We start from the raw sequence: 72,089 nt of genomic DNA on the forward strand, positions 1-72,089 counted from the left end.
GGGTTCACGTTCAGTTATTTGGTGATTAAGAACAAAGGAAGCGTTTTCAGACTGCATGTAGGACATTTCTAAAAAGGAACTAATTGGGATTGCTTGATTCAGACTGAGTCGAAGGAAGAGCCTACCAAGCAAATTGTCCAGCATCTTTAAATCACTCTTTCTTGTTCAAGCAAGTCCAGTGTGATACATTTTTCCAGAGTTTTAGTGACAGAAAAGTTTATCTCTTGCAAAAACAAAACAAAACAACAACAACCAAACAACAACAACCAAACAACAACAACAACAACACAACCAACCAAACCAAACCAAACCAAACCAGACCAAACTGAACCAAACCAAATCCCCAAACCCAACTCCTTTATGCTTGGCTGTCAGAAGGCTCAAGCGCAGATATTTATTTTCATCCTTTGATTTTAATTTCTTAACATGAGACAATCTTTTTATCTTACTAAACTGTGGCCTTTCACCCTTGCTAATAGCTTGCTTAAGACTTCCTTTCTTGTAAAGTAAAAAAAAAAAATTTTTTTTTTTTTTTTGCTTTTGAAACAGAGTCTCACAATGTATATAGCCCTTGGTTGGTCTGGAACTCACTATGTGACCCAAGCTGGACTTGAACTCATAAAGATCTACCCGCTCTGCCTCCCAAGTGCTAAGATTAAAGGCCTGCTCTACCATGCCAGGCATAAAACAAAAATCTTAAATAAACAGCATATTCTTATTTACTTGCTACCCCAAGCAGGGTACTTTAGAAATACAGGGCAAGGCATTTATAATTAACTAGGATTAGCAGCTCAGACTGACACAGTCCGGCCCCAAATGAATGATCCTCCATGTATAGAGTAAACACCACAGATAATGACTATTCCGTTCCTGGGTGGGAGGTAACTAAAGACAAATATGCACCCGACACAGAGAACCGTGGCTAAGTTATGTGCTTCTTACTTATCTTGAATCGCACGTGTTGATTGGAGTGTAATATTTATTATCCCCTGGGACATTTTATAATTAGCCTCCATATCAGTAGAGGAAACAAACCATAGCACAATTTGGGTGTGATTTCTATAGTGATGGGTGCTGTCTCAGATCTGGAAGACTGATCGATCACATTAGGAGACCCACTGCACCATGATGTATGGGGTCCTGGGTACACGCACTACAGAGTAGTGTTAGATCTCCAGTGAGTCCGTCTTGTTTTTCCTGAGGGACTTCTTATAAACGTTTGTAATTCTCGAGCAGCGAGCTGATACTGTGCTTAAGCTTGCTTTCAGAACTATTAATAAATGTACATGGTAGTTCCAGGAAGAGGGTCAAGCTGCTTCTTCTCTGTTTGTTGAAAACACTTTCCTGCTTCTTTGGGGAAACGTGGGACTGGCAGAGTCCTTGAGAGATGCTGGGCCTTCTTCAGACATTGTAAATAGTACTTGTAATGGGGAAAGGGCGCAAAGTCAAAAGTCAGACACACAGTCAGTGCGGCGACACTACGGCACAGTGCTTTACACGTGAATGAATGAGATTGCAACATGGACTGAAAGCACACGGAAGGTGGAAATGCATTTCGGTGTGTTCATAGAATGTGTGCCTGTGTGCACAAAATGCACTGTTCCATGAATGCTGTAATTCAAGCTGTGGCAGGCCGACTTATTGTTTTGTCAAGGTTACTATCTGATTAGCCAAACTGAAAGTTTAATAACTGTCAGTAATTGAAGTCCTATTATATAGCAGGTACCTCACGAGCACTTGATAATATATATTTTAATGTACTGGTATTTTAGGATTACTGCCTGAATTTTTTCATTCACTCACTTGTTCCATTATTCAGTTAACATTTGTTGATCCTTTTTCCTTTGCCAAGCCTTGTATAAAACGTAGAAGTATAAAGGAATCATAATGCCTTTTATCATGGCTGTATCAATTTGTTCTCAGAACAAATCTATGGGGTAGCACTACCATCCACTCCAGTTCAGTTAGGAAAATGGTGATTCAGAGAAGACAGAAGTCACCCCAAATCAAGAAATAAGAGCATAGGAAATAAGCCTTAGCAGCCTGACCTGAAACACCAGCTCTTTCTGCTAATAGGTGTTGGCATCATAAAAGTCCATGGTGGGGAGGAGGGGACTCTAAGCTTCAGAAAGAAGATGGTGAGAGAAGAAGGTGTGCCAGGGACAGAGGCACCCGGAATGTTCTAGGTTCTAAAAGTTTATGTGTATACTCTCATTCACTCATTCACTTGTCCCACAAGGAAGGTACCCTGCTTAAGAAATGGAGCATGGGGTCCGGGAAGGTGACTCAATGGGTAAAGTGTTTACTTCAAAGGCATAAGGACCTGAGTTTTGGTCCCCCTCGCCCTCATGTAAAATAGCCAGTTTGCCATTCTAGCTAAATCCCTGAATGTCCCTCCCATTCAGGAGAGACGGTGCTTCAAAAAATAAAGTGGAAATTGATCAAAGAAGACACCAGTGTTGACCTCTTATGTCCACAAACATGCAGGTGAGCACACCATACACACACACAACACTTACGTGCACTTGCCCTCACACACAATACACACACACATTCATGATTATGCACACACACGTTCATGAGTGCACACACACACTCATAATTACATATACTCATACATGCATACACACACGCCTACACTCACACACACGCATAATTGCATGCACACACACACACACACACACACACACACACACAATGTAATATGCACCTTTCCTCTAAGTATCTTCTTTTCCTTATGTGCACGTGCAGCAGATGCTGGTTCTCTGCACTACCTAGCTAGCTCTTTGGTTTCTATATCATTCTTATGTCAGATAACAGTACTGGAAGATGAGAGGGTTTCCTTGTTTCCTCAAGGTCATGGTTTTATACCTGCCTCTGAATTCTTGTTATTAAGGACATACCACTCACACCTGATGTTTGGTTACATAGTCAGTGCAACCCCTACTTACAAGCCTATGTGAACTTCTAGTCTTAATAATTCTCCACTTGATTTTAAAATAAAATAACCTCTATTTCAGGCTGGAGAGATGACTCAGTGGTTAAGAGCACTGACTGCTCTTCCAGAGGTCCCGAGTTCAAATCCCAGCAACCACAAGGTGGCTCACAACCATCTGGAATGAGATCTGATGCCCTCTTCTGGTGTGTCTGAAGACAGCTACAGTGCACTTATATATAATAAATGAATAAATCTCTTAAAAATACCTCTATTTCCTGCTTTAGGACAAACTATTTCAGTTTCCTTTGAGATGCCAAGACTTTTGTTTAAGGTTAAACTCTTTTAACAAAGCTTTTACTTCCTGCCCTTTCTTCTACTCTAACTCATAATTCTAAGCTTAAAACTTGCCAGTTGGTAACAAACAAAGCAGGGCGAATTATAATATATCAGTAGGAAGAGTAGCCAGCCACTCTTTGGGCAGTGGCTTTTCACAACAGCGATAGGTAGTGGTCTCTCTCTCTCTCTCTCTCTCTCTCTCTCTCTCTCTCTCTCTCTCTCTGATTTTACCTTGGAGCTAGGACAACTAAGGTTTTTCACGTTTAAACGACTGTCGGAGTCACTGGGCTGGTAGCAGCGCTGATTTATCTCACTTTGCCTAAATTACTGTAACAAACTCTATCTATAAGGCTGTGAAGGCTGTGCAGAGACATTTCTAAACCTCGTCTTCCAAATGCTTCAAACCAGCTCTATTTATGCCCAGGGTAGAGCACCCTCAAATGCATTCAAACAGAGCAGAAGGTGACTAGAAACAAGGGCTCTACGCTATTCCCTCCCAAGCTCCTTCCATCAGATGTCCAGCCCTGTAGCACCCCTTTGTGTGTTTGTTTTGTTTCACAGGACTTAGATTGACTATGTGGAGGTATTTGATTTGTTTCATAGAGAACTGCCTGGGTGCTTCCTGGAATGGATGGTCCCCGAGGACACAGGAGGGCTATCTCCTGTCACCACTGAATTCTCAGTGCAACTACTTTGCCGGCAGGGGAGCCAGGTCACTGGACAGTCACGATGGGGTCCTTGAATGAGTAGCACTGGACAGATGAGCACACAAGCATCTTTGAGGGTGGAGAGGAGTGTCTTGATTTAAGAAAATCTTGAGGCTACTTGTTTCTAGAAGCTAAAGATACCATGATTTGCCAAGATTTATAGTCATGTTTATGAGCTGTTTGTTTTGTAAAAGACGATGTGATTGTATTTGTGTGTGTTGTGGGGTGCGTGTCACAGCTCCAGTGTGTGGAAGTTAGATAACTTCCCCAGCGATGGTTCCCTGTCCATTGCAGGCACAGAAGTCAGATGGTCAAGCCTGCCATTAAGCCCCTTTTCCAACTAAGCCCTCTCTCACTGGCTGAGAGTCTGATTTCTGTCTGGGTAACTTCTAGGAATTCTGTCACTAGCTTTTCCTGACTCCCCTGCCACTCTCCTCCTCCACCTCTGGGGAATGCATATGCCCCTGCTGACTAGCTGGGCACTGACAGAGACCCAGGTGGCTCCTCGCTAAAGCTCATCTGCGATCTGCAGGAAGCACTGGGGGCCTTTCTAACTAGATTTTTATGAAACTGGCTAGTCTTAGGAAAACATTGATTTTTTCCCCCTCTGAACCCCACTCCACCAAACATATCTTGTAGACATTTCTGCAATCCCCCTCCATGAATACTACTACTATTAATAATAATAATAATGATAATTATTATTCAATGCTGAAAACCAAAATGCAGACTGTACAGAATTTCTGTCCTTGACACAGACTGGAAGCACAAACAATGTTAGCCTTCTGCCCTGAAACCACCTTCATGTTCCTAATTCAACATTTGGATATTCTTACATTTTTACTTAGGGCGAGTGTGAGAAGAGATACTGTGCTTTATACGAACAGTTATACACCAGTCCCCTGGCAAGAGGCTGACTTCAGGCTTAATACGTCCAAATGATTTATAACTCGTTTTGTCTAGGCATTGATGCTAATAAATTTAACAGATTCCCCAGTTCTGCCTGGTCCTTCATTTCTTCTGGGAGTCGAGGTGAGAGGGAAAAAAGTAAAAGAGCATAAATACTAGAGGAAAGACGAGATTGCTCTGCTGAATCAGAACCCAATTACAAATACAATCTTTGATTAAAGTTAAACTGAAGAAAGGGCAGGAAAGGAGGGAGGGAGGGAGAAGGAGAGGGAGGGAGAGAGAGAGTCCTAGTCCATATATACTTCTGCAATTATACACTTATCAGAGGGGAAATCACAAAGCGATATTAAGATTTAGTTAGTTTTCTGAGAAATAATTTATTCATATTTAATTAAATCCAATGCTGACAGAAAAGTGACACTAAGTGTAGCCAGAAGTGAAGGGGTGAGATGAAACCCTGTCTACAAAGGATATTACCTTTTCTAGGTTAAAACACAAATACACTGAATTTTCTAAGATGAGAAGATTAAAATTTCTCTCTTTTACAGGTGTAGAATAAGTCGTGGTCGTCTTCTTCTTCTTCTTCTTCTTCTTCTTCTTCTTCTTCTTCTTCTTCTTCTTCTTCTTCTTCTTCTTCTTCTTCTTCCTCCCCCTCCTCCCCCTCCCCCTCCCCCTCCCCCTCCCCCCCCCTCCTCCTCCTCCTCCTCCTCCTCCTCCTTTTTTTCCACCCCCCCACCTTGTTTGCAAAGTTGAATCTGGGGTCAGGAGTTCTAATTGTAACCTCAGACTGGAATTCCAGATGGTGCGCTCTGGACTGGAAGCAACTCTCAGTTCATCAATTTCATGGGCTTCCATATCTGCTCTGGCCACGGCCTGGTCTCCATCCCCACTGTGGCATTAATGCAGAACAAATTGAGACATATCCTCTATATAATTAGTTCCAGAATTTAAAAAGATTTACGGGATAATAATAGAAGCAGCGCTGCTGAATCCTTTCATTGGGGGCTCTTGGGGAGCTGGGGAACCCGTGGTGTGGCGTCAAAACACTGTGGCTCCAGGCACCAGGATCTGGGGGAAAGGGCAAATTTTGCATCTCGCACCAGGCAGCGCTAGGTGGTTCTAGCCCCTTAACCAGCCCTGGGAGGAGAGTTTGAAGTCCAGATGGAAGGTTGGTTTTTTTTAAAAAAAGAGGAGGAAAGAAATAAAAAAAAAAAAGAATTAAATAAAGGATCCCGATGAAAGAAGCCTAGGAGCGAGCTGCATCACGAAAGTCCCTTCGATGTTTACATTTTTTTCTTTTAATTTGCAAAAACGAATCTGTGATTTTTTTTTTCCAACTGCGCCAGTCTGGAAACTGAGCCTCGTGCGCATTTTCCGCAGCCCTGGGCAGATTGCTTTCTTAGAAACGCTGGGAGAGAGGAACAGCGCTGGCGCTGGTGCGTTAGTCCGGCTCTTGAGGCTCGTGACGGCCGACCCTAAGGCAGCGGCTAACCCAGTGACTGGTGGCTTGGAGGTCGGGTCACTCTTCGCGCCAGCCCCTGGCTGTGGGCGCGGGCTGGCGGCTTCAGCCACTGACAGATCGGAAGGCTTAATCGTGTTTATTCAACTGTCAACAGCCTCGGGGTGACCCGCCAGAGCGCGGCCCTGGCGTGCGCTTTGGTCCCTGGGGCCACGGCTGTAGCCGCCAGGCTGTGCTCAGCCAGATGCAATTGACAGCCGCGGGATGAAAAGACCGGGTTGAGATCTTCGCTCCCCCTTCCGTCTAGATGCGATGATGTTTTCACCTGGAATGATTATGCGCCTTCTAAGACACGCACCGAAGTCACCTAGACTGCCAGTGTCTCTTTTCTTCCAAATTCTATCGGTACAAAGAAGCAGAGATGGTGGTTTAACCACCCCAGAACGAATTAGACGTCGAAAATTGTGGGGTTTGATCGAGCTGGGCAAAAATATTTCAAATCTGTCTTTGAACAATAATAGCATCGAAATCGAGTGGTTTTGTTGTAAACAGAACACTGCCTTCCTATGTGATTGATCTATAACCCCGAAGGTGGAACGCGACTGTCAGATTTTCTCCTTTGACCAACGATATGGAAACTGAGGCTCAAAAGCACTGCGAAATTCATCAGGGGTCATACAGCTACTGGTTGCCAAGTGAAGTGAGACCTCATTTTCAAGCTACCTTGCTTTTAACTACAGTGCTGTACCATTTGCTTTTCCTATCTCTGTTGGGTCTCAGTTTCTCCCGCTGGCTTGAGTTTAATCACCGGCTTTGCCTACGTACAGTTTGGAACGAGACCCTTTCGAGGCCCGAGGCTGTGCCAAGGAGGTGGAAAAAGGGAAGAGTGTAGAAAGCTCCTAGTTCGCTGTGACCTTTGTTTTTCTGGAACCCTGGCGGGCCTCAAATGAGGGAGGTTTAGGGTGGGCGTCAGGTGCGACACCCCCTGGCCAGGCTGTATGTATCTCTCATAAAGTAGAGTTCAGGGTACCCAAGTCAGTGTAGCTAGGCGTCTGCTGGGGTACCCAGAGGAGAATGATGGAATGCGGGAGGAGTGGGGTATCCTGTGACCCCAAGGCTTTATGTCCCAGAGCACTGGCTTACTGGCGCTTGGATTTCTAGACATGGGGTGGGCGAGGGGGAATCTCAGGAGCGTCTAGTTTGACCTGGGGTCCTCCAACTGCGCCGGCAGCTTCCCGAATTTTCCCCGCACTTAGTTCTCCAGCCTGATAGGAACTTCTTGCTACTTTTAAGCTCGGAGAAGCTGGAGGGAAAGGGGACCCGGAGTAGAAATGGGGGAATCCAACATATGCTTCCTGGGTTTCCTCAAAAATTCTGAGAAAAATAATGACAGAGGAGATCCAGTTCCAGAATGCCCCTTCCTCTCATGCTAGCCTACCTCACAAACCCACCCCCAGGCAAACCCAAAACCTTTGAATGTGGAGGCAAAGGTCTGTCCTTGTCCATTCTTGAAATACAACACTCCCAGGAGCTCAAATCAAACCTGGCCTCTCTACATATCACTTCCATTCACGTCTCTGTCCCAAAAATTTTGCAAGAGACTAAAAAAGAAACTATCTCCATTTTCCTTTGGTAACGAAACCCTGGCTCTTCATGAAGGGCTCCTCTTTCCCTAAGTTAAGGAAAACGATTTTGAGTAGAAATAAGAGGTCAGGAGGAGGGAAGAATGGACTGGGACGTGGGGCTTTCAGGGCTAGCTGGGTTTGAGACGTTGTGTCCCTAAGGGCCTTCTTCTCCAAGAAGTTCAATGGGCTCTATTACAGGTTTAGGAATAAAGAACAGGGGATTGCAGGCAAGGGTGTATGAAGAAGCTTGTCACAAGGGTCCTGTATTCTTTTTTCTTTTTTTAAGAAAGAAGGACAAGAAGAGAAGAAAAAGCTTCTAGTCCGTTACAAATCAGTCAAAATCCCAAAGCAGCACGAGCAGAGTCCAACGGATAATGTGCAGTGTTAACCTTCCTTAGGATATTATTTACCTACATAGATTGTGTAGCCCCAAGAGGAATGGGAAATTGCTCAAGACAAAACTTTCTGAGTCCTAATATGCCTTGCGTCCCAAATAAAATTCACGACGATTCTGGATTCACGAATCCGTGTGAGTTAAAACCGCTGTGCAGCAAGTGGAGAACGCACTAAGACCATTGAAACGCTAAGTTTCTTCGTGTTCAGCCAACATCCTTGGCTGTTGTTTCCCGCAGGTTTAATTGGGAAGCTTGGAGCCCGATTCCGAATCCGGGTGCAAGCCGCGGCTTCCCGGCCTGAGCGCCTGACAGTCCCAGGCTGCGCAGTCTCTGCTGCCTCCAAGAGTCCCCGAGTCTGCGCTGCGAAAGGCACTACTTGCCTACTGGTTCTTTTCTCCCTGGATTCCACTGCTTTAGGAAACCCAAACCAACACAAACCAATCCCCAAACACCTGTTCTAAGACGAGGGATTCTCAAACAGCTACAAGGTGGAGGGAGGAACTGGTTTTGAGAAGCCACTCTCTGGGAACTCCTTGGGCTAGCAGCGAGAACAAGCCTCTAGCCAAAGGCAATGGAGCATCTTCTCGGCGCACTTCTAGGTTAGCCTAACTGGTTTGCATCTCCTGATCAATCACCGCAGGTCCATTCTCATTCCCTCATCACTAGAGGAAGCCGTGCTTGGTGAAGCAGCTTTGCTTCTCCGTTCCCGTTTCTTCTCAACAAGGCGCCAAAGTTGGTTCTGGACATTTCTGCTAGGCGCCCCCCTCCCAGGGTACTCCCCAAAACAGCTGCAATTTTCCCAAGTTAACATAGGGTTTAAATATTCCTTGCCAAAAAAGGCCAGTAAGTGTTGTCTATACTGTAGGCAGCAACCACCCTCTGGGTTCCAACCATACCAAAGAACCAACCTCCAGATAACCCAAACGGTCCCGTTTGTCACAACTGACGTCAGACTTCATAATTACCGGTCCCGAACAATTTCACCTTGAATCTCAACCTATGAACCCGGAGGGACCAACCTCCGAAAGTGACCCCACGGTTAGGCTCTAGAGTTCGGAACATAGGGGGAGATAAGCCTCAAAGTTAGGCTATCTGCCTCAGAACCTAGGAGAGTTCTCTGGGCTCTCTGGTTCCCGCCCTCTTGGAGCCCACCTGCTCCTCCCTCCACCCCACCCTCTCTGATTAACAACCCGGACTCTTCTCTCACCGCCGTCCGACGCCGAGGGGACTCACTACTTACCTAGAGGGCCTTGCCTCAAGGCGCCTACACTCAAGGCTAGCAGGGGAAGCAGGGGGAGGCTTGCCATACAGGCCAGCTGAGAGCACGTGGCGGGCCAAAGAGGAGGGTGTCTCCGAGAAGAACGCTCCCTCGGGCCCGCCCCACACCCCAGAGGCGAGTAACCCGGACGAGCAGCGCGCTTTGCTGAGCTAAGGCTGCTGTGTGAATGGAGCGGCCGAGCATCCTGGCTCCTCCTCCTTCCCTGCTGCCTGCCCCTCTTATTTGAGCTTTGGGAAGCTGGGGGCAGCCAGGCAGCTGGGGTAAGGAGTTCAAGGCAGCGCCCACACCCGGGGCTCTCCGCAACCCGACCGCCTGCCCGCTCCCCCTTTCCCTTTCCCGCCCTCCCTCCCACCTAGTCATTCACCCACCCACCCTGAGAGAGGACGGCAGCCCAGGAATCCGGGCCCGCCGCCTCCTCGCCGCGATCCTGGACTTCCTCCTGTCGCAGGAGCCGGCTTCCACGTGTGTCCCGGAGCCGGCGTCTCAGCACACGCTCCGCCGGGAGCCCGGGTGTGTTCAGCAGCCGGAGCAGCCTGGGGACCCAGGCCCGCGCAGCACCTGGGCCAAGTCTAGCGTCGAGAGTCCGCAGGATCGCAGGAGCGGAGAGCCGTCCGCATCCGAACCGCACCTCATGGGTTCCGACGTGCGGGACCTGAACGCGCTGCTGCCCGCCGTGTCCTCGCTGGGCGGTGGAGGCGGCTGTGGGCTCCCTGTGAGCGGCGCGGCGCAATGGGCGCCGGTGCTGGACTTCGCGCCTCCGGGCGCCTCGGCTTACGGGTCACTGGGCGGTCCCGCGCCTCCTCCCGCTCCGCCGCCACCTCCGCCGCCACCCCACTCCTTCATCAAACAGGAGCCCAGCTGGGGCGGCGCCGAGCCGCACGAGGAGCAGTGCCTGAGCGCCTTCACCTTGCACTTCTCCGGCCAGTTCACCGGTACAGCCGGGGCCTGTCGCTACGGACCCTTCGGTCCTCCCCCGCCCAGCCAGGCGTCATCCGGCCAGGCCAGGATGTTCCCCAATGCGCCCTACCTGCCCAGCTGCCTGGAGAGCCAGCCCTCCATCCGCAACCAAGGTAAGGATTCCGCGCAGCACGACCTCCACGCGCGGTAGTAGCTCCGCGACTTGGCCCCAAGCCGCTCCTCCCCTCCTCTCTTCCTTCTTGATGCCAGTTCCTATCCAGCTGCCTTCCAACGGAGTCTGAAAGTAGCGGGCAGAGGGGAGTGGGCTCTGTCAAATGCTAGCGACACCGCACCATCACCACCACTTACACACTGCTGAGCACGACCCCAGATAGTTCGCAGGACCCGGGAGGACATCTGGGACCCCTGGGTGTCTTAGAGGTTTCGGGACTCCACCGGAGGAGGAAGAGTGGATTGATTGTAGCGCGTGACTCCACACGGGAGTGGGGGGAATCTGGTGCATAAGGCCTCACCAGGCGTTGGCTTTTAAGACGACTAGTGTAGACGGACTAAGTAGAGCATTCCGAGTGGGACTGGCGTTTAGAAACGCCCTGTGACAAGCCCGAAGAGCTGACCTGAAGATCTTCCAGTTCTCCATAGGCTCTGGCTCATTCCAGGCCCACCATGAGCAGCAGAGAGCTTTGGAATGAAGGATTAAAACTTTGGGGAACCTAGTCTGTATTCGCGTGTACCTTGCGGAAGAGGTAGCACTGTTGATCTCCTGGATCGAACTGGAGTTCGGTAGTTCGGAGGCCGCGGGGATGGGAAAACCATCCTGGCCGGTCGGTCTCCAACCCATATGGAATCAAATCTCTGGTGCGAGACTGTGAAAAGGTGGCCTTCTTCCTTTCACTGCTCCTTGGGTGTTTCCTAGTCACGTACACCGAAGTTAGGCTGGGGAATGATTTCATAAGGCTTTGGATGTAGAAACAAGAACAAGTGTATTGGCGGATCTTCAGTTAATATACGAGTCTAATTTTTAATTCTCACAGGAGCCCCTACACCTCTCTTTCGTTAGCACCCTGGTGGAACCATGGTTCCTAAGCCGCTGTCGCTTTCTTCGTTTGTTCTCATTTGATTTCTTTGCTGTTGAGAATCGAATTTCGTTTGAGTGGATGTTTTAGGAAAACCTTTTCTGACACATGCTTTTCTTGGGCCAAAAATTCTGATGTCCTTGATCTGGGTGTTTTTGAAATGTGTGGGAAAGGGGGAAGGAGAGCCCGCACCCTTAGGGGAAGATGCAGAAGGTGCCCAAGGTCTCTCCAGGGCCTTTTGAACCCAGCCTGGAGCCGCTCGACCACCCGAAGCCCTAGTGAAACCGAAACCACTGAAGAACAGGGACTTGAGGAGAAAATTGGAGCGGACTGGGGGTCCATTTTAGGTCTTTGGTAAATGAAACTAGAGTTTTGAACTAGAGATGTTGGGGGAAGAACTTGGTGCCTTCGCAGAGGCTCTTGGATCTTGCCATCACTTTCTAGTAGGTAGGTGTTACCTTTGGCAAACCTCCAGGTCACTTTGCTCGCCTCCAAGAGGAGAACTGAGATGGACAGCCAGGAGTTTGGGTTAGGCCAGAAGTTATAGGCCAAACAGGAGGAAATCTGACCAGAGTGTAAATACAGAACATACAATCCGACCACACCTCCCTGGATCAGAAAAGGAGCCACTGTCAAGCATGTGTATGTCGAGAGTGAGCATGCCTGTTATTTGGAGAGGCTCTCACAGACCTATAACCCCCCTGGCCAGCAAATTCTAATGGACCACTATCTTTTTGAGACTTTCTAGGCTCCCTGTGAGGCTTAGCACTCTGTGCTGCGCGTCTAGTAGAAGAAACCCATTGTTGAAGGTGGGTGGGGCTGAGAATTTAAATCGGGAGGGCATTGCCAGTGCACTTGAGGTGTTAGGGGTGGGCATCCAGATTCTTCTGGAGTAGACAGGTCAGGCTACTACAGAAGCGAGAAAGCTTGGAAAATGAGAACTGGCGAAAGCTTCCCACCACACCAGCTCTTCTCAAACCAAGAGAAGGCCAATGGGGAGATGTCTTCCGTGCAGGGACATACCCTGGAAGCAGGTTCCCGTCAGGAAACTTGGCTTTTTCTTTCCTAGTTAAAAGGAGTGGGTCATGCAGGTGGCCCCTGTGGGTTCCCTTGCCTCCTGGGATCTGAAGTGGTGAGCATGGAGCTGCTTACCCACCCCATCCCCCAAGGCAACTAGGAGGGACCCTCAAGACCCGAAGTTCTTTGAATATTCATTCCTTTATTTTAGGAGTTCCTATGGATCCTTTCAGCAATGTAGGATATAGTTTGGAGCTTTTGCTTAGGAGAAGTTGTCTTCTGTCCCTGGAAAGTGTGAACATGGCCACCAGCTTGCTCCAGACTCGGCTGTCAGAGGAATTCAAGCTATCTCTGGTTACCTGTTGGCAAGCCTGGGAGAGCAACTGTGACACTTTCCTTCCTTCCTTCCTCCGTTTCTTAAGGACATTCACACACACAGCCATTTCTTATATAGCTGACATCATAATCTTGTAAAGATTAATTTAGCAAAAAGCAAATCTTACTCGGTGGGGTCAGTGGGGTTGTAGATTACCGATTAAGACAGCTAGTGGCTATAGGAATCTTCACAAGAAGCACTGAGATCTAAGGAGCCTCTTAACACTGGGAGCCTAAATCCAGTCACTCAGAGATTAGGGTTTTAAGAGTCCTCTTAGTTCGTGGCAGAGGTATGACATTTTTTTTTCTCTTGTTTTCTCCCAGAAATTTTGGCTCTCTGGCTGAAATGGGTTTTCTCTGCCCAGATGAATAGGTCCTGAACTTGTGAGTGTAAGATGGTTAGGAAGTCTGTCAGAACGCAGAAGTGGGGGTGAGGATTTTCCTAGTCTGGACCCAATGCAGGGCTTGCCAGTCAGCTTCTGACCCCCGTCCCACTCTAGCCCTGTAGTTCTCCTAACAGTGATAGCCTGGGCCTTGGAGATCTCTGCCCTGATGGTCGGTGACGGGAGACCTGCTGTGATGGGGCCAAAGGCGCCCCCCTCCGGTCATATCAAAGACAGTAGTTGGGTGGGAGTGAGGACTCCACCTATCCTTTGGCAGCTGGGTTTTCCGGAACACCTTCCAGGCTTAGCCTGCTGTAGGATCTCCCCCTCAGCTCTCCAGGGCCTGGCTGGAGCAGCCTGTTCTGGGCTCCTCCGCAGCGGAGGCAGGGGAGAGCTCAGAGCCTTATTCTCCTTCCAACAATGTCAAGGTTGCTCTCCCCTCCCTGGTCCAGATCAACCGTGGGAAAGTGGCTACCTTGGCTGCGAGGGCCTTTCCCTCCGAGGCCTGGACAAGAAGCCTTTGAACACTCTGAAACTTCGCGAAGTCAGCAATCTTTCCGCCGACCCCCACTCCCGCCCTCTTCGAGATGGGCTCAGCTCAGTCCCCAGGTACAGCGGGTTCCTAATCAGCCCGAGCTCTGATAAGCTTCTAATTAAAAGAGCTCTCCCTGCGTTCCTGCTGCTTCACTGCTGCCCCTCCCAGAAGACCCGAGGGAGGGGCTCAAGGTTGCCTCTGCCGGCCGAGGTTTGCGGGTGTCATCTATGGGAAGGAGGGTAAGAAGCCTTGCTGGACGCCCGCTTCCTCGAGCCGGGGTTCCGGACCGCGGAGCCGAGGTCCCTGGCGTGGGAGCTGCAGCCCGGGCACTAGCAGCTCTCGTTACCAGCGATTGAGCAGCGGGTCTGAGATTTTGCGTGGCCTGAGATCATTGGCTACTCGGCTCAGGAATGGAGAAGGGTTCGTTTAGAGACAATTTCTTTATTGCTCTACCTCTTTCCCCCTGTTTTGTTTAAGGATTCTTCCACAAACTCCCGTATTTCTCCTGGGAACACTCGGGTGGGTGCCTGGACCCAAATTTTGATTGTAAGCTGTAGGCCTCAAGCAGAGCCAGGCTTCATTTCTCAAAAGGGAGACTCTGGAAGGCTATATATACTTTTTAATCCACACCCAAGAGTTATTAGGGTTGGGGATTATCTTTCCTTGCTTCAGAAGTAAAGGACTCGCTCACCCAGGTTGAAAAGCTGGCTGATTCCTCAGTCACTAACCAGAGTTCTCCGGGGCACTCAACGCCTTCCAAGGTACAGCTTGGTGATTCCTATGGTATCCCATCACTCCCCTTCACTGTAAAGCGCCACCATCGGTAGAGTACATCGACTGCTCCGGAGCAATCCCGATAGGAATGAAGGCCGGGTTTTTGTCTGGACAGTGGGAGTCACCTCTGTATTTTGAAATTGGAGATAACTGTCTGTGTACTGAATGAAGGGTCTCAGCGACTCTTATTGAAGAACCTCGATCAACTGGTGGGTTAAAAACATCACATGACATAACTGAGTCTCCAAAGAAACCAGAAATTTTCACTTCAGGTGGTTACTTCCTAGAATTTATTGGGATTTAGAGACTGCGCAGTAGGAAGCCACCGGGGCTACTGCAGGATGGCCCTGAAGGGAGGGGGAGTAGCCACTCTGTGAGGACCAGCGCTTATTGGCATTCTATCCTGCAAGTCCTGGTTCCCCCTTCACCAGGAGGGGAGGAGGAGAAGGCCCTACCCCAATTAAGTCCCTAGAAGGATTTTTAAGATGAGGGCGTCCACAAGAACTTGAGATTTGGCAAACAGATGGGAAATGTGTTTATAGAAACTTCGTAACAATACCGTGAAAGAATATGGAATTTCAAGACTCTTGGTTGGTTTTCATCCATTGGAGAGCTAGGACTGATCATCACCAGCCTCAGCTTCTCAGCAGGGAAACTGAGGCAAGGGGCTGAAACACTGCTACACAGGGATAGTGTTAGGGACAGTGTCCTGACCTGTAGGGCAAGAAGGTTGGTCACCACAGCAGTGGACAGAACTGGGCCCCCTAGGCTCCAGGTAAGGGTAGGAGGGACAGAAGGATTCGACCTAACTGGAAGGGTCGTGCCCGCCCCCGCCCCTACAAGCTTTCCTGAAGGCTTTGGGTGTCTTGGTGTCAGGCTGTGCAGCCCAGAGAGGTAACATGCCCTGGTAATTACTCTGTCCATTTAAAGCGCAGACCGTTGAACTGGCTCAGAGTAATTAATGAAAGCTGGTGCGCGGGCCCTTGATTTACAGCCCTGAGTCAAAGCGGGGTCAGCGGAGGAAACCCGGTCCTCTGGGCCGAGCCGCCCCAGCGTGAGAGCCACGGTGTTGTTTGTTTTTTAAGAAAGACAGTTTCTCCGCCAGGCGGGCGACGGTTTTTACACCCAACTTGCTGGAGGTTCTATTCAACAGTGGAAGACAGGCACAGAAGAATTGGGGAAAGGCGCGGAGTTGGGGATTTTATTCGGGAAAGAGGATGGGATTAGTTTCCACCACAAAGTTTGGTGCACCCCCCGGGCCCCCCTGCCCCGTCCCCGCTTCAAGTCTGAAGTTCTAGAGGGCGGAGGGGGTAGTGGTGGTGGCTGGGATGGCAGGGGACTACAGGGGACGACAGAGGACGACTCTACTGCTGATGCGAATTCGGAGATCGGGTACTCGCTGCCACCCGGGTTCGAGTCCTGCCAATGTCCCTGACTTTTCAGGAACCTAATTGACTCTGTGCTTCTTTGTGCCTCTTCTTCAGGATACAGCACGGTCACTTTCGACGGGGCACCCAGTTATGGCCACACGCCCTCGCACCATGCAGCGCAGTTCCCCAATCATTCCTTCAAACACGAGGACCCCATGGGCCAGCAGGGCTCGCTGGGTAAGTGGGTGGGGAAAAAGCCGGTTTTACCGGATGTCTCCATCTATATTACCGCATCTTACCCAAATTTTGAATTCCTAGCAAACTGGGAAAGCGAGACAGCAAAAGGGATTTTAGAAATACTAGCTTGTTTTACTCTATTTGAAAGATCGAATCTCCTTCCGTTCAAAGTACACTAAGGAAAAACGTCCCTCAGGCAAGGCTTCCAATGCTAGATAGTGACTGCGATGCAACCTAAAGTGAAGAAGTAGTCCTTGAGTCGCGAGCCCCAAGTCACACAGCTGACCTCTCTGTCCGAGGCTCAGCAAGCTCCCCCACTCCACACCAGAACCCCTGCCTGTGCCTCACACTCTCGGGTCCCACTCACTGCTGCCCTTGGCTCTCTGGCAGGCGAGCAGCAGTACTCGGTGCCACCTCCAGTGTATGGCTGCCACACCCCTACCGACAGTTGCACAGGCAGCCAGGCCCTGCTCCTGAGGACGCCCTACAGCAGGTAAGAAGGTGCAGAGCACCGGGGCTAAGGCCTGGAGATCCGGGAGGCGCAGGTGAGCCTGCGGCGGCGACGGAACGCCTGACTCTGGGCATCGCTGACAGCGGGAGACAAACGAAGTCTTCTTTAAGCCTAGACACTCAGTTTAAAGAAAGCAGGTGCCTTGGTTTGTTGTTTTGCATATAAACGAAGGTCACTGTGTTTGGTGATAAAAAGGAAACTGCTGCTTTGGGGGTTTCTTTTCTTTGGTTTTTCGAGACAGGATTTTTCTGTGTGTCCTGGTAGTTCTGTAGACCAGTCTGGCCTCGAACTGAGGGATCCGCTTGTCTCAGTCTCCCGAGTGCTGAGATTAAAGGCATGCGCCATCATGCCCGGTCATGCGTTATTTCTTAATGGTCTTTGCTGGGAGCCCTTTAACTTCCCCAAGACAAAAAGAAAAAAAAAATTTAAGGACCAAGTCCACTCCAACTCTGTCCATCTAGTTAAAAGCTTCCGCGTCAACTGGCCACACAGGCCAAACTACTTAAAGAGTGGGCCACATCCTTCCTCTCACCCTTGCCCTCTAGAGTTTTGGCCCGTGACAGTGTTTCGTAGACTTGTTTTGTGGCTGCCCTGTGTGCGCTCCGGGGCTAGACCCTTTGCTCGAGACTGTGATCACGAAGATGCGCAGGCACGCAAACCTTCTTGCTTCGGGGAGAAGGAACTTTTTTCCTCATTTAAACTCTGCTCCCTCCCCCTTCTCTGGTCTCTAGTTCCACTTTCCACCTTTTCTTACCCAAATTTATTCTTCAACTTTGGGTGAACTTGGCGGGCATCCCGCGTCGCAGATAGCGTTGCTTAGCAACTGCGATGCACACACACCGGTCCATGACAGCCTGGAAGGTGCTGAGCGCCTTGTCTTGGCTGTAGAGGATTGGGTGCGCATTACCTCACCGCTCCCCCTCCCCCCTGTACTATGGGGATCCTGACACCGACTGCCCCAAACTCATTCCCATCCTCCCGCCCCTCGACTCCGGGAGGCTGACGTCAAGGGAAGGAGGTAGTGAGGTAATGAAGGAAGGAAAAGCATCTGTCGTGGGAGATTGGGTTGGGGAATGGCCGCGCCTGGGACCTCCAGTCCCTGAGGTGGAGGAGGGGAACGTCTGAAGCCTGCACAGCAGCGGTGCAACCTAGGGCCTCAGGTGCATTGACCCTGGGACTGGTCTCTCTCTCCCATCCGGGTATCCAGGCGTAAAGCCTGGTTCCTTCTAATTTTGCCCTCTGGAGTGCTCTGACTTCGAAAACGTTTCTATTTGGCGTGAAAAATCCATCCAATCTAATCGAAGTTTGGGTTCCGCACCACTTTTCTTCAGGCAGGAGGGAGAGAAACATGCACAAGGGACAGAGGGGGGCATATTCATTTTTCCTCTCCCTATGTAGAAAGTGGTCCTGGACGAGCACTGCAGAGCCAGTGTGCTAAGGCCACAGTCTCAGTGAAGCCAGATCACCAGAACAAGTTCAAGAGTGGCAAGCACTCGAGTCTGGAAGACTCTCCCCTTATGGGGAGTAGTGGCAACAGCCACAGACATCCTTCCTGTCTATTGCCAGAGTATCATCGCTGTTATTCTAGTAGCTAAGGGGGGGGGGGGTCTGGAACAGTTCCTGGTGTGAAGACCTTGGTCCCTCAGTCAGGAAGAGTGTGATGTGGGAGTGGGCATTATTGAAATGGGTCCTGTACATTCTTGGGAGCTGGGGACTGGCAAGATATAATTCTCTCTCTCTCTCTCTCTCTCTCTCTCTCTCTCTCTCTCTCTCTCTCTCTCTGTCTCCCCCTCCTGCTCTTGCTAGCCTCCCCCCTCCCCGTGTGTGTGTGTGTGTGTGTGTGTGTGTGTGTGTTCCAAACCTTGACCCATAAAGAGGGACTCTAAGAAGGGGGTTCATCAGAAGGGCTGAACTGCCACAAGAAGATATCTTGGATAAAGTGATCACAATCTATAATTTCATATCATTTCCCCAAACGACATTGCCGTTGTGGATTTTTGGTTTGTGGAGATTCTCTGATGGAATGTAACTTTGGGATGAATCTATGCTTGCTCTCGAGATGGAAAAAGCCATTCTGATTGTTACAGATTTTTGTCTCTGGGATCTTTTGCATGCTAAGCATTTCCTCTACCACTGAACTATATTACCCTACACCAAGATCATATTTTAAATACAAAGCACATATATTTTTCTAGCCCAGACTACTCATTGTTGAAAGTAATTTTGTGAGATTCACCTTGCATAAATATTTGCTTATCCTTTTATTCTTTCTGTGACGTTCTAAAACTTGCCTTGATCTTGTTTTTAACACCAATCTCCTAAAAATGCATAAATTTCCTAAGTAGAAACAAAGCAAAACCAATGGTGACTTCTGTAGGAAGAGAGATTGTTCCCTTGAAGCATTCCCTCATGTCTTTGATTCTCTGATCACCTTAGATTCGCAGTATTGGCAATCCCTTTTCCAAATACACATAACTTTCTGAAGGAACCACGAGGGCAAGTGTACTAAGGTAGTTCTATTTCTAAAAACATTTGAAGTATGTTCAATCACTTATGTGAATGTAATGTTTAAGTAGCAGAGAAAATGGGAGCAAACTTCAATTGCTGCATGGCTTGGCTTCTGAAGTTTAGATGGTCAGTGGTGTAGCCACTTACTGGCCCTTGGTTGGGTACCTTTTTCCTTCTAAAGTTGGGAGCACCTGAGAGAGAAAGACTTGTGTGTATTTTGTCTGCCTTACTGTGCTTGATACCCTGAAGCAGACTCTTCTTAGGCTTCCCCCATTACAGACCTCTCTTCCCTTTGTCTCCCCAGGCTTGGGGTCTAGTGTCATTCTCTAGTACTAATGGGAATCTGCTCAGAAGAAACTCTCAAAATGTCGGCTCTTTTGTCACCTACATCTTCTCCTGTCTCCAGTAGCATGCTCATTCCATCTGTTAATCTTACTATCTATGAGGTCGGTGCTATAACGTCCATTTTACTGATGAGGAGGTAAGCTTAGGAACTCGAGGAAGAGAGTGCAATTTCTACTCAGAATATGAGCAATTCTGGACTGCTCGGTTGCACCAGGCCTCTTTCTATGCCAGGGTCTTTCACTGATAAATAGTAAGCGCAAATGCTGGCATAGACCTCTCATGTGTCAGGTGTCTGTAAAATACCTTATGGGTATTTAATCCACATCACTATTCTTTGAGGTGGGCAAAGGGTTATGACCTCCATTTTACAAAGGAAGAAACTGAGAGGTAATCCCCACCCCATGGGACATGATAAGAAATATAATTTTGGCTTAAATTTCAGATAGTGAGGATCTAATCCATTCTTCGACTCTCTGCACCCCTCCCTCTCACACAGCTAAGTGCCACTCTCTGGGGGTGGCATATGCCACCACTCTGATATCTCCCATCCAGGGTGTTCTAGGCATTGCTTTCCCTAGTGGTTTTAGTCAGAAGCAGTGCCCTCCAGGCTCCTTCAAGTTCATCTTTACCATTGGGCATCTAGCATCGGGATGACGCTCAGCACAGTAGAAGCCCCCTAAAGACTTCTAGAGTACTGGCCTTTCTTCTCATCTGTGATGTTTTGTGAGGACTTTCAGGTTTACCCCCCCCCCCCCCCCCCCCCCGTCTTGCTCAGAAGCCAGCCTGAGGGAAGAGTGAACCAGGAGATCTCCCAGAGTGAGGTGTAATGAAGTCCAACCTCACTCAGCAGAACCCATTGTAGTTTCTTCCCAAACAAAGTGGCTAGCTGAGCATTGTTTCCAGGGCTCACTGTTGGCTCTTCTGCTTGCTAACTTACTCCTAAGGTAGGAGATGCCACTCACTAGGGCATGGGGGAAGCCTCACAGCTACTTTGAAAAGTGCTGGGCACTGCGTTTGAAACATATTCCTGTTTGTAGTGGTTTCTCTTTCACACTGTAGGTTTTAACCTGTCCTTTTGCTTTTCTATTAACTTTATATGTCTTTCTTTTTAAAAGTCACATTTATTTGTTTTAGGTGTACGGTGTTTTCTCTGCATATATGGCTCTGTATCATGAACATGCAGTGACTAAAAGAGAGTATTAGATCCCCTGGAAATAGAGTGGTTTCGAGCCTCTGGTGGGTTCTGGAAATTGAACTCTGGTCTTCTAGAAGAGCAGCCATGTTCTTAATAGGCCAAGTTACCTCTCGGGGCGAGCCCAGTGTTTCTCAACCTTCCTAATGCTCTGGCCCTTTAATACAGTTTCTCATATTGTGGTGACTGCCCCTGTCCTAACCAAAAATTATTTCATTGTTCTTTTGTAACTGTAATTTTGCTGCAGTTATAAATTGTGATGTAGGAACTGGAGAGATGGCTCAGAGGTTAACAGCACTGACTGCCCTTCCTAGGGGTCCTGAGTTCAATTCCCAGCAACCACATGGTGGCTCACAACCTTCTGTAATGGGAACTGATGCCCTCTTCTGGTGTGTGTGAAGACAGTGACAGTGTACGCACATACATAAAATAAATAAATAAATTAAAAAAATAAATTGTGATGTAAATATCTGCTATGAAGACCCACAGGCCGAGAATCGCTGCTCTGGCCCATAGCTTTACTTGGCTGTCTTTAGCTATGCTACAGGCTTAAATGAGAAGATTCCTTTTGCTTCACGTTTGCTCTTTAGTAGGCAGCACTACTCCAATTCTAAAACAAAAACAAAAAACTTACGCATCAAATATTTTAATAGATTCTGAAGATTCTCTAATATTGATGTGTTCAGTAGAGCCTCTGACCTGTAGAATTTTGGAAACCATAGGTCAAAGGCATATTCAGTTAAGTCATAAATCAGATGACAGGTGTACTCAAAATAAAATTACCATTCATTTCACCTGTCTTCCCTTGGGAAACCATGGACACTGTACAGTATAATTTTTATATAGTACAAACTTCTGTTCATTTCCCACCGAGCAGGCAGAAGTGGAAGGTCTGAAGTGGAATCCAGGGTGGTGGGCCATATTATCAAAGTCACAGGCTTGAACTGAACCCGTATCCAGGGAGGGGGAAAAATCTAGTCCCAAATATTCCTGTGACTTGTATGCTGACCAAGTGTTTGTTATTAGAAATAGAATCCCCAGTGGTTTTCCTTTGGCTGGCTGGTGAGCTTGAGAGCAAATACAATACCAAGAGAGTGACTATGAAATAATTATTCACTGTAGCCTGCTGGGCAGAAAGTTCAGGGCAGTCAGCCTCCATGGCGCCATGGAGGGAGGATCTGTGCAGGAAAGGGGGCTCTGTGGAAGTCTCTCCACATGCACCTTGCTTAAGGGGTAGAGGCGAGGCCATGAACACCTCTCCCTTGGTCCAGTGCTGGGTCATCGTAGAAGAAGTTCTTATCTCAAAGTCTTACCTCTGATGATGCTGGGTGTATCCACTTAAAAAAAACCTGCCTTTCAACCTCACGGGGAAGCTTTACCTCTGTTGAGATTCTCTTTGCCCAGTCACAGACACAGCGGTGGAAGATTAGTTAGAGGATTCTGACAGGACCCTTTCTTCCTTGTTCTGTGAACGTAATAAACACATTTAAAGATGAAAACGTGCTGGAGTCCACTGCATTTCAAGAGTGGAGGAGTTCTAGTCTAGATAATAGTGGAGTTTTTTTTCCCCCTTCCTTTCTTTTGTGTAGAGGTCAAGAACACAGTAATTCTGCAATCCAGGCCAAAACAAACTATATGATCTACTGATTTCCTTTCAAGTTCCCCTTTTGCTGGGACTGACTTCCTTTTATTTAACTCCAACGTGCATTAATCCCAGCTATAGAAGTTTCTTTCTTCTCTCGCTTGCCTCTGACTTCAAACATTTCTTACATAGGAAGCAAGTGACTTAAAAAAAATCCACTTATAACTATAAAGGCCATCGTGACTTTGGGACTCTATTTTGGCAGCCTGTAGGTTCAGAGTCTACTTCCGACCAGGCTGCGCTTAATGGTTGGAGCTGAAATGTCTACGTGACCACTGGGGCTGTCTTGAGCCAAACCACCTGCTTATCTGATCCCTCTGGGGATGAGGTGGTGGACACCGACACCATGTCGTTTAGTAAGTAAATGCTTCATTTGCCAGAGGTCGATATTCTGTGAGTGGTGCTGTCTGTTTCAGCAGGCTTCCATGATGAGACCTGGGTGTTGAATGATTGCCCAAAGAGATCAGGATCTGATGATGGGGTGACCCAGTATTTTTAGTTCACATTGACATTCTGCCCTCTATTGTCATTGCTCCCATTGGCTTTAGAGGAAAGGCTGTGCCATTCAGCCAACCCACTGCAGAGCCCCGGCCAGCGGAAGGCAGGATATGGTTAAGGAAACCCACTAGTAGCTTGGAGATTTTCTGCAATCTCTTCTCTCCCAATCAGACTCCCTACCCTCCCTCTTCTGAAGCTCTACAGCTGAAATATCAGAATGACCAAAGCCTTGGGAGGCCAGTCACCTGACAACCAGTCATTCCCGAGAGAGTAGGAGAGGATACAACAGGCATCTTGTTCCCTGCAGCTTCCAAGAGCCTCTGGTCTTAGAGTTGATTATCTTTCACCTCCAGATTCACTCTGTACTGCTATTGTATAAATGATAGCATAGGTTCAGTTATTGAATCATGCCCAGGAACCTCTAAAAGGGCAGGGAAGAGGGTCATCAGTCATTTTAGTACCCTTTTGCATCTCAGTCCTTGTCTGACAAATGGGGGTGATGACTTCATGAAGTTGTTGGGAGTGATACCCAGAATGTGCAAATGTGCCAGATAAAGCTTGACAGGTTAGAAGACTGTGCTCTCCTTAACACCTTTGGAGAGCCACTATGAGCGCCAACCTCTCTGCGCCTTACCATCTTCCTAGAAAGTGAGGCCAAGATTAATTTTCTCATTTGACAGATGTGAAATCTGAGGTGCAGAGAGCCGAACAGTAATTTACTCAGATTTTCATAGACTCAAAACATAATACCACTGATTCCTAAGGGTCTCTATAGAGAAAGATCACAAAGAGAAAATATATTTTTAAAATTAGTAGTATTGGGCTGGAGAGATGGCTCAGCGGTTAAGAGCACTGACTCTTCTTCCAGAGGTCCTGAGTTCAATTCCCAGCAACCACATGGTGGCTCACAACCATCGGTGATGGGATCTGATGCCCTCTTCTGGTGTGTCTGAAGACAGCTAAAGTGTTCTTATATATAATAAATAAATAAATCCTTAAAAATTAGTAGCATTATTTAAAAATTATTATGATATGAACTGTGGGAGTATGATTACTATGTAAATGACAGAGAGAACTAGGCTCAGAGGCCAAATGTCCCAAAGGAGGACATATCAAGTCCCACTCATAAGCACACTGTCTCGCAGAAGCAGTATAAGCTGTATTTGGAATGTGCTAATAACCACATTAAAATAAGAAAAAAAGAAGCTTGTCTTAAAACACTGTCCTTAACCCAGTATAACCCAAACTTCTTCTCAATGAGCCTCTATTTCCAGTGTCCAATAGCCCCACCCAGCTAGTGGCTGCCATTTTGAATAAGTATCCTGTAGGAAGACGCGCATGTATGAGATATATGTTCTGTATTTGAGAAAATTCTTTCTGGGGGCCAGGGAAATGCATTTAAAAATATTGTCTTTGAGATCCTTTTGTATCGATGAAACTAGGAATCAATAGGGTTGTGCATTCAGTTTTAGGCAATCTCTAAATGTAAGGTTATGTATTTGGGAATCATTCATTCATCCTTTATTTGGCAAATCATTCATTCGTCCGTATGCACCGACCTCTGTCACTCACCCTTGAAAATGATCACATTCTGAGCCTTACATAAGGATTAAATCCGTCCAGAGAGACCCCACATCCCAGTGGGACCCAGGAAAATCGTCAGTTGCAACTCAGTGACTTTAGTTGGTGAACAATTTTTTAAAAATCAGTGACAAAAATATAGAGCCCCCTGGGGAATCCAGGGCCCGTTGGCTGAGATTAATGGCCAGATTAATAATGGATTGCTTGATGAAAAGGCACAGGAGAACAAAAACCAGCGGAGAGATTGTGGAGGAGGCCACTTATTAATGGACTGTCAGCCCCAAGAAAGTTCAAGAAACTCTGCTGTGGTAAATGCAGCAGGCTGCCCTTCTAATAAAAGTTGGGGTCTTTCAGGAATTAATTACATCAGCCTTACAGAAGGAATTCGCGGAATTGCGAAACACAGTGGCACAGACCAGCACAGGCAGCCGCTGCGAGCAGAGAAGCTCCAGGAGGAACTAATCTTTTTTTCCCTCAATTGATATGCGGGATATTGTGGTAGCATAATAACCAGTCAGACCCAGAGATGAACGATGGGCCCAGATACACACTGACTGATGAAGCTGCACATAATTGCAGTTCGAAACCGGCTTATTTTTCATATACAAAGATTTCCTCCTGGAAGCCGCTTTCCTCCTCAGCCCATGTTCTGGCCTTAAGGAGTTCTAAATAATTTGCAGAGATTATAGGAGAGTCAGATGGGCGCTTCTGTTATTTATCAAGCAAGGTTGAGAGGGAGCGCTCACAGCATTCAGTAATTCAGAGCACTGTCATTTCTGTCACCTCTCTACGAGTTCTCGGTTTGGTTTCAGTTGGCCCAGAAAACTCTTTCTGAATTAAAAACTCCGATTGCCTGTGCCAGATGAAGCAGCAGAAAGGAATGTTGGGACAAGACAGAAGATTGTCCAGGATTTGTGATCGGGTATCATGCATTAGGTAGCGAATGTTTCTTATCTCTGCTCACTTCTGCCGTGACGGTAGGGTGAAAATTCTCTTCTGTAATACATTTGGACTGAAGGTTACCAGACAAACCATTAATCTTTTGGGCCACAGATTTCATAATTAACCCTTTCTGTTCTGCCCTAAATGCCTTCCTACTAGGGCTTGGTCGTTGTAGATTTCTGGCCATTGATTTATGTATCAGTGAGAGAATGGAAAGAGAGCCGCTCTTGATTGGTTTACATGGAGGTGTATTTTCCCTCTTGAAGTACTAATGTAAATAATGGGCGGTTAATTTCTTTCCTAAAACCTCACTTGACTTGCACCAGGATTATAAAATACATCCAGAGTAATTTCTTAGCTGTGAGCTGGGATTATCACCCTGTTTCTTTTGGTCATCACATCTGTGGATATTAGCCCATTTGTCACCCATCACTCTGACCTTTTGGACTCTCATAATCCACATGATACTTATCCTTCTGATTAAACGAATGTAACGGCCCTTTCACGAATAATTAACCTGCTGTCGCTTTACTCTCAGCCTCAGGCTTTTAACTTTACTGCTGAGCTGTCCAGCCTGTGTTACCTTTCAAAGCCTACTCCCTCTGCCTCTTCCCTCCAAGGTTTACTATCTCTTTAGAAACTCCAAAGTTCATGATATCGAGGTGTCTTTCTTTAGCAACTAGATGCGTCTCATTTTCTCCTGCTGTGTGTGTGAGTTTGTGTGTGTGTGTGTGTGTGTGTGTGTGTGTGTGTGTTCTCTCTGTGGGTATAAGTGAAGAGATCAATGGTGTGAAGTGAAAATCATTTCAGATTCACATATTCATCATTGAAGAAGGCATGGGCTATAAAGTAAAAATGTCATTTCACTTAAAGAAACTGTTCTGTCCTTGTGTGCTGTGTGGCTGTTTCTAACTATGGGTGTTTTCACAGTGACAATTTATACCAGATGACCTCCCAGCTTGAGTGCATGACCTGGAACCAGATGAACCTCGGAGCTACCTTGAAGGGGTAAGGAACGTATACCTGCTTACATCATTCTCAGTCTATTTATAGCTCCTGAAGGGAGAACAGGCCTAGACTTAGAAAGGGGGGCTAGTTCACAGTGGCACTTGGAGACTTTCCCCCCTCTCCCAGTGGGAGGGGCATGTTTAACATTAAATTTTCCAAAAGGGAAATGGGATGTTTTTGTCTGGATCAAGGGAACCCTTGGCGTGGCCTTTCTTTGTTGAATGTTTTAGAATTCTTCAAAGATGTTGTGCCCATGAAACTTCGTTGGAAGTTTATGTTTTACTGGTGCTATCACAGATGTTAACCACTGCACTGTCTTATCAAGAGACGCGTTGCATGTACAAAGTCTACAGTCTGAACTGTACTGGTGCGGCGTTGATCAGACAGTTGGACATTAGATGTGTCCACTCCTGGGTGCACTGACCAGGGAGGGGTCAGTGTCCACACAAGATATACAAGCACTGTAGGGAAGAGCTGCTATCAAACGTGTACAGAGCTTCTCTTTGCGCCTAAAAACAGAAGCAAGGAAGGCGGGTGGGGCTGTTTTTCCGGCAGCCAAGGCGCTCACATGTAGTTTCTAACAAGTCTGAGGAAATGACGTCAGGCGCTCTTCTAGGCCACCGCACCTTGGCTTCCTAACAGGCTTCTGGAATCTAGGCACTGTCACCTGTGTCGAAGATGAATACATCCTAGAGACAAACCACTTCCCGAGTTCCCATCCGGTCGGTGGGAGAGCTTGGGTTCCAAGCCCCAATCTGATTCCAAAGCCCGGTCTCTGACCAGCCTTTCTCAGGGTTCTTTTGACCTCAACCAGTGTGGCTGGGGGCATATTTCAGCACTCTTGAAAAGGCCATTAGCTTCAGAACTTCTGACTGGATTCTGGGCGCCAGGGGCTTGCCGGGATCGTGCGCCCTTCGTTCTCCATTCCTACTTTTCTTCTCTTCTAGAATGGCTGCTGGGAGCTCCAGCTCAGTGAAATGGACAGAAGGGCAGAGCAAGTGAGTGGACAATGGCTTTGTTGACTGACATCTGGGGCAATGCAGGAGTTAGGCCTGACATGGGGTTAAGGGTAGTCGGTGGGCAAAGGGAAGATCTGTCTACCCCCACCTCCACCCTCTCCTTGTTTACTGTAGACTTAACACGGACTGCATGGAGTTGGTCATATTCTTATCATCAACATCGCACAAAACAGTTTTTAAGAAAACCCACGCAGCAGGAAGCCGCTTGTTCCCTTGTTTCACAGAGCACTCTGTCTGTGGCGTCAAATGTGTTCTTTGTAGCTTAGTCAGGTCTTTGAGCCTGGGTTGACTTAACCTTGCATCTCTCCATAGATTTACATTTTTCCTGGCTCAGGGCAGAGTTTGCAAAGACATCCCCACTCTTTCTGAAGCTTCTGTGTGTTGCCAGTCCTACAGCTGTACTCTGGGGCATTTCTGGAGCTGTCTTTTGATTTTGTTTTCTTTGCTTACACACCAGGACCGACCTCATCTTCCTTCCTTTGTTGGTTCTGTCCTCCTCCCTGCATCTCCTTCAGCGGAGTCACTTTTTGTCGTCTGAGACCTGTCTCCGTCTTTCAAACTTTCTGCTATTTTATCCAAGCATCTCCCTTTTTCTGTGGTTCTGAAAACAAAGCAAACAGAAACCTCTCTAGTTTTGAAATGCGTCTCTCTCCACTGCCATTGACTTTTCCTAATTTTTGGGTTCTACCTTCCATCATACAGAGTTTAGTAATTCTCTCAGATGAAATGCCAGAGATTTTAAAGTAAACAGTATCTTTTAATTTTTAAGTAGTCTTCATGACAAAATACAGGTTTCGTGATTTGTTTGATCCCCAAAGTTAGGGATAAAGAATCTTGGTATGTTTCTGAGTCTTTCCATAATTGAAACAATTTTGATATCTTTTTATTTAGTCTGTTATTTTTTTGAGATAGGATCTCACTTTGTAACTCTGGGTAGCCTGGAATTCTTTGTGTAGACGAGGCTGGCTAGGAACTTACAGAAAGTTATGGAAGTTGTTTCATCAGGATGAAGGAACATAAGTGTGATTAGGTAACTTTTATGTATGTATAATATATACATATATAAATATATATGAGCTTTTCATAGGTTCATCACTTTCATCTTGGAAAAAACAGTTCTGACATAAGAATGGATTTCTTGAGTACCGATTCTATTTGGAGTGTTGTGTGGAAAGAATTGATTTTCTCCTCTGTGATGAGAAACACTGACTATTGGACTCATCATTTTAAGAAAGAAGTCACGATGCACATGTTACTCATAAAAATGCCAGTTTTTTATTAAAATACCATGTACCTCAGATTGAATCCTTGTTTTCTACTCTGGAGGAGATTACTTTTTATAATATTTATTTATTCATTAATTAATTTAACTCTTTTAGGTTTATTTTATTGGCCTGGCATGGTAACACACACCTTTAATCCCAGCACTTAGGAGGCAGAGGAAGTTGGGTCTCTGTGGGTTTGAGGCCAGCCTGGTCTACAGAGTGAGTTCCAGGACAGCCAGGTCTCACCCAGCCCGCCCCCACCAAAGAAAATATTTTATTTTATTTTATTTTATTTTATTTTATTTTATTTTATTTTATGGCTGCTTTGCCTGCATATATGCCTATCTGCCATATGCTTGTAGTGCCCACAGAGGCCAAAAGACGGCATTCAGTCTCCTGGAACTGGTGTACCGGATGGCTGCGAGTCACCACACGGGTGATGGGAATTGAAACCGTTCCCTGTGGAAAGAGCAGCCAGTGCTCCTCACTGCTGAGCCAGCTCTGCAGCTGCTCAGTACCTACTTCTGAGTTTTCTCTTGCCCCTTGGGGTCACACTGTTTTGATCACCCTGAAGGGGAGAGTCCTGTATTTCAGTTTCATTTAGAGAGAAGACACTCTGTGAGCCCCTTTCCTTTCTTCTCCCATTGACAAATAGAATTCAGTGTGTGTGTGTGTGTGTGTGTGTGTGTGTGTGTGTGTGCATGCATGAGTTGCACGTGCGTGAGTTGCATGTGCGTGAGTGCACAGGAAGTCAAAGCAGGATGTTGGACACCTTCTTCTCTCACTTTGCACACACTATTACCTTGAGAGAGGTTCTCTCACTGACTGGGAAAGCTCACCCCTCTTGATTAGACTGGCTTGCCAGCAAGCTCTCAGGCTCTGCCTGCCTCTGCCCCCAATGTTGGGGTTACAGGCACATGATGTCATGCATGGAGTTTTGTGTTGACTGTTAGGGATTTGAACTCAGGCCCTCATGCTTGCAGAGCAAGTACCCTTACCTACTATATCATCTCCTGAAGCAAGAAATAATAATAATTCTTCTTCTTCTTCTCCTTCTTCTTCTTCTTCTTCTTCTTCTTCTTCTTCTTCTTCTTCTTCTTCTTCTTCTTCTTCTTCTTCTTTTATTTTAAATGTTGGTTTTTAGGACAAGTTATTTCTGAGGAGTCCTTGCTGAGCACAAAGCCTCCATTTTGAACACTTCTATTTCCGTCTCGTTCTGTCTACTTTGTATTTGTTTGAAAACATGTTCTTTGTGTATTCTTAATGGCTGCTGACTTCCTAAGGCTGCTGACAAACCTCAGCTACCCTGTTGGCCTCTGTTTTGTCTCTTCTGAAGAAAATAGCCTACAGAATGTAGAAACACATCAACCTTGACTGTGGTCCAAGTTATTAGAACAAGGAGGAAGTTACTCTCTGGGGACTGGGTAGGGAGAGTGGGAAATCCAACACAATAGAAACTCAAAAGGAGCGCTGAGCAAAATCAATGTCCCTTTGCTGGTCCAAGAAGTTCACAGACTGTTGAGAACACACAGTATTTGACCCGTGGATGCTGGAAAGGAAAACCCAGAAGACTCTGCAGAAGTGATGTATGGGGAAACAGCTCTGTGTATTTTGGTGTGGCCAAGGCTGTCAAAGCTGGAGAAAATCCCCACTAGACATGGTCTCATCTCTGAGAACCTCTGCCAAAAGAGATAACTGAGGCTCTGGCTGGGAGCTCCAGCACATCCCCGTACCTTCCCTCGGCGCATGCTCACACAGTACCTGTTCCGGGAGATTTACTTCTTGAAAACAGACCAATAGCTCATAAGTAGTTCCTGGCACTTCAGATGCCAAAGCAAAGGTGGGGAGACATGATTCCAGGAAAAAGAGCAGCTCCGTGAATAGAACATTCCTGAGCTTGTTCTTTTACCCCCTGCCCCAAGCTGTTCACTTCCCTTTTCCAAATGGTTCAATTTATGCTGCTGAAAGCAATCCCCCTCCCTTTGGGGTTGCTGGATGGAACGCCTATCTCACACATGCTAAGTAAGTCCTCTGCCACCCTTCTTTGTTTTTGCCTTGCCTTGGACCTGGCAGAAGAATGGACTCCTGAGTTTGCTGGAGAAGAGACTTCAGGGTACTGTCCTCGTCCCTCTAGCTACGGGAGGACGGGAAGACTTGTTCTGCTTTCTTGGTTTTACACTCCTCCATCCCTCTCCCTTTGAGCATTTATCAGTCAGTGCATTTAATTTTTAAAAATTTTAAGTAGTTGTGAAAATTGGAGTATTCAAAAAATGCGGTGTTGTGGGAAAGCAGCCGTCCCCGTTCCCCCCACCCCCCAGTGGTCCAGTGGAGTGTTATGAACGCCGTGCTGCACGCTCCTTTAGAATTCCTATGTTACACTTACCCCTGTGCCGTCTTCTCTCTTAAGAAATCATTGACTCCACCTATTGAGTCCAGCAAATTCATATTGACAAGGCATCATCAAATTAGAGTTTCACACCTCACAAGAGTATTGATTATGCGAATGTAGTCCCTTAAACTTATCTTAAAATTATTTCTAATTTAAAAATGTTTTTGAGCACTGTAGGGTTTTTTTTTTGCCTCAAAACTATGTTTATAATGGTTTAGTTTTAAAGTCAGAATTATGTTTCGTCTCGTAAACAGGAGAGGGAGATGACAGGTTTGTTTAGATCAACATAAGACAGGAAGGGAAGTGGTACCAAGGAGCCAATGTGAAATGAGGATGGTGGTGGCTTCCACACTTGGAGATGAAGTGGGGTTAGCAAGGGTTCTGGTGGGTGTGGTGGGAGAATGAACTATGTGTTCTCAGAAGAGAGGGCACAACACACAAGGGAAGGATACCTTAGGACTCAAGGAGTATTTCAGATCTGACTCCTCCTGCCTGTCTGAGACCACCCCTCCCATCCCTTTTCTTTGCCATCTGCCCAAGACAAGATAATAATCTCCAGCTAGGAAAATGAAATCCAGACTTAGAATGTACACTATTAAAAAGTCATCCAAACGTTTCTCAGAAACAATGGGCTACTGCATAGTTTAGTAGGTGTTTCTCTACTGAAAACAAACACATTCATTTGTCTTAGCTTTCTTCCCAATTCCTCACTTTTGAAACAAAGCACAGATGGAGCGTCCCATAAAGCCAAGATATTCACTTTTTCTAAGATGAAATCGGGTCTCCCCCCTTGATTAGAAAATAACACAAGTTTCTCGTTAAAAATAATTCAGGCGGCACTAGGACATTACAAAGAAATCACCTGTCATCTCACTGCATAGATAAATTAAAAAAAAAAGCAACATTTGTTTTCCTAAAGCAACATTTGTTGTGTGTGTGTCTGCAAAAAGAAAATGCTGGAGACACATCTCTATTAACAGCAATTATCCCTGGATGGCTTGGAGAGAGCAGGGGCAGGAAGACTGATAGATGGGTTTAGAGATTCTCTGGAGCTAGGGTGTGGTTCAAGGATGCTTGCCTAGCATGACCAAGGGCTAATGGGAGGAGATGAGTGGAGATAGCTCATAAAGACTTCTTCAGGCAAGTCTACAGAAAGCGGGCTGTACACCCAAAGACAAGGGCTCTGGTTGACTGGGGAAGCAGGTCAGGAGAGGGTGCTTTTCTTTTCTTTCTTTCTTTTTTGACTTTTAGGTAACAGGAAGTATAGCGTATTTGTTTGCTGATGGGAATGACTAAAAAAAGACCAAACTGATGTTGAGAGGGGAGGGTGGAGCAATGTAGGTGATGGGGAGAGGCCTCTTACCTCTGCTGAGAGGTGTAGTTAGAAGCTGGGTTTTTTCTAGTAATGGTGTTGCTTTGCCATTGCTCTCGTCTATAAACGGTCTCTTTCTTGTCACATGCGCAATAGAGGTTTTCTCTTTTGTATTTTAACTCTTGCCAATGGCTATTTTCTTCCCATTAAACATTTTTTTATTAATCAGGCATTGGTAGTGTATGCCTTTAATTCCAGCACTAGGAAGGCAGAGACAGAGAGGCAGGGGTGCAGAGAGGCAGAGAGAGGCAGAGAGGCAGAGAGGCAGAGAGGCAGGGGTGCAGAGAGGCAGAGAGAGGCAGAGAGAGGCAGAGAGGCAGAGAGGCAGAGAGGCAGGGGTGCAGAGAGGCAGAGAGGCAGAGAGGCAGAGAGGCAGAGAGGCAGAGAGGCAGAGAGGCAGAGAGGCAGAGAGAGGCAGAGAGGCAGAGAGGCAGAGAGGCAGAGAGGCAGAGAGGCAGAGAGGCAGAGAGAGGCAGAGAGGCAGAGAGGCAGAGAGGCAGAGAGGCAGAGAGGCAGAGAGGCAGAGAGGCAGAGAGGCAGAGAGGCAGAGAGGCAGAGAGGCAGAGAGGCAGAGAGGCAGGGAGGCAGAGAGGCAGAGGCAGAGTCAGACAGGTGGACCTCTGGGTTTGAAGCCAGCCTGGTCTACAGAGTGAGTTTCAGGACAGCCAGGGCTACACAGAGAAACTTTGTCTTTTTATTGTTAGAGTACAAATCACAACCTCATAAGAGCGTGGCTCACTTGAACCACTGCATAGGGGTTCCTTTGTTTCTTTGCCTTGAGGTTTGTTGTTCTTGTTTGTTTTTCTGTCCTGGAGATGGAATCCAGACCTTCCTCATGATAGTGCTATTCAAGGTCATTCTGCCTGCATGTCTGCCTGCACACCAGAAGAGGGCGCCAGATCTCATTACAGATTGTTGTCAGCCACCGTGTGGTTACTGGGAATTGAACTCAGGATCTACTGGAAGAGCAGCCAGTGCTCTTAACCTCTGAGTCATCTCGGTAGCCCATCAAGTTCCTTCTGAAGGATGATTTGGAAAAGATTTTTTTTTAAGTTTTCATCTCCCATGTGCCTCTATTGCAGCCTGAAATGCAAGAGTTTCCAGAACCCTGTGCTGATCCAGAACCTGAGTTTTGAGAACCACTGGTTCTTTTCTAGAAGTTTTCATATAATTGCAATAGCTTTTCTGACATGGCTTCCCTATCAGGTTTAGGGCACTGCTCTTCTGGTAGTGCCAGTAGAAACCACTGGGTATAGAGTCAAACCATCAAAAATACAGAAGAACCCAGTGAGTTAGATGAACTAGGGCTTCACCCCATTGCACTGATGTATAAGGAGAGTCTAAACCTTTCATGTGTGGTATGAGGGGTGATCCATGAGACAATGAGTTCCTGAGTCTGTGTGTTCATGCAGGAAGGAAAGTTCCTAAATGTTCTAAAAATGTTCTGCTAAGCATCCAGGGCCAGTGGGAACTGAGTAATAGAGTATCTCTTAGCTCTGTTCTGTGTGAACTGTGATGAGGTCAGCTGGGAGAGGTATGAGTACCATTGCATGTGGTGAGGGTTTTGATGGCTCCTAAGGCTGGCTTATGTATTGGGAGGGCTGACTGTGGACCACCAAGTCAGTGCCTCTTATTAAGCAGTGACCCAAGACTAGGCTGCGAATGGAGACAAATCCGCCATATTTATAAAGAAACTTTCCAAAGGGGAATGTAGTCAGGGTTTGATGAGAGCAGTGTGGTGGGATAAACAGGATACATACTCCAGTTACCTTTAGATGACTATTGAATAATTCCCTTTCATGCAGGTAGAATCCAAGGGGGAATTCAGTAGGTTCCTTTACTGCATTTTTAAAATGCTGATTTTTATTATTCTTTAATTATGTGTACATGTGCATATTAGTGCAGGTGCCTGCAGAATCTAGACGGTGTGGGGTTTTCTACAACTGGCATTATAGGCAGTCATTAAGTGAGTTACATGGGAGCAGGGAACAGAGAACAGGTTATCTTAACCACCGAGTTCTTTCTCCAGCCCCAGTTTCAATGTATTTTAAAAGGCTTGTGTGGATTCCTGGATTTGGGCAGCCTTTAGAATACTGTCTTTTGCCTGTCTGCACTGGTTGCCTCTTCAGACAGGCTCTCCCCACTGTGGCAAAAACCAGCTTTGGATTCCGGCACCTATACATTCCTAAGGAGGATGGCTTTCCTATCCATTAACAAAAAGACTCAGGAAAGGGTCTTGTCTTTGTCTGGATTGGTCTTGTGACTGGGGCATGCAGTGGTCTGGTTGGTGAGATCTGAGCCATGGATTCTCTCTCTGAGAGTGTGATTAGAAGAGGCGTCTCCCGGAAGGGAACAGAAGACCCTGTTATTCAAAGGCAGGGCAGGGCCAGGGAGGGATATCTGTAGGCAGCGAAACAAGAGGCCAGGGTTGATGTTGGTGGAGTGAGTGCGCTTGCTCTCCAGTGGTGGAGCTGGATGCCACAGGATGTGTCATCCAGAATGGAGTCGTAGTGGGGGATGGGCGGCAGAGCATGCTTCTCCCGTCTCATAGGGAAAGGACTACTAGTAAGTTATTAATATAAGTTATTAAGTGTGGTAGGTTGGAGAGTTGGCTCTGGAGTTAGGAGCACTGGTTGCTCTTGCAGAGGACCCAGTTCAGACGCCAGCACCCACATGCTGGCACACAATTGTCAGCAATTCCCGCTCCCCATTTGGCCTCCTAGCCACACAGACACCAGGCTTACTTACAGCCAAACACTCACACACATTAAGTAAACAGAACTGCTCAGAGCTGGCAGTGGTGGCACACGCCTTTAATCCCAGCACTCAGGAGGCAGAGGCAGGTGGATATCTGAATTTGAGGCCAGCCTGGTCTACAGAACAAGTTCCAGGACAGCCAGGGCTCCGCAGAAAAATTCTGTCTTAAAAAACAAAATGTAAAATGTATTCAAACCTACACAAAGGGCCACAGGCAACTGAGGAATAAGGAAGCAGGAGAAATGGTCTTTCCAGAGACGAGCGCACCAATTGTTTACACAATACCACGCGGTCAGCACTGAACTGATTCATTTAGTAGTGTGTGTGTGTGTGTGTGTGTGTGTGTGTGTGATTAGACATTTGCATATGCAATAACAATTAATGAAAAAAGAGTTAATGGATTTGAAAGAGAGCAAGGAGGGGTCTCTGAGGGGTTGGAGGGAGGAAAGGGAAGGAAGAAATAATAAAATTATATCATAATTACAAAAATATTAAATGAGAGGCTAGAGAGAGCTCACCAGTTAGGAGCACTTGCCGCTCTCACAGAGGCTGGGTTTGGTTTCAGCACCCAAGTGGTGGACCAAATCTATCCAGGCCTCCAGGTCCACAGGATCTGATTGGTTCCCTCTTCTGGATCAGGCTCACACGTGCTTCCTGTTCACATGCTAGCTCAGTAGGTAAAGGTACTTGCTGTCAAGCCCAAACCCAACTTCAGTACCCAAGACTCAAGAGAACTAATTTCCACAAGTTTTCCTTTGACCTCCATACACCGGCCTTGCCCCTCTCATGTGCGTGCGTACACATAAGCCAACAAACTGATTAATTCATACTTTGTTTTCATGAAAAACAAAAAATAATTACCTTAATCTCTAAGTCGAATCAACACTTCCCAAGTTAAAATAAAACCTGGTTCTTCTCTAAGGCTATTTTTGAGGAGATTCTCTGCTTTTGAATTATCAGATAATAGGGTTGTGTGTAAATTCAGTTCGATTGGCTTGGTTGTTTTATTTTTAGTTCTTATGCTCTGTGCTGTCTAGTTAAAGCAGGGTCATCTCTCTGGCGTCCTCCTTATATGCATAGCACAGAACAATCTTTTTTGGTTTTTCTACTTGTGTACTGTGTTTGCACAATTTCTCTTCCCTTTCCTCCGTCCAAATCCACCCATGGCCCTCCACACATTGTTTTCTAAATTCATGGCCTCCTAGTTTTTAATTATTTACACACACACACACACACACGTATGCACACACACACAAGCAAACTGCTGAGATCACTTTGTGTTGCTCATATGTTCACGTGTATATGTATTTACGGCTGAAGCATCTTTCAGTTTCTGGAGAAGACTGATTCTCCCTCTCTCAGCAACCTTTAAGAACCTGTAGCTGTTCGTCCCAGGCTGAGACCTGGAACATGTCCCCCGTCCACAGTGGTGGGTCAATGTCATTTTGAGGCCCTGTCTATGAGATCACATTGAGACTTCATGTGCACAGCTTTCCTGTCACAATAAAAGGCAGTACCTTGCAGCAGACGTCTTGTCCACTGGCTCCAAAGGTCCTTTCTGCCCTTTTCCTAAGACGGTCCTTGAGCTTTTGGTTGGGGCTGTGTTATAGATGTATCAGTTGGGGTTGGGGAATACCATACCACTGGTGTGTCCAGCATATTATACATCAATATGTTATAGTCCCTAGAAAAACTGAATTGAACTTCACAAAGAGGTGAGTGTGGTTCTATGGCTTTGATTTTAACACCTGTGTATAACTGTGGGCGCTACCTTGCTCTCAGGTGAGCACAGTCAGACAGAATGAAGTAATACTCACATTGATCTATACGCTTCTATGACAGGTTGTCACTAGCTTTGAATGTGGATAATCAGGGGGCCCTTCATTTCCTCACTAAGATCTTGTCTAAATTCATGAAAGTGAGTTTGGGAATTCCTTTGACTCCAGGAATCTGGATTTTAATTCAGTGATGTTCTACTCGTAAGCATTCTGTGGCGGCTACCAGGACTACCAGATTTGGTTCCTGGGCCTTTTGGCTTGAGGTGCTCTGGGACTGGTCAATTTGAGCTGGCTATGGTTCACCCTGCTTTGGGGTGAGCATTCCTTAGGAGGCTTGGGTTGTTTGACTTTGTTGCGTGTTCCCTTTTGAAGCCTTTGTCTCTGTTGATGTGGGAGACAGCAGCCAGGAGCTTGGTAGCTATTTGGCAGGCTGCTACCTCTGTCAGACTTGCAACCCCAGACCTTGAAGCCCTGTGCCTCTACAATCAGATAATTACATCTCGAGGCTTGGCTAGTTGTGGGCTTTTTTTTTTTTTATCTTCAAGCAAGGAGATTTTGGTAAGTGAGGCAGAGCTCAGTCTCAGCTCCGTGCTTAACCTTCAAGGAGTCCACAGTTTCTCCTTTTTTCCACCCTCGATTGCATGTTAGACAAGGGAGTGATGGGGCTCAAGGCTTGCAGCAAAGTTTATTGTCAACACCAAAAGAAGACAGGCACTTTATTTGCACATCTCATGATTAAGTCCTGGGTGTTGAGGATGGAGAGAACACAGAGCCTTCTGGGTAAATTCCACAGTCTGATATATAAGACCTAGAGGTTGTCTGCACATTTCCCTGATGAGCTCTGTAGATGTGAGAAGACAAAGATGATGATTGTATGTGAGCATAGGGCCTCGCACACCTGGTCAATAACTAGAGGTGGGGGAGAAAAATCACAGGCCACCATCCTTGATTTTATATTTATGTTAAATGCTAATTGCCTTCAAAAAGCTCATTTTCTCTTTTCCCTCTCTTTCTTTCTTTCTTTCTTTCTTTCTTTCTTTCTTTCTTTCTTTCTTTCCTTTAAACTTCTGTTGATATGGGATTTCAGGGAAGCTCTGGTTTTCTTCATCTGTAAAACCTCAATTCCTTTTTATTAATCTTCTTGTGCCTGTGGAATATCAGAATTAATCATTTCTTAAGAAGCTTCTCTTTGAATGTTTTGTGTCTTTCCTGAGCCAGACCACAGTGTACACACTTTTAGAAAGGAGAGGGTTTATAATTTGTGTTCTATGACGGACACTTTGCTCTTTCTGTAAGCTTTCCAAGGATGTGTGTTGATGCATTTTTTAAAAGCCATGTATGAAAAGCAGACTGTCTCAGGACACATTTCATTCCTGTGAAAGCTGCAGTATAGTCTACACTGCTCCTGGGAATGAAGGCAGGAGGTGTGTGCTGGGCTGGTAACTGCTTCTGTATGGCTTGATGGAAAGAAAAGAGGTTGGTTTTGGTTAGAATTGTACAGTTTGGACTGCTCAGTCAGCATCAGCATCTCTCTCTCTCTCTCTCTCTCTCTCTCTCTGTGTCTGTCTGTCTCTCTCTCTGTGCTTCTCTCTCTGTGTTTGTGTCTGTCTCTCTATGTGTCTGTGTGTGTCTCTCTCTCTGTGCTTCTCTCTCTCTCTCTTTCTCACTCTGTGTGTGTGTCTCTGTGTGTGTGTGTCTGTCTCTGTGCCTCTCTCTCTCTCTCTCACTCTGTGTCTGTTTCTCTCTCTGTCTGTCTCTGTGCCTCTCTCTCTCTCTCTCTCTCTCTCTCTCTCTCTCTCTCTCTCTGTGTGTGTGTGTGTGTGTGTGTGTGTGTGTGTGTGTGTGTGTGTGTAGGCCAGAATCCAACATCATGCATCTTCCTCAATCACTACCCACTTATCTTTTGAGAGCTGCTCTCACTGAACCTAGAGCTCCCTGATTCAGCTAGGTTGGCTGGCCAGAGAGTCCCAAGGATGCTCCTGTCTCTGCTTCCCAAAGGACTGGTGTTACAGTTACACTTTGTCATTCTGGATTTACATTTTTATTTTATTTTTTACCTCAGTGCTGGAGATCTAAACTCAGTTCTCCATGCTTCTGGAGCAAGCACTTTACTGACTGACTCATCTCTCTTCCCTCAGTATTGGGCTTATTTTTATACCCAGCTAAATACAATCTCAGTAGAAGCCACAGTGTGCTGTACTCGACTTATTACACCCATTCCCTTCTCTTCCCCACCCCTTCCCCTGGCTACACTGTTAAAACATCAAAACGTCTGACTTGAGTCAGACCCTGGAGGAAAGAGCTGGAGGTCATTCAAGTGTCACGATGATAAAAGATGACACTGTACCACAAAAACTGCCCTGCTTATTGTAAAGGGAGCAGAGATGTACTGGGCTGGACTCATATCTGGGCTCTGCCATAGGCCCCTTCTATGACATTGGACATATAATTCCTTAAAATCCAAAATATTTTGTAGCAAAATGACATTGATAACTATGGAAGCATCAGTGGACATTTATTTAATGTCTATCCTGTTCCAAGTGTTGCACAATGCTTCCCTGACCTGGTTTGGGCTTCTAGCAGGCATATAGGGCTGGTGTTGTTATTTTCACTTTACATGGAGCAGGAGCCAGGGAGACTAAGCACTGGACTAAGGTGATGGGCGCATCTTTAACGGTTTCTAGATCTAGGTTGTATTCAAAATCAAAAATACAAGTTTTATTGGTCTCCATCATCAGGCTCGTATGAAACATGGAGTAAATAATTTTACGAGTCACTGAGTGTTACAGCCACAGACCTGGATATCACTGGGATATGGTGATATTTAACTTTTGCTCCCTGAATAGTTCACCTCTTTAATCTTCAAAATAGGTAATTAGCTTCATCCTGCAAATGATGAATCTTGGATGCGGAGACAGTGAGATGACTCACTAGCCATGGGGGGAAAATTAGTGGTTAATGTAGGTCTGGGACTCAGACTTTTGGATTCAAGAACAGTGTGTCCTCAGAGTAATCTGGAGATGTAGAATCCAGATAAATTTAGCTTTTCAACTGTATCTGCAAGACCTGGAGATGCACACTGGCTCCCTCAGTTTGATATGCTGACCACGTAGAGATACCCGGATCCTGATTTCCGAGGCTGTGCATGCAGACTTACATGGTAACAGGCAGAACGATTCAGTTAAGGTCTTGAGGTGGTGAGAGTGGGATGAGGCAGGGTTATCTGGGATTGGGGGAGGGGCTCAACTGTCTACATATAACCACAGTGTCCTTAGATGAGGGAGACAGTGAGAAACTGGGCTAAAGGAAAGTAGTAGGAGGCAGAGAGAGGGTACAGTGTGAAAAGGGGTGGGGGGCATCAAGACATGTGGACAAGTACCAGAACTGAAAAAGACAAGGGAAGGAACTTCCCTTGGAGTCACGGGAAGAAAGATGTTCACCCAGTCCCTTGAGATTTAGGTTGATTTTGAACCCCCGACCCCAGCCCTTTGTACTCACTGTGTATCCCAGGTTATCCTGAGAGTTGCAACCCTCCTACTTTACCCTCCCAAATGATGGGGTTCTGTGGCCTGGGTCTGTGAGAGGATAAATCTGCGTTGATTTAAACCCCCCCAAATGTGCTACTTTACTACAGCAGCCATGAGAAACTAATGTTCTTGAACTCGTGGTGTGGCAGAGACGGCTTTCTGTCTGTAGTGTCAGAGTTTAATCCTGTCGTTTAATGGGCTGGTGAAACTGAGAAGCTAAGAACTGACTTCAACAGTTGAAATGGTTATTCCTGCTGTGCACACATAGTATTCCTGGGGGCTGGAGAGACGGCTTGGTAGGTAAGAGCACTTGTTCTTGCAGAGGACTTGGGTTTGGTTCTCAACACCTACACACTTCTCACAGACATTTGCAGCTCCAGTTCCAGGGGACCTGGCCCCTGTTCTTACCTCCATAGGCACCAGGCATGCATATAGAACATATATATTCATTCAGCCAAACACTTAGACACACAGACAAAAGTATAACATCCTTTCAAGTCTGCAGGGATGAGAAGAGGCTGGCATCCAGCATCAGGCTTGTCTCTTCCTTTAATTGGCATGCAAGGAGAACACAGCAGGACCAAGATGGAGATTTTTTTTTTTTTGGCTGATAGTTTATGCTTCACTGATTGGCCTTGGAAGCAGGGGGGGGGGGGGAGCAAATTGGTAGCTCTTAGAACGGAAAAGGGTTTTAAAAGGGAAGTTATTTGTATGAATGCAAAATTCAGGGGATCTTGGAGAAGTCCTTCAAGAATGGGAACCTATGCCAACACTAAGTTCACGAGACAATGATGGGCTGAAGAGATGTGATACGTAGGCCACGTGGCCTGTCACCCTCAGCTGAGGTACTGTTAGTTCCTAGGAGTCTTTATCATTTACTTCTAACTCACCTGGGCCCATTAGGGGTGTTGGGGTTTGTGGTTCTGCTTTAAGCAAAGAAGAAGCAAGCCCACATTGTGTCATCAAACAGCTATCCACTTGTCCGATTCTCTCTGAAACTGGTGGACAGTGAGAGAGGTGATGGAAGACTCGAGACCAGTAAGTGCCAGGAATTTCAAGGAAGAGAAAAGCCATTGCTTTCTGGAAACCCAGGAGCAGCAAGGCAACGTTACCAAGCTGGATCTTTCAGAGGATTTGAGGAAGGAAGCAGATCAGTAAGAACCAAAGTTGCTCAGGCACACACAAAACAGAAGCCCGAGTCTGTTCCTTTTAGGATTGCCATTCTGAGAGGAGAGGGTAACTGCCCTGGTGAACCTGCATTACGAGATCTTTTCACAGTTGGTTAGAAGTTCTGTGATCACGATGGAGAGGGGCTAAGTGCTTCCTAGGTGGTTTATCATTGGCTGGGCAATAGTACCAAAGATGGTCTAAAGTGTCTTCATCAACCTAATGTGTGATTTCTAGAACTGAGCGAGCTCTTGCAGGCTGGGAAAAGTAACCACATTACCCTAGTTTCCTTTCTCACACCCTTCACCTGTCTGTACCAAAGACACCGCCCCTTTCCACCTGGACCCACAGCTGCCAATCACGTCTTACTGCAAACCTCTGTGGCCTTCTAATGACATTAGCCATAGAGACTCCCAACTCTTTTCCTCTGTCATTCAACTGAATCAAGATCTTATTCTTAGGAGGAAGATTAAGAGGTAGCAAAATTGTTGCTGTTTAATGAAGCAACAATTTCTTAGCCTAAGGAAGGCCAGGCTTACCCATGCTGGTTCATAGACTTGGCTATGTGCACATCTCACTTCCCTTGATGTCCTCTGTTAGCTGGATTGGACTGTGGCAAAGAGAGTTGTCCTGGTCTAAAGCTTGGCTTCACCTGTCCATCGAAGCCGTCAGGTGGGTTGTAGCACTCTGTGGTTGTGTTGATCATCGTCTTCTCAAGTCTTTCTGTCTCAGGGTAACTTCTGCCCTGCCAGACTAGACCCTAATTACAAGACTTATTTTTCTATAATGTCATTCTTTAAATTGTCCTGTGGAGAGATCTCCTGAAATCCCATCACCTCAATATCCCAGAGAAATATTTGTCATATGTTATATGACATATACTATGTATCAACAGCTAGTGAGGGCATCTTTTTTGCTCATATGTGTCTATGAATGTACGTCTGGGTATACTCACGGAGGCCAGAGGACTTAGTGTTATTCTTAGAACCATCCGCTTTGTTTTTCCAGACAGAGTCTCTTCATCGGCTTGGAGTTTGTTAACTAGGCTAAACTGGCTGGCCTGTTAGCCCCAGGGATCTGCCTGTCTTTATCTTCCTAGGGCTGGTCTTACAAGCATACATCCCCATGCTAGATTTTTCCATGGCTTCTGGGGATTGAACTCAGTTTCTCCTGCTTGCATGGATGAGTTATTTCCTCAGCCCTGGATAGGTGCTTTCCAAATGTAGACATGATAGGGTGATGGAAAACAAATGCTTTGTAAGCGGAATCCAGAGTCTGAAAAATTTCAGCAGCTGGAATGACTCCCTGAGACAAGACAGACAGAATTTGAAGCACCAATGTGTGGTGCTCAGTTCCTCCCTCAAACATTACATCTTCGAGTTCAGGCTATGGACACTGTCCTCAGTTCATGCTAGTTAGGGATGAAATGAGGGAGATTTTATTAGACCTAGAAAGAACACTGTAGACGAGTGCCACTGAACTACTCAATTTTAGTCCTGCTAGAATGGTCTTATTTTCATGCTAAGCTGAGCAGCCCATGCTCCTGCCCAAGGCCTGAGCACAGGCAGTCTGTGGACCACAGCCACAGTGATATACGCTTGACTAACACATCGATTCTGGGTGACTTGATTTGGATATAATTCATGAGGTCCACATCGTTAGGCTCTTGTATTTATGTCACAGTCCTGATTCTAAAGTTCTTTAGACCCCATTCACCGGTTACAGTTGATACAGCTCTGTAGCCGGGAAGACCATCTCCCCCAAATGGAATGATTATCCTGTGGAAGAGGGTTTAGACCTTCAGGCCGCTCTGGGAATACTTATGGGCCCCGTGCCTGCTACAGTTACTAGGGGTGCAGCACACAGAACGGAGAGCAGAGTCTATACTCAAGGTCAAGTTTAGTGTTGAGCAGAGGAGGTACACAGAAATGGCTCAAACTTAACCTCCCTTACTCTGTGGGTTACCAGGAGGCAGTAGTGAGGAACATTCCAGCCAACTGACCCCAAATGAAATGGTTATTTTTATAACTAGTTACCAGTCATGGGCGTGAACTAGAAGAGAGTCCTCCTTTGAGTGGGGAAGAAGCAGATGATCTTCCTAGGTGCTTTTTTAATTTTTTTTTTTTACCTCTTTTGATCTATGATTCAAGATAGCCAGCTAGCTTTCCGTGTTGAGAGAGGTGGGGGCGGGGAGGGAGGGAGGGAGGGAGGGAGGGAGAAAGAGAGTAAATGTTCATGTATTGTACTTGGTGTTCTGGGAAGACCACACTGGGAAGCAATCTGGCTTACAGGAGTTCTACCATGTGGAATGGTATAGGGACAGAAGAATAAATAGGCAGGGACCAACTGTTTTCCTTATTCACAGACTTGGTAGAAGAATAGAGTGATAGGGGTAGGCATGGTTGTGTTTCTAGTGGAGTCTTTTGTTTACTGGCTTGCATGTGACTCTGAGAGTCAGTGCTCAATGTTTTGGACAAACGTCTTGATGAAAATTTGTTCTCCACGCTCCCTGTTTCCACCGTTGAAGAACTCAGCTAATACGGGGAGAACAGCTGTCAATACAGATTGCTAATTCTTCCCCAAGAAAATGTGCTTCATGCAGATGGTGAATCAAGTAAAGCCAGTGTCACCCAGCTGTTGAGGCAGTGTCCTGTAGCTCGCTCCAACCCTCTCTTCTTTGTGCTACTACAAGTCACCGCATCCACACTTCTTCTCCTGTGCTTGGAAGAGTATGTTAGGAAAGCATCCCTTTCTCACTTTCCTGCTGAGCACATTCTGAGGGTCAGCAAGGCAGATGCTGACTGACCTTGGTGTTTCTCCCCAACTTTTGTGTGCTTGACCCTGATTTAGTTCTCTGAGGCTCCCCCTCTTTTGGCAAGATGCATCAGATCACTTGATGCAGGATGTACAGACATAGTACAGTACAGGCTTGGGAACAGAGCAGCCACCTCCTTCCACAAACTGTCCAAAAAAGACAAAACCTTTCTTTCTGAAATGCTCGAATCACAGCTCAATGTGAAACCCCACAGCTGGTGTGCCCCTGGGCTGTGTGGACAGTATAGCTGTCCTGGCAAATACTTCTCTTTTCCAGGAATTCTTTCCCCTGGGGAGCTAGGGATGAGTCAGCCCTAGGCCTTTCCCAAGTCCATCAGACAGAGTGGACTGATCCACTAGGTCACCTGTCTATCCCCTGGTATCCATGATGCTGGAGTAGCAGAGGTGGAGGGGGCAGATTCCAGTTAGTTAATTTTACTTGGAGGTTTTTAAACGATGCTACTACAACGTTTACCATCATTGTCATTATTTTGTATGTTGGTTTGTTTTAGAAAAGGTCTCATGTAACCTAGGCTAATCTCAAACTCCTGATCCTTCTGACTCCGCCTCCCGAGTGCTGGGGTACAGGTGTGCACTGCTGTGCTCAGCTTGCTATGAAGCATTTCAAGGAAGTTTTATTGCTTTCACACGCCATGTAATCCCACACTTAGAGTGTATAGGGCAACAATTTCTGTTAAAGTCACAGACTGTGTAACTACTGGCTGGATTTATTCCTACATAGTTAGGGCATCTTTAGTAATTACTCCCATGTTTCGCCAACTTGCTTTGTTCTAGGCAACGCTACTTACTCTGAACGTTCTGTGTACATGGAATTCTGCAGGACATGGTCTTTTGTGCCTTCGTTCTTAAACTCACTATAGCAAATCACTCCTTCACTTTTTCTTGCCATATAACATTCCACGGTGTAGATATACTTCATGACTTAGTCCCTTATCAGTTGATTGGTGCGCTGATTCTCGTTTCTGGCTTGTGAGAATAAAGAATGCTAGCGAATGATATAGAAAAAGTGTTTTTTTTCTTGGACATCTGCTTTTATTTCTCTCAGGAATACACCTGGGATTTCTGGGTAATATGGCCACTCTTTGGTTATATTTTGGTGGGGTTTCTGGGTATTTTTGAAGTAGCTGCTTCCTTTCACAGAGATGGGCAATGCTCATTCACCATCCCCACAGTGACTCTCAATGTAATTCTTATCTATTGCAAATGCCAGAATTTTTGTGCTGACTGGATTGGAAATAAATCACTGCAGAAAAGATTCCAGGACTGTGCTAGAGGAGAGAGTCTTTTTCAGAGCAGAATGCCCACAAGGGTTAAGTGGCCATCAATGAGTGTTGGACAATTGTCCTTCACTGCAGGCTGACTCAACTCCTAGGAAATGCATTGCTTGGGGGGGGGGGTATCTTGGAAGTACGTTGAAGGCTGGAGGGATAGAAGTACCGGAAGGCTGGAGACCTTCAAAAAGGACAACCAGAGCCCCCAGGGGTTTGGGGTAGGGGGAAGGCTCAGTCAGTAAAGTTCTTGCCACAGAAACGAGAGGACCTCAGTACAACCTCCCAGAACCTATCTAAAACAACCCAGGTGTGTTTGTAATCCCAGGACTGGAGCCGTGGAGATGGGGGAATCTCTGGGAGTTGCTGGGTAGGCAGCCTAGCTAAGCTGGTGAGATCTAGGCTCAATGAGAGACTCAGTCAGGAAAAATAGAGGGCGGAGAAACCAAGGAAGATACTGGATGTCTACTTAGGGCTCCACATGAGCGCTCACACTCATGCTCATGCAGCTGTGTGTGTGTGTGTGTGTGTGTGTGTGTGTGTGTGTGTTCTGGAAAACTGTTCTGTGGACTGAGTGGAGCCACAGACGTGCACCCCCACACCCCCCTTCTGAGGACGTGACATCCCTTCTTGTAAATGTCATCACTTTCTTGGTGCTATCTGGTAAGAACTGAGTCATGAGGTGCCGACAAAACCCCAGTGTACTTCACACGAAGCCTGAAGCATTCTGTGCATTCCTGAGATACTCCTGCTTTCAGGCTGCTGCTCAGATGGTAAACAACTTGCCTGGGATGAGATCCCGACACTGTGGCTTTTTTTTTTTTTTTTTTTTTTTTTTTTTGTGGCTTGTCTGAATGAGGCACACACAGCACCAGACAATTTGTCTCTGAGGTGAATTTTGGGGCGGGGATGGGGAGATGGCTGCAAGGCCGTAACATGCAGATGTAATGGCTTAGGATTTCACAGAGCCCTGTTCCAGGGTGAGCCCATGGAGGGAGGTAAGACTGTATTTCCAGAAGGTGGTCCTGAACCAACATTAACCTTTTGTTCGCAGCCACGGCACAGGGTACGAGAGTGAGAACCACACAACCCCCATCCTCTGTGGTGCCCAGTACAGAATACACACCCACGGTGTCTTCCGAGGCATTCAGGTGAGTGTAGGATGCCCAGCCAAAGGCCACCATTTTCTCTGCTCACATGCCTTGCACACTCAGCTGAAGGATCCACTGACCCTGGCAAACTCCCAGGGGTGGGGGTGGTGGGGGGTGGAAAGGAGCTCCCCAGAAATGTTACCTTGCCCGACTGCCACAAAGATAATTCCTACAGAATCTCCTCTCTCTTCCTTTACTGTTTTCTGCTTCTCCGTGGCGGGTGGTACATTTCTTGTGTGTGGGTTATCTGCACTTGAATTAGTGACCTGGACTCTTGATGTCTAAGATTTGATCTGTGTAGTAAAATGCTCAAAGGTAGACTGGTTTGTCCAGTGTTGACAATAGCATTACCAATAGCACCACTTGTGGCTAGACATGTTTTATGTGCTGGGATTTAGACACAGACTTTAAAAACATGGACTTGATCTAGCTTCAAGGCTTACAGAATATTCACAAAACTGTAGTATTCCTATGTCCTCCTGCCTATGATACATATCCCTGCTATGATACACTCGATAGAATGAATATTGCTATATTATCCCTAACTGGCCAGGCAGTGATAACACATGCCTTTAATCCCAGCACTCAGGAGGCAGAGGCAGTCAGATCTCTGAGTTTGATGTCAGCTTGATCTACAAAGTGAGTTCTAGGATAGCAAAGGCTAAACAGATAAACTCTGTCTCAGAAAAGAAAAAAACAACAATAGCAACAAAACAAAAAGAATATTATTCATAATTGAATTGCTTTGTCATATATTTCTATGGGCTTTGATATACACATGTCTGTCCATCCATCTATCTGTCTACTATTCAATGGTCTGTCTTCTATCTGTCTGTCTGTCTGTCTATCTATCTATCTATCTATCTATCTATCTATCTATCTATCTATTATTTGGCAGTCTTTCTATACATCTAATCTATCTATCCATCCATCCATCCATCCATCCATCCATCCATCTATCCATCTATCTACCTACCTACCTACCTACCTACCTACCTACCTACCTACCTATTATCTGTCTGTCTATCCATCTAACCTATCTATCTATCTATCTATCTATCTATCTATCTATCTATCTATCTATCTATCTATCTATCTATTGTCCATCATCTATCTATTTAGTATTAACTGGCATAGTTTACTGTTTCAAAGGTGCTCATACCACCTGCACATCATGACCCTTTCCTATCCATTTCTCCCCAACAATCACCACCCCTTTCTCAGAACGTTCTTGGATATTCTGTGTTGCATTTACAGGTTAATTTCTTTGACTTCATGTCTTGCTTTTATGATTCCTGCATGTCTATGCAGGCCTTTTTTCTCCCATGTGACCCTCACTGTACACTTAAGAGAGAAGACAAGAGACCTATCTAAAACCACATAGCTAGTAAGTGGGAACTGAGATGTGCAACACACATTTTATCAGACTCCACAATTGGCTGATTAATATTGTTTATTGGTAGAAATAAAATAATATTGTTGATCAGTGGGAACAGGATGGAGAGTTCTCCAGGGTGAGTGAAGAATCTCAGAGAATATAGATTATTCAAAGGGAGGCCTTACATGGCCCCAAGCCTCTTTTGGATAATCAGAACCATGATTACCAAGGACTCACATCTGTTATTTACAAACACAACTCAATGGCTGCCACAAGACAAGTGGCTAGAGTGTCCTTTGGAGGGCAGCTGAGATCCTGGAAGTAAGTTGCATGTGGGCCAGGCCCTATGTGCTATGGGCAAGGAGCTCTACTTCATGAAATCAGTAAAATGTCATCACAAGACTCTGGTGAGAAATAAATAAGTCTCAGAAATGCAGACATGACAGAAGGAGTCATCCGAGTGTCCCACAGTAGACACCATCAGCATCCTTCAGCAGACTGAGGGCTAATAGTAATGGCTGCTTTTAGCCTTATTCCTACCTGGTCTTCATGTCTTCTCACGGGAGACGAAGAGGCTCATTGTGCCTTCCTTCCCATCAGACTCTGTTTATGAGACCCACTGTCAGAGCCTTTAGTGGATGCCACACTCGCTGTACAGGTGCTATCTCCCTACTTATTCCTTTTCTTCTAGAATATGCTAAACAAGCCTCTGGCCTATGACTCACTTGTATACCACCATTAGCCCTGGGGGAGAGGCAAATGTTGACATACACTATGGCCTACCAATACAGTACTCTATAACAACACAGAACTTTTCCTTATGGAAAAACAAGTGCCCTCTCGTGGCAAGGCAAACCAGTAGCAGGAATGTGAGAGTGTGAGTGGGTACATTGGAAGACACATAGAACTAAGCTTATAGCAGTGGTTCTCAACCTGTGGGTGATGGCCTCTTTGGGAGTCATATGTCAGATGTCCTGCATATCAGATATTTGCATTATGATCATAACATAGCAAAATTACAGCTATGAAGCACCAATGAGCTAACTTTATGGTTGTGTGTCACCATAACATGAGGAAGGGTTGAGAGCCACTGGTTTAGAGTTTGTCCCAAGTCTTCATAGCATCACAGATGTGTTGCTGTGTCAGCTGCCTATGTCTTCGGCCTTGATGAGCGCATCTGTAGTTGAACAAGGAGGAATCATTCCTAATATCAAGGCATCACAGCCCGAGGGCAAGAAAGATTTGTCCTCCCTGTGAGATGACAGGAAACAGTAGGTGTTATGGAAGGGACACTCAAAGTCACAGAAGGTAGACAGTGCCCAGTGTTTTTTGTGTCACTGCTAAGGATCATGGTCACTGTACCACAGGATTCTGGTGGATCCAGAGGCCCCAGATCCAAAGGCTTATTTATCATCTATTTTGGCCTCATTCAATGTCTCATGTCTTTCTCATGTAAGAACTTTCTCATCCATTTTCTGGTTGAGTCATAATCATATGGTCATATGGTCATGTTCCCAATTGGGATGGCATACATACCATCTGGGGCTCTGGAATTCTAGACCTCACTATCTCAAGTGAGAGATAGATTGGGAACTCTGCAGAAACCAATGCGTCTTCTCTAGAGGTTCTGTGTAAGGGACCTCAAAGAACGCTTCGCTTCAAATCCAAGTCCTGTAGATCAGTTGTAGTGACATCAGAATACTGCATCATAAAGTTTCCTAGCCTATCATCTGTTAGTGATGCCTGCCACAGGTATCTAGGGTATGGAGGTGAACATTTTTTTTGTCCCATACCATACCTGCCTTCTCTTCTTTGGGTGCATTTCAGTGTTCAGTTTCCCATGGGAATGACATTAATGTTCACATAGGGCACAAGGTCTCCACTCCTCTTATATTTTTGCCTGCAGGATGTGCGGCGCGTATCTGGAGTGGCCCCAACTCTTGTCCGGTCAGCATCTGAAACCAGTGAGAAGCGTCCTTTCATGTGTGCGTACCCAGGCTGCAATAAGAGATATTTTAAGCTGTCCCACTTACAGATGCACAGCCGGAAGCACACTGGTAAGTGTGTCCACTGTCCAGACTTGAGCCATGGTGGTTCATGAGCCTCACTCTAGACTCTAACACTGCTCAGGACACAGGTGACTTGTGGGATGGAAAGCTTGCACTTTGAAAGTTCAGGCCACGGTGACTCTGAGGCCACGGGGCTGTTTGCCTATTGTTCTCCCATCCTTTATTAAAGAAACCAGTAAGGCATTTCCAGGAAAGCAGAACAGGGCGGTGAAAAGCAAATGCCGTAGAATAAAAGTGACATCTGTTTGAACGGTCACATTCACCATCAACTGATGAGACCTTGAGCCATCATCGCTTACCATACCTCTGAACTCCAAGTGCTTTGTAAGGACAGTGAGGATGATAATGCTATATATTGTATTGTGTAACACTATACAATTCGCAAGCCTTGTGCTTTAGATCAAACTGTACTAAAGGAGTTGTAGCTATGACACACCTAACATAGGACCCGTGTCTCCAGGACTGAATAAATGATAGTGTTACTCCTGAAGAACTATTAGCACCTTTAGCAGAGAAGATGAGCCTGGGATAGGACAATCTGATGGCGCAGAGATTGATGGGTAAGGCCACCGTAAACTTTGAAGGGTAGGTTCAAAGACACACATAGACGCTCTGGAGTCAGTTCTTCGATAAAGGTCACAGCTTCCCAAGCAGGCTGTGCCAGGTGCTTCTTTCCCCACCATCACTGAACACCTGACAAGTGGATTCATTGTGGCTCGCTGTTTGGGAGCACAGCTTATCATGGCTGGGAAGGTATAACGTTGGGAACATCCTCAAAGCTGTAGCAATGGGAGCACGAGGCTGGTCATCTCTGGATGAAGAAGCAGAGGGAGACAGAAGATGGGAGATAGGACCAGGTTATAAGCCTCCAGAACCATGCCCACAGCAGTCCACTGTTTCCTGTTAGGATTCACCTGAAATGGTCCACAAGGTCTTAAGCACTATGAGCTCGAGACCGAGGGGTCTGTGGGAGACATTCCATACTCAAACCGTAAGCCAGCATTGCAGAGCACGCGGCATTTGTGAAGGGTGTGTTCTTAACATTTAACATTACATTTCGATGGGTAGGAGTGGGGGGGATATAAAGATGAAGGGTGAGGGGGGCTCGGAGTAGTGAGGTCAGCTACAAGAGACACGCAGAGCCAGGGAAGCACCAGAGGTTTTGAGACGTGAAAGGAAACTTGGAGCTGTCCACCAATGGAAAGACCCTACTGACCCTGGAGTATCTAGCTCTCCATCCCAGAATCCAGTGAGTCAGAATTCTAGGAGGTGGGGATACTTGCAGAAGCTCAGTGCACTCTTGGGGGCTCTTCTCCCAGCTTTTGGCTGAACTTTTCCTGTGGACACAGGGGTGGGGCTCTTCTTTCCCGAGTCCAGGGTTGCACAATCCTACTGCTGACTTGGTTCAGATTAAAGGACAACAATCTTGCTAAATGTTTCTTTCAGCTTCTGGTTTAATTGGGGAATCTTACAACCATCGAGTCATTTATGTTGGTCCCAGGAACAAGAAGTCAGTGGCAGAGAACACCAAATCTTCAGGCCATAAAACACAGAACAGTTCATTCACAAGGCCGGCCTCAAGGCACACTATCCAAAATTCTATCTCCGATTCAAACATGGACTTTGAAACAAACCTTTTTGGTTTTTTGGCTTCTCCAAATAGTCCATGCTAATGTTTGTGTTTTTCTGATCATCGCCTCAGTGCTAGGCACCAGTCTGCTCCTTCTACTTGGACGGTCTGGTCTAATCTGTTCATAGACCCTTTGATGTTGTCAGATTATTGGTTCCATTTCACAGTGAGGGAACTTCGCCAGGGTATCTGCATTCACTCCTTCCTGTGTCCATGGGCATGTGTGTAAGTGGGATTTTCTTTTCCCAGAAGTCTACAGCACTACCCTAACTAGCTCCCCTTAGTGCTCTGGGCATTTTGGGATCCCTTCATCTGCATTTAGGGGGGTTTCCTTGTGAAGAGGTTTCCTTCCAGCACTGTACTCAGAATGGCATGTGTTTTCCCTAAGGTGAGAAACCATACCAGTGTGACTTCAAGGACTGCGAGAGAAGGTTTTCTCGCTCAGACCAGCTCAAAAGGCACCAAAGGAGACACACAGGTTTGTAGGTTCACTTTTCATTGCCAGCAGTCACAGGCCCTTGGGTTAGAGCCGATTTTGTGACTGTCTTCTCTGTTGAACACAGACAAGAGGGTGATCTACCTCCATTTCCCCAACTTTCTTCCCCTCACCTGGAGACTTCTTTTAAAAAGAAGGGCTGTAGAGATGATGGCTCAGCAGTTAAGAGTACTTGTTCTTGCGGGGCACTCAGCTTCGGTCCCCAGCATCCACACCAGGTGGCCCGTCACTGCCTGCCACCACAGCTCCATAGGGCACTCTCTTCTGGCTTCTGAGGGCAATGCACACACACGACATACATTCACACACACACACACACACACACACACACACACACACACACACATCATAAAAAGTCTTCCTTTACAAAGGAGAAGGAGAAGAGGAAGGAAACATCTCACGTTCGTGACGAGAGCCACAGCGGCTGTAGGATCCCTCAGCGGTAGACTGTGGTGACTGATGATGGTCAGTCAGGAACCAGGGCAATGGCGAGGATCCTGTTTGCAGTGATCTACCTTTCTCAGTCTCTAACACTTGTCTACTGGCGAGAACTGGATGTTTGTAATTAGGAAATGGTTTTTCCAAGTCGGGAGCAGCTCCTGGAGGTTGCTGTACAGAATCAGGTGGCTTCTGCTGAGTCTGGGGATCAAGGAAGCATGAGGTCCCAGTAGACGCAGACCTGGCTGATGTGAAAGATATGCCGGGCTTCTCCAGCTGCCAGAAAGCCGGCCTCATGTGTCTCACTGTGCCCCACATTGCTAGGGCCGAGGCTAGACCTTCTCTGTCCGTTTAGGTGTGAAACCATTCCAGTGTAAAACTTGTCAGCGAAAGTTTTCCCGGTCCGACCACCTGAAGACCCACACCAGGACTCATACAGGTAAAACAAGTGCGTAAACTTTTCTTCACATTTATTCTTCATTATTTTCTAAGCTACTGTTTAATGAAACTGTTTGCAATGCGAGAGACTCGTGTGCAAGTTCTAGAGTTGAGAATCCATTCAGAGAATGGCTGTGTCTGGCTATCTTTATATGATAAATGATAATGTTTTTCAGAGAAAGGGTCAAAGAGCATGGGGTAGGCAAGAGATGGGCAGAGAATGCCCAGGGGGATTCACAGCAAAGATAAGGTCGTCTCCACTGTCCCCAGTTTGCTGTATTACCAACTGAACAATCAACCCGATAGCGTGATCAGAAATTCAAGATATTCTATTCTACCGAGAGCCTAAGTTTCATACCCGATCAGAGAGCGTACCCCACTTACTTAAAGCTCCACGAGGAGTCTAGGTTTCTGTCAGACTAACACAAGCACATGGATATACCAGCACAGGGAGGAGAATGGGGGATTGATGCAGCCTCTAGCTGCTGAAGCACTGTGTTTGCCCCCAAGGCTATGAGATTCATGGTGAAAATAGCACTGCCCTTTTTGCTCATTTGCTTCCTTAGGAAGCAGAACCATCTCTTAGATTAGCTCTTCATCTTCACGGCATCCCTGGAAGAAGACTAGGTAGGTGGTTTCAATCCTCTTTGAACAGATGAGTCTGTGGTGGGGAGTGATTAAATAGTTTGCCCAGAGCCACAGAGCAATTGAAAGGCAACCTCAGTGGCAACTGCCCCACCTCTGCCCCATTGTTCTTGGAGAAAGAGCTTGAGTTCAAACAGCCATCTCGAGAAGCCAGGGAGTTAAGGAGGGAGCCAGACTCAGCCAAGCCGGGTGCAGCTGAGAGGACCAATATGAAAGGGAGTTGAGAAGTGCCTGTGAGGAGGTGGAGGAGCCAGTTTAGGAAAAATGGATGGCCAGTGAACAGGACGTGAGGAAGCCATCTTATTGTAAGTGTCCAGGAAAGTCCTCACTCTTCAGGACAGACAGGTTATCAGTACCCTCGGAAGATCCTCCAGGCAGCACTGGGCTTGTTTCCTGTGGTATTTTCTTCTGCAAGCCTTGGGGATGTGACACAGGGATGAGAGTGGGCTTTGAATTAGGCATGTCTAGGTTCAAATCCTGCCTGCATCTGTGGAGTGAAGATAATGATTCTTTGTGAGGCTGTTTGAAAGGCAAGGATCATATACCTCTAAGTGACGCCTGTGTGATAGGCATTACACGCAAGGTATTTATTGTCTTCAATGAGGATGGGAGCTCCCAAGACAGAGCAGTCTTAATCATTTGCAACCAGACCCTCTGCTCTGACACAGTTTGTTTCTGAGTCAGACTCTGCACTAAAAAGAAGCAAAAAGAATACAAATTGATATCCACGATTTATTTTAAATCATCTATATATAAAGAGTAAAGCTTTGGTCCTAGATCTATTGCTGGCCAGTCATCAATCAACAGTACCCAGGGTGGTGGTTCAGTGGCCCTTGCAGATCAGGTCCTACTTAGACAGCAACAGAAACATTTGCACAGGTCACAGAGCATCCTTAGAGATAAAACAGAGGTTTCCCAAACCCCCTTAATTTATGAGTTGCTTAGAGATTCCCACAAACTAGACTTCTCTCCCATTTCCCACGTTTTCCATTTTGTTATATTTACAGTGCTTCTGGTTATCAAGCCCTCAGAAGGCATTGCTAATCCCAGGCTGCCAGTGAAGAGCCAGTTGGCTAGCTTAGGGAACGACCCATGGGAGTCCAGGGCGGGCTGTGGTGATTTAACGCGGGCCTTTGATAGTTGAACCTGTGCCCAGTCATTCTGTTGCAAGTGTCTCTGACTAGCAATTGTGTCAACAGGTGAAAAGCCCTTCAGCTGTCGGTGGCACAGTTGTCAGAAAAAGTTTGCGCGGTCAGACGAATTAGTCCGCCATCACAACATGCACCAGAGAAACATGACCAAACTCCAGCTGGCGCTTTGAGGGGTCCGACCCGGAGACAGTCCAGCGTCCCAGGCAAGAAAGTGTGCAAACTGCTTCCAAATCTGATTTTGAAATTCCTCCCTCTCACCTACAAAAGGACATGATGGTGGATCTTCATCCGACTTCCAAGACAGCACACCTGTTTGACTGCGTCCTATCAGGTTTGCCGGAAGGAGTCGGTGCTCTGCCCACTCTTGATTAACTCCCAGGCCTGAAAAAAGTGGCTCACAGTGTCTAGAAAGCCCATTGACATTGTCTGGATTTTCTACCACTAGAAGAACCATTGCTGATAATGTCCCCTGACTTTCCTCTTTTCCTTGTGCTCATTTCGCTGGGATTAGAGCGATTGTTCCATTTTCTTTCATGGGATATTTATAGGCCAGGGCATGTGTATGTGTCTGTTAATGTAAACCCTGTCATGGTCCCCATTTACTAACAGCCCTAGAAAGAAATAAATCAGAGAGCAAGGTACCAGGGGCAAGTATGGCGCAGAATTCCAGAGGTCAGTCTGCAAACCTGGAAACCCGGAAGGCCGGATGTAATTCTACCAGATGGTTTTTAAAGCTCATAGGTTTCGGAGTAACCGCATAGTGGATTAGAACCCCTAACTAGAACCCCTGTATAGTTAGGACAGGAAGGCACCTTCCTGCTCATCTATTCACTGTCGTTAACGTTAGCACTGTGCTCTTAAGAAATGATGTTTTAAGAGCAGAGATTTTTTTTAACGTTTCTGATTTATTTTTTAGTTGTAATTAGGTATATCTTCAGAGATCTACTTTCCTCCTCATGTGAAGGAAGTGAAAGATTCATTCCCATCATCTGGGGTGTCTTTAGAGTGTACAGTCCACACTGGCTATGTGGCTTCAAGTTGTAAAAATTAAAATGACTTTAAAAGAAACTAGGGGCTGGTCCAGGATCTTCACTGGTAAGACTGTTCTTAAGTAACTTAAGTATCTTTGAGTCTGCAAGTATGTGGGGAAAAAAAAAGATATATTATTGTGAGGCAATCCATTGTTTAAAGGTGTGCGTGTGTTGTTGTTTCTTTTTTTTAAAGGGAGGGAGTTAATTATTTACTGTAGCTTGAAATACTGTGTAAATATATATGTATATATATGATGTGCTCTTTGTCGACTAAAATCAGGAGGTGTATGGGTATTAGATACATCACTGTGTGGATGTCAACCTTACAGTGTATCAATGATAATACTAAAAATGTAACCTGCATTTTTTTTCACCTGGCTGTCAATTAAAGTCTATTCAAAAAGCAAACGCAGGAGTCTTTTGGTTGTATTGTGTTCAAATCTCAAGGTCTGTTGAACCTCTGTTAAACAGATAATCATGTCATCAACAATGATAGCTACCAGTAACGGCTGATCCAGGCCCCTGACCATAGTTGACCTCTTTTTGTTGGGCCGGGAATGATTTGTCTTCAGAGTTTCAGGGGCCACCTTCACTGTTCACCATGAAGCAGCTGTCCTTGTGTGACGCTTGGGTGGCTTGCCCATGGTGTGGTATTGTGGTTCAAGCCTTATTTTAGTCAAAATAATCACTGCATCAGGTCCAGAGCCACAGAGGGGATAGAGAGGCTGTACTGATATCTAGTCTTTTTTGAAAAGTTCGCTGACATCTTCCAGGTATCAGAAGGACAGAAGCTGAGACACCTAGTAAACTGTATTTACAACTGTAGCTTCTGTGATTCATCTCAGCAGGGGAGGAAAGTGCTTAGACTTCCCAGGGCAGCTGAGGCTAAAGGCAGCGATCTACACCCTTGGTAACCTGTGGACCCCTGCTCTGGTGCATGGTTTTGGATCATAAGGACATGAATTTGCTCAGCCTCTCAGCACCATTATCTTAGAACACTTCAGGTTTTGTTTCTTCATTTAAAGGGCTCCTGGGCACAAAGGATCTTAGCCGCAGGGGACTCTTTGCAGCTCAATGTCCCGGGACAGCCTTAAAGAGGGGTCTGGAGATGCCTCTGCTGCTTCTGGCCCTTGCACCACCGTTAATTATAGCGAGTGCGGTGACTCATGGGTATCAGCCGCTTTTTATCTTTTCCCGCCAGAAGACAGCATTTCTCTGGAGAAGCTCAGGACAAGCATGGCAGACATCAATGAGTCAGAGAGCAGGTTTCACAACAAAAGTCCAACCACAGTGTTCCCACTGCTCAGAGCAGGTCAGGGATTCGAAGTCTGCAGCAGTGCAGCTCACAGGGAAGAACATGGACTTCAGAAAGGAGGGCAGTCTGGATTCAAATCCTATGTCTGTGGCCTTCTGCTTTTTTTCCCCGTCTATTGAGACTCCCCCCACCCCCAACACAGGACAATTAAATGAAAACAAAATCTAGAGTACCAAAAGACTTACAAGAATCGTCTAGAACTCTTGCCCACGAGCTCACCTGTTGATTTGCTGTATCTTCCATTCTCTGCTCGCAGTGTCTGGGTGTGCTCACGAGTCAGCCCTGTACCCTGACAAGCGGCCTTCCCCTTGTACCTTGAACCACAGTGATTATTTGCAACGGCCGGGCTTCTTGCCCAGCCTCACCACAAAGATCACATCAGTGTGTCTTGTGTCTTTTGCAAAGCCCCAGTTTGACACTGTGTTTCTGAGACAGTGGTGCTGACACTGCAGACTGGTAGGCAGCTGGTGGGTGGTGGGAAGTAGGTGATCTCTATGGCTCAGGGCTGGAGCCTGGCAAAGTGTGCAGTTCTCCAGTGTTTTACTCCAGTTCCAGCCTCCCCCCTCCCCGCCCGGTGACTGGATCTTTCAACACTATTCCTAGTTTCCCGAGCTCTCTCATTTATGAATTTCTTTAGCATCAAGAGTACGTATCCTTGAACAGTGCCTTGTGTTGTTGTGGTACTTTTCCGTATTCTGTGTCAATCTGTAGGGCAATCCTGTAAGGCAGACAGGGAACATGTCCCTGTTTTATAAATGAAGACACTGAGTCTCAGTGACCATGCTTAGGTGATGAGAGCCCACACTCTGCCCTGCTGCTTCCTCTCTCTCTCTCATGTCTTCCCAACCATGATGTGAACTAAATGGGTGTTCTTTTCCCTCCCCTGAATGACTTAACCACGGGTCCAAACCCAGCTTTAATGTCCACTGAAACCACCCAAAGAGTTTGCTGAGGCCCAGGCTGTGTTGTAGAACGGCCAGCAGAGAGTCTGAACTGGCTCCCAGATGACTCCTGCCACGGTGGGCTGTGGACAGCAGATGTGTAACGAGGACCTATAGGGTGGGCTCAGCAAGTATTTGCTGTGAGGGACTCAAAGGTGACTGGTGACACTTGACAATCCTAAGATGGCACCGAACTATACTGATCATTCGTAATGACCGCGGAGGTGGCCCAGGGTTCTGCTTTGGGAGTCTGTGGGGCCGAGGGCCAAGGGGACCATGCAGAAGGTACCAGAGGAACTGTGCATACTAGCCCAGGAAATACGTTCCATGGGGAAGTTACCTTCAGACCCTGTCACTCCATCCTGTCTAGTCGACAGTCCCAACATATCCCACACTAACCCCAAACCCACATGTTGGGCTGTCACAGCAGGAGTCAGCCCCTTGGTACCAACCTCTGTATTAGTCACTTTTCTGTTGCTATGGTAAAACACTATGACCAAGGCCAACTTATGTTTTCAGAGGGTTAGAGCCAATGACGGCAGAGAAAAGGCACAGTGGCAGAGATAGCTAAAAGCTCACATTTCAAAACTGCAAGCGAAAGGCAAAGAATGCACGAGGGATGGTGGGAAGCTTTTGAAGCCTCAAAGTGAGAGCTTCCTTCAGTGAGGCCACATCTCCTAATCCTTCCCAAACAGTTCAACCAATCCAAGAATGGGGGCTGTTCTCATTCAAGTGACCATAGCACCAACACCAAACTCAGACTTGCCAGCGCGTCTTTGAGGATGTATGCGTGTGCACATGTTCCATTAAATAATAAAAACAGGATGTACCATCCCACACTAGTGCCAGCTACTCTCTGGCCCCAGCAGTTTTGCCACCTCCATGGCTAACCCCATGCAGTGACTGCCCATCTTGTGGTTAACACTTATAAATCCCTGTAACCCAGTAAAATCAAAACTCTAGAGGCTTGTAATTTATCAGTCGGATTTCTATCACTAAATTCTCAACCCACAAAACGCCCAAACAGAGAACTCAGAGCCAATTGATATGATATAAGCTGTCCACTTAGATTGGACGAATTATCCTGTAATAATCCATCCCTTATATAATATTCATAGCTAACTGTGGCTATTTAAAGCCACACAGATCTGGGTTCTCCTTCTCTTCCTCCATCTTCCTTCCTTCTCCTTCTCCATCTCTCTCCAGCCTCCCCAAAACTCTCAGCCCGCCTTCCTTTTCTACTGCCCAATCATAGGCTCTAGCCTTGTCTTTCACCTGCCCTCACCTGCATATAGACAGCCATCTACGTGCGCACATGTATAGAACCAGAGCTGTTTTAATTAGTTTTTTTGAACACTTATTTATTTTTATAAATGTGAGTATACCATTGCTGTCCTCAGACACAGCAGAAGAGGGCATTGGATCTCATTACAGGTGGTTGTGAGCCACCAACCATGTGGTTGCTGGGAATTGAACTCAGGACCTCTGGAAGAGCAGTCAGTGCTTTTAACCGCTCAGCCATCTCTCCAGCCCTAATTAGTTTTCTTTTTGATTGCAATGAAATGCTATGACCAAGAAGCAAGTTGGGGAGGAAGGGTTTAGTGTTTTACACTTCCATACTGCTGTTTATCATGGAAGGAAGTCTGAGTAGGAGCTCCAACAGGGCAGGAACCTAGAGGGGTGCTGTTTCCTGGCTTGGTTCACATGGCTTGCTCGCCCTACTCTCCTGTAGAACCTAGGACCACCTGGCCAGGGATGGCACCACCCACAATGGACAGGGCCTCCCCCCCATCAATCACTAATTAAGAAATCGCCTTGTGGAGGCATCTTCTCAATTGAGGTTTCCTCCTTTCAGATAACTCTAGCTTGTGCCAAATGGACATAAGACTAGCCAACAGGGCTTTTATTCTGGGAGTGGCTTTGCCCTTTTAGGAGCTTATTAGTCAGGCCTTGGGTAATCACGACAGAGATGCATTGATGGACTTACACCAGAGATACAGCTAAACAGCCCAGGATACTCATCCTTTCTGCCAAAGACTTACCCATCCCTGACTGTCAGTGGACTCGGGTTTGAGAGATCCTGGTACAGAAGAAGGGAGTCACTTTTACCAGGAAGAGTTGTCACCAGCTAAGAGAGGAGATCGGGTGCTTTACAATTGATATCTAAATCCACCTATTTGAATTAGCCACTCTGAGGAGACATTTTTCTTTGAAGTGTCTGAGCAGGCAGAGTAGCTTGTAAAGGAATAGGAAAAACAAATCTTGAAGACCATCGAAGGCCTCTTGCTCTTTCCGCTGATGTCTTTTCTTCTAGTGACCACTTATCAAGTGATTGAAATCTAGGTAAATATGTATTTGCTAGAATCATGCAGAAGTTAATGAATAAAAACAAATTTAGGAGGGGATGGTTCAGTCAGTAAAATGCCTATTGCATCCACATAAAAAGCCCCGAGAGGCAGCCCACCTCTTAATTCTCAGTACTAGGGGCAGAGACGGGTAGACTTTCAGAGCTCTCTGGCTAGTTAGGCTGGCCAATCGATGAGCACTGGGTTCAATAAGAGACCAAGTCTCAAAAAGTAAGGTAGAGAGTCCTGGATACAGATACTCAACCTTGACCCCTGATCTGCACATCCATTTATACTCACATGCATGGTGCAAACACACAAAAACACATATAACAAAAATAAATCTTTATGATAATGATCTCAAACCTGGTGGAATGTCCGTCATCACTAGAGACATGCTGAGAGGGAGGGAGGGAGGGGGGAGAGGGAGAGGGAGAGGGAGAGGGAGAGGGAGAGGGAGAGGGAGAGGGAGAGGGAGAGGGAGAGGGAGAGGGAGAGTAGCTGCTTCTGTGGAAGGCTCTGGGACTTTCCATTTTTCAGATCAAAATCCTGATTCTGTTAGTTCTTGGGTTTCAATGGGACTTAGACAGAAAAAAAAGCAGGATGGAGTCTCAGAAGGTTCGAGATCACCAGAAGAGCCTACAGGAGGCTTTACACAGTAGCACCGGTGCTCAGGTTCTCCATAGACTTCCCATGGGAGTAGGTTCCAGGGGCTAGGGAGTGGGAGACAATGGCGCCCCTGAAGTTAAGGCTTTGCAAGGCAGGGCCAGTAAGCACAGGCTGAAAATCAGGCCATCATCAGGAAGCCTCGGGCAGAGCTTGTAGACAGACATAAGCAGCGAGAGCAGACCAGACTCTGAATGTGTTGAAGAGACACTGAGTGATTTTCATGGAGCAGAGGAGGGTTGAAGGGTGGCCCAGGGGGATGGGGCTGAGATAAATGTCAGGGGGTGGGGGTTGGAACACGAGGGTTTCCTCTCTTGCATCATCCCTGGAGCATTGGTGATGCTGACAGTGGTGGAGAAGGATGGTCTGACAAGAGGGACTCCAAGGTCCACTGAGAGGACAAACAGACTCCTGGGGGAAAGATGGAGGGTAGAAAGAGGAAGACACAACCAGGAAGAGAGATGAGACAGATGAGAAATGAAGTGTGGATGTCAGGGAGGTCTGACAAGGCTGACCCTTGTGTGAACCTGGACCTGCTCTGCTAGCACCACCCCGGGGACTCATATACAGGGTGCTCAAGGGACACAAGGGGAGCGATTGTGCACATCCAGTGCCGAATCTCTGTGCACATCAGCACCACTGTGTGTGTGCGTGCTCTCTCAGAGAGCGATCTCCTTTTGCAGATGAAGAACTGAGGTTTAAGAAGCCCCTCATCCTCACCCAGGTTCTTTCAGTTTGTGCTTATGGGACATTGGCATAAATAGCTCACAGTGGGCTCTTAACTCTTCCTTGTCCTGATCTCAGGGCTTGCTGAGCCCCCTACCACAGCTGTAGGTCTATGCAGAGAATGGCACAGCTGCCCTGCCCACTCACTATCTAGGCCACTGGAGACAACTGTCCCATTCCCAGAGACAACAGGCATGACTGGCAAGATGGTCCCTCTCTTACATTCAGGTATAGGGCCTTTTTGCTTAATAGGCTCATTCAGTATTTTATATCACATACCAGAACTCAAGGACTATTGAGAGTATAATGTTAGCCAGGTACTGAGAAAAGAGGAAACTGAGAAACACATTTGAAAAGTTCAGGGTCAATGATCTCGTTTTGAGAGCCGCATCTTGCTTTCCCAAAGAGCTCTACATCAGAAGGAGATGACTGGGAGGAAGCTGTTGGTTTCTAGTAATGATGGGGCTGGGAGTAGAATCATCTGGACCCAAGGATAGAATTACCCCCCCCCCACACACCCTTTTAGCAGGAGCAGGCATCCTCCAGTTTTGTAAGGTATATCTGAGTTCTTGCCATCCATAGTAGGAAGGCTAGGCTTGGAGAATGACCTAGGAAGACACTTGAAGTTGGCCTTTGGCATCCGCACACAACGGCACACATGTATATTCACATACTGATGCATGTGGATATGCATGAACATGAATACATGCACATAAATAATGAAGGCCTTGAGCCTTCAGAGATATGTCTTGCCCTGACTTCTGAGCTCTTTAGATGTAGAACCCTATAGTGGCCTTTTCATTCAACGACGAGGGCTTAGCCTTCCTTCTATCCTGGACCCTAACAAACCTCTGTCCTAGCAAGGGATCATCTGGTAAAAAGGTCATGATAATGTTGTGGCAAGAGAGATGACAACAAGCAGATCTAGAAGGATCAGCATCTGTCACCACCCCAGAAATAGCTATGAGGAGGAGTTGACTGACCTCTTCTTGTGGATGCTCGTCTGATAAACACTCCCTGAGTTCACTGAGTGGTGAGCAGGCTGTGGTGGTCTTATGGGAAATGTTAGTCATTGACAAGCAGGCCCGGCCAAAAAGTAGTCTCTGCCTTTCTCTCTTGAAGTGCAGCTGTCAGTGTTTTCTAGTGACTGCGGTGACCAGGCATTATATGACTTTGCATGGGGAAATGGGAACAAGCATGTATTTGCCCTCGGAAAGGCAGTGATGACAGATTAAAAAGAAAAGATTTCATCCAGTCTAGCTAGTGAACCAATAATTTTGAGTGAGTTTGAGGAACACAAATGAGGGGTTATTTACAGAAGAAGCCTTGGGACCTTGGACAACAACACCACTGATACCCACCCCCAGCAATGGTTAGCCACTCCTATATGCTCAGGGAGAAGCCTCACCTGCCTCATGAGGCACCTCATAATCTTCCTCATGAACCTTGAGAGCTGCCCCTCCATCCACAGTGGAAGATTAGTGGGCCTGGCCTTATGAAGCTCTGGTGTGGGTACTCACAACTGCTTTGTTTCTATGACAGTGACCCAACCCCTTCTCTGGTTCTTACATTCTTCTACCTGCTTCTTTCAAGATGTTTCTTGAGGCTTGGAGGGGTGATAAGATACGTGATTGATTGTATTTATATTCTCGTCATTTTGCTATTTGTACTTTGACTAGCTATGAGTCTGAAGTAACCTCCACTCACTTCTAAAAGAAACTTCTTTAACCAAGGCCAACATCATAACAACCTAGAGGCATAAACACGGGCATTTAGAAGGCCATTTGGCAGGCACACTGCATGTAATTGACAAAACGAAAGCTGCATTTCCCCCACTAGTGCTCATGATCTTCTCAATCACAAGGTTTTATCTGTCTTGTAACACTAAATGCAAATTCCTTTCTGTGACACGGGCCTTAAATGCAATGAGGAGACAACCGTATCCATAACGTCATGCCACTACTACACCAGGGAACATACCTCGCCTGGCATGCTGGTGACATCAACAGGCCATCTTTAATAGCTGAACAACCCCAGGGAAGTGAGGGGCAGACTGTATAGATGGTAGCCTCAGATGGACTAACCTGTGCTAATGGCCTTTCTCATTCAATGAATATTCTTTAGTGGCCCAAACAACCCCTTTGACAGGAAGGGAGAATCCTGTTTCTTATTTCTCTATGTGCTCCACCCAGAGTATGTGGTGACTTCAGTAACAGAGATAAGTAAGATGCTCTTAGCATTTAGTTCTGGCACTCAACCAGCAGCTGCAGCACTGGCTTTTATTGTGTTAGGGCTTTTAGAGACGTTTCTGGCCCACAGTTATAGGGAGGTAACTTGCTCTTGATCTGGAGCTTTCATTCAATAACCTTATGACTCCTGGGAGTATCTCTTCCCTTCTGTGCAGGCTATCTCCATTTAAACTCTTAAGCATCATTGTAACATTTAATCTGGGCTGTTGTAAGTTTTGTCTTTTTCTCAACAACTTTGTTAAGTATCATAATATGCCTCACCCAACCATAAAAATCCCCAAAGATTTCACAACTGTGCCTGGCTCCTCACTCTGTGTACCCTGACCTCCTCTCTGCTCTCTTAGGTGCACTCACACATGGTCTGCATGTGTTTCTGCATCTGTAAGACATGCAGAGGGTAGCATTACTAATGAAACCTCCTGCAGATAGGTGGGATCTCTGAAGGCATAGACCAATTGATTCCGACTTTCAGCAACCAGAAAGATACGTTTTAAAACCCACTCAGAGGAGAAGGGGAGGGGAGATGGGGAAGGGTGGCCAGAAGAGGGATAATGAGCCGGATGTGTGTAAAGTGAATAAGAAAAAAAATGTTAAATTAAATTTAAAAAATTCAATAGAATGAAAAAAAAATCCCACCACTTGTATCAATTATTTCCTTAAAAAGTAATGTCAGTTAGTCATTCAACGCTCTATGATCCATAATCATTGATCATGGACCATCCAGCTTTCTCATCCCGGGATGCTTCTTTGGGCTGCCATCTCTCTCCCCACCCCATGGCTAGGTCTGGCCCGCTTTGCTCGGCCCAGGCCCGATGGGAACAGGGCCCTGCTCTTTCCTCACATGATGCTTAGGTCAAGTCAAATCTCTGGATCTGCCAGGCTCTCAGGTTCCACTGCAGTCATTATCTCTCAATCAGGCACATCTGGCTGCTGAAGATGCCCTGGGCTGGGGGAACCCTCTCCACACTCAGTCAATGCACTTGTCTCAGTTAGGGTTTCCATAACTGTGAAGAGACACCGTGACCAAGGCCACTCTTATAAGGACAACATTTAATTGGGGCTGGCTTACAGGTTCTGAGATTTCAGTCCATTATCATCAAGGCAGGAAGCATGGCAGCCTCCAGGAAGGCATGGTGCTGGAGGAGCTGAGAGATCTACATCTTCAATCAAAGGAAGCCAGGAGCACACTGTCTTCAGGTAGCTATGAGGGTCTCAAAGCCCACCCGAAAAGTGACACACTTCCTCCAACAAGGCCACACCTCCTCCAACAAAGCCACACCTCTTAAGAGTGCCACTCCCTGGGGCAAGCATATTCAAATCACCACAGCACTTCTTGCAGGGAAAGATGTATGTACACAGCCTGGGAGCTTTGTTCCCTCTCCTGGGACAAACTCAACTTCCTTGCACTACTGTGTCTCCATCTCCACCGATGCTTGTTGTTTCTGAGGCTCCCAGGGGCTGCCAGGACCCAGCACATATGAACCCAGAGTCAAACATCCTGAACGTTAGCACGGAATAAGTAAATTGGTAGGGCTTCTGCATCCTGCACAGTCCTTGCATGCAGGCAACCATCGTTACCCAGTTAGGGGGAAAGTGACTCTCACTGGGGAGAGCACCTCCCTCCGTCAAAGCAGGTACCGTGAACATCCCCGGCACCTCTTCTGGTAATTTGCTGGTCAGCTTTTACCACCTTTCAGCATCTCCCAAGTACTGACTGTGGCTTCTCATTTGTTTTCCCTCAGAACTCTAGCTACACCCAGTAGTGTCTTTTCATGGTCCAGGCAGGTCTCCTTGTGTGACTTATCTCTTCTTCATTGCATTAGCGTTTTGTAGACCTGATTGACACTCTGGCTTAAGTCATTCCAGAGCTTTTCCTGCTTCACAAAGATCATGACCCTCCATGGAGTTTGACAAAGCCATCAAAGTCTTTCTTAGTTCCAAGGTCTCTGCTGAATTAACTTCCTTCTTTTTTTTTTTTTTTTTTTTTTGGTTCTTTTTTTCGGAGCTGGGGACCGAACCCAGGGCCTTGCGCTTCCTAGGCAAGCGCTCTACCACTGAGCTAAATCCCCAACCTTTAACTTCCTTCTTAACCATCCAGTGAATAGTCCTACCCAGCCTGGTTAATCGGGTATCAAACCTGCCTCTCTCACACCCAGTTCCTTCACTGCCTTAGCTCCTTTTTCTTATTGATTTGATAAAACACCCCACAAAAGCCACTTAAGAAAGGAAGGACTTCTGGCTTACAGTTGGGGAGGTTACAGGTCAGCAGCGCTGGAAAAGCATAGTGCTGGAGTTTGAGGTGTCTGATTAAATGAGGCAAAGTGCTTCTCATAGTGCTTGGCACAAAAGGAAAAATTAGGTGTACATCAGCATTTTCTTATTACTCCAGATATATGGGTCGTCTAGTATGGTTTTGTGTGGGAGCATCTTGACCTTCCTGGGCACCTTCTACCATAGCTGGAAGGCAAAAAAGACCAATACACCATGGCCTTGGGAGGGACAGGTACTTGGCTCTAGGAGGGGCTCATGTTCCTTTCCTGCTGTTTGCATTTCTTGTGGACCCTGTGGGGCGGAAGACAGCCACCCTGCATGCTCAGTCCAGTGCCCCAAAACCCCGGATGCACTCCCAGAAGCAGATATGTGTCGGCTCCAAGCACTCGGAGGAATTCTTTAAGACATAGTGTGATATGGCGTTGAAACCAGAGGCTCGCTCTTTCGGTCCAGGGTTGGGCAAGTCTCATCCCCGCTGAACTTCTGCAACTGATAAAGGCAGGGTCTGCTGGCAGAATTCATTTTTCACTGGGCCATCTGCATCCAGTCAAACATAACTTGTCTTTCTAAAAAAACTACCCGGCAGCCTCGACCCGACACAACCTCCTCCTGACGTTTCGGGCGCTGCTCCTGGTGCCGGGTCGGGGGGGTTGGACGGTGTCAACCAACTGGGGTCATCATAATATACATGGAAGCATTGAAGTGGCCTAGTGTTTATGTGGCTGATGCCCTGTTGCTTTTTTATCAGTTCGAGTTATTGCCAACGAAGCTCCACGTTAGCTCGTCTATAAATCTTCTGAGCAGTGTTTTTATTTTCTGAATTTTGCCATTGCTGTTATCAGCTTTTATCACCTGTTTATGTAGAGCCCATTACTACTCTTCCGAGCCGCCTGTTCTCCGCCTTTCTCATCCACTATTCTCCTTCCCTTGTCTCCTACTGGGAGTGCATCTGGGGCTTTAGGGGCACAGTACCGAGCATGCGCATGCGCGATGGTGTGGGTGGCAGTCTTCTGCCCCACAGGATCAACAAGTACAGACAGCAGAAACATGAGCCCCTCCCAGGAATACGTCTTTTGCAGGTCGGAAATCCTCAGTTGAGGTAATTGGGCTAGAGCCTTACACTGTCATCTACAAAGTTCATGGTGAAGAACCTTATAATCTAGTTGCAAATAAAACAAACTACACCAAAATAAAAAATACTTGCAACCTCTCCCCCACACCCCATTATGTTTTAAGTAAGTTTATGATTTTTTCCCCTTGGGCCATATTCATAGCTGTTTTTGGAGCGCATGAGGTTCGTGGGTTTTAGGTTGGAGCTATCCGTGTATGCTCCCAAACGCAGAGCTTTGTGCGTGCTAAGCAGGTACTGTCCCTAAACTGCTCCCTCAGTTCTGCCTCCGGTCCTTTTGATGCTCAAGTTCTCTCTCCCCGAGGGGACATCCTGCAGGATACTTTCTCTGCCTGCAGCCCTTCATGGAAAGGACTACAGGATTCAGGCTTTGGGGGGAACACAGAAGATGGACCAAGTATTAGTGACAAAATTCACCTCTCCCACCTGGTTGGATCATCATAAAGTCAGCACCCAGGGCAGTGCCCCACGTGTCCCCCAGAACATGCTTTCAGAACTGAGAGTGGCCGAGGGGGCTCTGTCCCCTGACATGATCAGCTGCAGTCTGGAGTTGGAAGAGAAACATAAGCTTGTTCCTGTTCTGCCCAATTCTATCCTTAGTTTTAACTGACATTCGGGGACATAGATATTTAAAGTAGGCCAGGGAGTGATATCATTCACTCCTTAACCTCACATCAGAGAGGGCTTCAATCTCATCTGTTGAGCAGACATTTGATGCAAACTTGCTGAGTGTCCAGACTCTAGTTGAGAGTTGAGTCAGGTGTCACTGTCCTCCTTGGGGCCTCAGTCTTCTAGGAGAAGCGGAAACACAAGCAAGTGACGCACACATTTACTAAGGATTAAAAATGAGCTTCGCTTGCAGACGCACGGGAAGCTTCAGTGTGTAGTTTTATAAACGCTCAAAGATGCCCAGGGGCTTTTTGTTTTTTTAATTATATATTTACTTTGCATCATGATTGCTCCCCACTCCGAGTCCCCCACTTACACAGTCCCTCCCACATACCCTTCCCCTCTCCTCCGAGAGGGTGGAGGACACCCTCCTCAGTCCCCTCACCCTAGGTATCCCCCATCAAGTCTTTGCAGGGCTAGGCTCATCCATTCCCACTGAGGCCAGACAAGGCAGTGCAGTTAGGGAAACACATTCCAGACAGGCAACCGCTTTTGGGACAACCCTCGCTCCAGTTGTTGGGGGACCCACATGAAGACCGAACTTCACATCTACTACATACGTGAGGAGGGGCCTGGGTCCAGTCCATCCATGCTCTTTGGGTGGTGGTTCAGTCTCTGAGAGCCCCCAAGGGTCCAGCTTAGTTGACTCTGTTAGTTTTCTGCACACAAACTGTTTATAAAAGGGAAAAAGGAAAGAATGTTTCAGATAGAGAGAAGTACAAAATTTAAAGGGACAGGCGACTTCTTGATCTGCTCAGATGAAGAACCATGGTGCCAGTGTCTATAAAAGACTGGTTTTTGTTTTTGTTTTGTTTTGTTTTGTTTTGTTTTTCAGGGCCAGCACCCTAGGGGTCTTCAGAACCACCTTTCACAGACTTGTTAATAGGAGCCAAGCTACCTATTCTCACAACTGGCTCAGGAAATTACTCAGCAGAAACAACTGGCCCAAGAGAGGCCATCAGTCAACTCAAATTGGAAGTGTTTACACAATTATTGGTAAATGCTCAAAAATGGGATTTCTTTTTTGTTTGACAGCCACCCACACCCCAGAGCCAGGGCAGCCTAATCTCAGGGGTGCTTTCTGTACAGTGGGCAATTCCTGAGAGTCTGGCCAACAAGTCTATTTTAGTAGAGTCAATGATTCCCTCTGTCAGGAAGGGGATTTCTTTTTTAAGCACATAGTCTTCACAGAGAGAGCCAAAGAGGCATGTGTGTGTGTGGGTGGTGGTGAAAAAGTCCAATTCCTTCTTTCTTTGAAGATGTGTTCAGCAGGGCTTGTGTTTCGGCCTAACACCATGTGTCCCTGTACTCCCTCTAACGTGCCGTCCTGATACCTCCTAGGTGTTCAACCCATGAGACGTTTCCTTTGACAGCCATAACTCTTGAACAGAAGAGCCTCTCCCAGCTGGGTGTGGCTGGTCCCTCATCACCTCAGCTCCATCACTACACAGGAAAACACCAGTTTGGCAAAGAAATGCCTTCCACCCTTTCGGAGACACCAGTTGTTTCTCTGAAACCCGACATGACCTTGTCCTTAACAGATGTGAGCCTGGGTCTTGGAATCTCTGGCCACAAGCAATCAGTTTTGCCAATCCAATATGATAGAAGGAGTCAAAGATGCTTAATTCTGGTTCAGCTGGTGATCAGTGGTGTTCAGGGGACACATCTCTTAACCGTCCCCAGAAACTTTGTTTTTGCCCTATACCATGGTACAAGCAAACTCATCGAGGTGAGGGTGACCCCCGTTAGGGTTTAAGGAGGCCTTGTGCAAGGCGTACGGCCCTTCTTGTCAAGGTCAGTTTTTCTTTCTGTCTCCTCTCACTATACCTGACCACTTCTGCTTCCTCTCCCATCCTCACTCAGTGCAGAGACTGATGTTGACTTAAAAAAAAAAAACACCTCATAAACCTTATGTCTCAGTCTGTTTTCTGTTGCCATAGCTGGATGCCACAGACTGGGCAGTTTATAACAAAGTTCTTCTGAAGGTTGATCTGGTGAGGACAGGCTGGCTGGTGGGGACCTGACTGAATCCCAGTCTGGTACAGGGTTTCACACTGTTGAACCCAGAGCCTCCTGCTTAGTTCTCTCCTTGTCATAAAGCTGATGTATCAGACAGGGTTGTCTAGAATAATGAAAATATATTTATGACGGATTGATTAAATCAGCACATGCAACAAGGTTGGACTAGTTCAACAATGCTTCCTTACATCTGAAAGTCAGAGAACAAGGTAGTTACTTCCAGTCTTTGAGGCAGGGGAACCTTTGAAGTCTCAATCTGGTGCTGAAGGTCTGGAGGGCTCTTAGAGAACCATTGGTCCTTGGCTCATGTTGGAAGCCCAGAACAGTTGCTTCTGATATCAGCAAAATCATATCATCATGGTCATCATTGTCATTGTCACCATTGTCATCGTCGTCATCATCATCATCATCATCATCATCATCATCATCAGCAGCAGCAGCAGCAGCAGCAGGATAAATTAACTCAGCAGGGAGAAGAAAGAGCAATCAAGCAAAAGGCATATAATCTTCCATGTCTTTTAAGTCTGGGCTGCGACGAGAAGGTGGCATCCATATTTAGGGTAGATAATCCCATATCAACTAAGGCAAACAAGACAATTTCCCATAGAGGGGCCCACAGTCCAATCTGATGTACACAGTTTCTCAACTGAGACTCTCTACTTAGAGGATTACAAGTTGTGACAAGCTGACATTAGAAACTAATCATTGCAGTCACAGTTTCATTGATTGGGGCCCCATCCTTGTGGCCACGTTTAAACCCCACACAAATATTGTAGCCAGAATAACGTCTACCCTTCTAAATCCTTCTAGTGGGGCTTGAATGGTGTGTACCATTTACCTACATTTCCTTGTGGAATCCCATGGGGAGAACACTTGTCAGGCAAAGGCATCACACAGTGACCCTTGAGGACTCCCACAGTAGCTTGTACTGCCTTATTCTATAAGCTCTAAGCATTGTAAAGCAGTGGACAGGAAGAGAGATGACATCATAGCTCTGTGGGGGGGATGTCTTAAAGGTGTTGAACAATTTGCATGGCCCATTGTGAACTCTTGGCCATGGGGAACCACTACTATTTTAAGTTGCTAGAATTAAGCAGAACTGGAAAGATTCTGAGGGCTAAAGGATTGGGGAGTAAAAGAAAGCCGGTAGCCTAGTCTCCTTGTACAGAGAGAGACTAAGGCTCCGTCATTAGTAGCACATCCAAGAATCAAGTCTAGCCTTCTGAGCTCAGTGCAGAGGTCAGGTTCGAATCAGCAGGAAGTGGGGACTCCTTGTTTTGGACTCTTTTCCGTCCTCGGAAAGCAGAGGAGCCATTAACACTGGGAGGTTGTTTAGAGCTAACCAGGGTCCACATGGTTGTGCTGCCCCAGGGAGTGGCTGTGAGGAGCAATGGGGCT

At 46.6% G+C, this 72,089-nt stretch overlaps 1 protein-coding gene across 1 annotated transcript; it reads left to right on the forward strand.

The window, feature by feature from the left end:
* The first annotated feature begins 9,791 nt into the window (after positions 1–9,791).
* On the forward strand, positions 9,792–56,769 carry Wt1 (WT1 transcription factor). The gene is given in 10 exon segments (NM_031534.3): positions 9,792–10,718; positions 16,208–16,330; positions 16,721–16,823; positions 26,480–26,557; positions 27,505–27,555; positions 46,989–47,085; positions 50,370–50,520; positions 52,551–52,640; positions 53,452–53,544; positions 55,379–56,769. Coding segments are annotated over 10 exon segments (1,551 nt in total). The 5' UTR covers positions 9,792–10,075; the 3' UTR covers positions 55,501–56,769.
* Positions 56,770–72,089: the final 15,320 nt, after the last annotated feature.

The sequence above is a fragment of the Rattus norvegicus genome, chromosome 3 (genome assembly GCF_021556685.1).
Source record: "Rattus norvegicus strain SHRSP/BbbUtx chromosome 3, alternate assembly SHRSP_T2T, whole genome shotgun sequence".
In the NCBI taxonomy this organism is placed as follows: domain Eukaryota; kingdom Metazoa; phylum Chordata; class Mammalia; order Rodentia; family Muridae; genus Rattus; species Rattus norvegicus.